Source organism: Prosopis cineraria, unplaced genomic scaffold (assembly GCF_029017545.1).
Source record: "Prosopis cineraria cultivar Desert tree isolate PC_DT_omini unplaced genomic scaffold, ASM2901754v1 PC6, whole genome shotgun sequence".
Taxonomy (NCBI): domain Eukaryota; kingdom Viridiplantae; phylum Streptophyta; class Magnoliopsida; order Fabales; family Fabaceae; genus Prosopis; species Prosopis cineraria.
The window spans coordinates 19,402,769-19,474,857 of record NW_026555337.1 but is presented as its reverse complement, the minus strand read 5'-3'; the positions used below and the strand labels follow the sequence as shown (position 1 = coordinate 19,474,857).

At 30.8% G+C, this 72,089-nt stretch overlaps 4 protein-coding genes across 6 annotated transcripts; 2 read left to right on the top strand and 2 right to left on the bottom strand.

Annotated features, from left to right (window-relative positions):
* The first annotated feature begins 18,995 nt into the window (after nt 1-18,995).
* LOC129313972 (TMV resistance protein N-like) lies at nt 18,996-25,105 on the top strand. The gene is made up of 7 exons (XM_054957356.1): nt 18,996-19,486; nt 19,835-19,926; nt 21,135-21,267; nt 21,756-22,869; nt 23,743-24,233; nt 24,372-24,507; nt 24,617-25,105. The coding sequence occupies exons 1-7, from the start codon at nt 18,996-18,998 to the stop codon at nt 25,103-25,105; spliced, it is 2,946 nt and encodes a 981-aa protein (XP_054813331.1).
* A 2,756-nt stretch (nt 25,106-27,861) lies between these two features.
* LOC129313405 (uncharacterized) lies at nt 27,862-36,824 on the bottom strand. Of its 3 annotated transcripts, none has more exons than XM_054956462.1 (10): nt 36,657-36,824; nt 36,508-36,566; nt 36,356-36,419; nt 34,656-34,695; nt 33,708-33,958; nt 33,549-33,609; nt 33,190-33,281; nt 32,887-33,105; nt 31,828-31,953; nt 27,862-28,794 (listed from the first exon to the last, which is right to left on the bottom strand). In XM_054956462.1, exons 1-9 carry the CDS (start codon nt 36,690-36,692, stop codon nt 31,828-31,830), a joined length of 948 nt encoding a protein of 315 aa, XP_054812437.1. In that variant the 5' UTR covers nt 36,693-36,824; the 3' UTR covers nt 27,862-28,794. The 3 variants fall into 3 exon arrangements, with proteins under 3 accessions (XP_054812437.1, XP_054812438.1, XP_054812439.1); XM_054956463.1 differs by having other exon boundaries at nt 27,862-28,714; XM_054956464.1 differs by having other exon boundaries at nt 36,356-36,434; nt 36,657-36,676.
* Nucleotides 29,850-30,702, top strand: LOC129313971 (uncharacterized). The gene is made up of 2 exons (XM_054957355.1): nt 29,850-30,066; nt 30,511-30,702. The coding sequence occupies exons 1-2, from the start codon at nt 29,929-29,931 to the stop codon at nt 30,700-30,702; spliced, it is 330 nt and encodes a 109-aa protein (XP_054813330.1). The 5' UTR covers nt 29,850-29,928.
* A 25,356-nt stretch (nt 36,825-62,180) lies between the features above and the next one.
* On the bottom strand, nt 62,181-66,945 carry LOC129313024 (splicing factor-like protein 1). Its single transcript, XM_054955851.1, has 2 exons — nt 64,320-66,945; nt 62,181-63,330 (listed from the first exon to the last, which is right to left on the bottom strand). The coding sequence occupies exon 1, from the start codon at nt 66,830-66,832 to the stop codon at nt 64,358-64,360; it is 2,475 nt and encodes an 824-aa protein (XP_054811826.1). The 5' UTR covers nt 66,833-66,945; the 3' UTR covers nt 62,181-63,330; nt 64,320-64,357.
* Between the last annotated feature and the right edge of the window lie 5,144 nt (nt 66,946-72,089).

Sequence of the window (72,089 nt, the reverse complement as noted above, 5' to 3'; positions counted from 1 at the left end):
TTTTCTGATAATCATTGGTCAAGATAATATTAAGCGTACTGAAATCATCCTAACAACTTGATTTTGCAGCTTTATTGACTTGTGAGCATGTGTTCCGTTCGTGGTACTCACTTTCACTGTCGAATATAACAATGCCATTTTTGTATAGAAGAAAATGACAAAAAATTCTTGAATCATGCACCTTCCAATTCTATTTATAAATTATTTTTACTAATCTCATCAATATTAAAATAATAAAAGTATAAAGAATAAAATTTAATAAAATTACAAACATAACCCTTAAAAGTAAATAAATTATATAATATTATTTTTTTATTTCTCTCTCTTACTGTATAAGGATAGTTTAGACATTTTATTTGAAATAAAATATCACTATCAATTCAAATATTCAATAACTTATAAAGTAAATCACTTCATTCTTCTAAAAGATAATTAATAAAGTAGATCGGAGGGAGTATAAATGATAATATGGTGGTAAAATATCATATTTTTTCAAGTTTTTATGGACCTTTCTAATATTAACAAATTTTAGTAAAAGTATTAAGACACTCATAGTTTAAAATAAAAAATAGCCCTAAAAAAAGTAACTATAAGTGATTGCTTTAGTTTAAATAATAATTAATTTTTTTAATAATGACTAAAATGAAACAAGCAATAATAACTTCTCTTGTATAAATTTTTTACTCACTAAAGACCAAGTATTGTAAATATTTATGATTACTTTAATTTAAGCAATAATTGTTTTCTTTTTTTGAAAATAACTAAAATAAAACAAGCAATTACAACTTTTTTTATGCAAAATTTTGATTCATTAAAATTTAAATATTGTAAATATCCATAACTATAGTTTAATCAATGACTATTTTCTTTTGGCAATAATTAAAATGAAACAAGCAATTACAACTTTGTTGGATAGGAAAGCACAGCAGAAGATTAAAATTTTAAAATTCATATCCTGATATGGACCGAACGAACTGTTTAAGTCAAGGTGGATAAAAGAGTTATCTCTTAATTCTTCAAACTTGGTGCACATTTTTTTGAAAAGTTTGGATCTCAGGAGCTGACAATGTAGATTTGCTCCCTCTATCAGTATCCACACGAATAGCTCTCTAACTCAAATAGTGTGCTAGTGCTCCCAGTGTCCATTTTTCTTTGAATGTTAGTTTTTTTCTATAGGGTGTTTCATAGCTCTTAAAGTGTTTTTGTTGTCAAAACTTTTTTAACTCTCTCTCCCTTCATAAAGAATGTCCCTATTTATATATAGTATATAGATAAGGGTTTTCGTCTTCTACTTAAAAAACTCAAGAAAATATAATTAAATTTATCTCATAAATTTAATTCATAATATCATATCTAATTCAAATTTATCTTATAAAGTTAAATTATAAAACTGATATGACATTCTCTCATATCATGTTAGTTATTAAATTTAATCTATCATATAAAATTAAATTTAAAACTAACATAACATGACATAACATAATATAATATATATCACATATACATATTATATTATATTATATTATATATACATATATATTTTGAAAATATATATATATATATATATTATATTATGTATATATTTAATTTTATATATCATATACATACATACGTATATATTTGATATATACACACACACACACACATATGAATATATATAATTATATTTTATATTTTATATTTCATATAAATATATATAAATATTTATCAAATAAATATTCAAATATATATATATATATAAAATTCATTCACCCTATATTGCATTAATTGAATCTAAACATATTTTAAATTTAATAAACTTGAACATTATAACTTCAGTTGAGCTATTCTTGTGTGCGACCTTGTAAGCCTATATGAAATTGATAGTAGGCTAATTACGTTATTAGCTCACAAGTCACAAGTGGCTTCTAGCAAGACAATGCAACTACCTAATTTACATAGGGATCGATGATTCGATGTAACTTATCATGCAACCGTATTACATCCCTTTTGTCATGCGATATCTCAGTCAAGTATGAGACATGAAATTATCATTCTCCTTTACCTGACCATTATTTTCTCAATCTCTAAGTGGATTGATAGTAGCAATGGAAAAACTTTTTTCATTATAGTATAGCCATACATTTTCTCAGTTTTACTCAACGAGAGGCCTAGTAATATCTTTCACTTAATGCGAGGGACAAATTCCATCTTGACCACTCATATTCTTTTATATGAATATCACTAAACTTAATCATAGCCTTTATAATCACACAGTTAAAGGTGACTTTTGACTGGGTTAAAGTTCAATGATCATCATGATGATCTCAAGTCGAAAGGTTTAGTGATATAGTTACATATGAGATAAGCTTACGACTTGTATCATGCAGCTTTCTCATAATGGGTCGGTCCAACACCTTGTACTTTTTCAAATGCCTATGACTTTGATTTGTATCTCTATAATTAATCAAAGTCATATTAATCTTGTTTCATCTATGGTCTCTCATAGATGACCGATCAGGGACATTTAGGACAATCATTATAGTTTGTCCAAGGATACAGTTATCATATTAAACATGAAATTGTTATGATAATAAAAGAGCAATTCATTAAATGACAATGTGCATAGTACAATGATTAGGGGCACAATTTCCAACAAACTTTCCCTAAGCAAAATTTTGTTTCATTAAAGTCTAAATGTCATAAATATTCATTATTAATTTGCTTTAAATAATGACTTTTATTATGATTGAGGATGTGAGGTGTAACACTTGCCCCGAGTGTTATCAAAAAATCACACAATTCAAATAAACTAAGTGTGGTTAAGGAATTAATCCTAAAACCAACTTAGGAAATAAACCATTTAAATCACTAAGCAAATACACAATTGCAAATTAAAAATTTAAAGCCTTTAAAAAATTTTATAGGTTCTACCTATAGCGCACGGAAGCAAGTTAGGCGAAAGAAGGGTAAAAATATGTTGTCATGACAGCATATTGCTGTCATGACAGCCCTCCCGAATCAACTTTAAGGAGGCACCGTTCTATCTTCCGACCTCCGATCGAAAAAATTTTAAAGCTCACACGTCACATTCAAAGGGTACTATAAGTGTACCAAATTTTAAAAAGATCCAACGGTCAGATTAAAAATTGGACATGTTATAAATTTGGTCACTTTTGCTGTCAAAAGCTGTCATGACAGCACTTTCGGACCAACTTTTGGAGTTCATCATTTCATCATCCGACCTCCGATCGGAGTGATTCCAAAGCCCACATGTCACTTTTAAAGAATACTATTAGCATACCAAATTTTAAAAAGATCCAACGGATGGATTGAATTTTGTGTAGGTTACAATATCACTACTGTAGCTGTCATGACAACAATGAAATACTGTCATGACAGCACCTCCAAACCAAATTTCGGAGTGCGCCATTTCTCCATTCGATATCCGATCGACATAATTCCGAATCCCACACGAAGCTTATAAAAGGTTTTACTTGTGACCTAAATTTTAGAGAAATCCAACAGTCAGATTAAGATTTGGACACCCGGATGCAAAAGTGCAGCTTTTTGGTAAAAACCATTTTCAAAATTGTCCAAATCTCATCTTAATGGTCACAAACCTGTGGGAACACTTTGGACACGTCAAATAAGACTAAAAATACCTAATAGAACATTCAAATGATGGAAAGCCCCCATACATCAAAATTTGACCACCCGAGTGCCATTTTCCAAAATGGACCCTAAACCCCTAAAATGCACAAAGCATACAAGAGTGGTCACAAATCAATCCAAATACCATGTATTTATATAAATACATATGCTAAACATTTTCACTTGGCTCAGAGCTCCTTGTGGGGCCCACGCACCCACTCTCTCTATCCAAGGTATATGTTTGCTCATAGCACACCATTTGCAATGCAACCACTTTGCATTTGCTTGTATAATCACATATATATCAAAATAAATATCTATTTGTAATAGAAACTTAGTCTACTAAGTAAATTCATCAAAACCACACACCATAACCAAGTTTCCTAGCCACAAATCTACAAACAAACAAAAATTCATACACAAGCACACAATCCACACATTTTCACACACACACACACATAATTATATCCTACTGGCACCCTAATCCTAAATACATTACAATATATTTGCTCAAAAGAAAGGGGTTGTAGTTCTTTACAAATCACAAGCAAACCCCTAGCTTTGCTCCTTTCCCCGTCCACCACTGGATCCTTTGCCTGGACCTAGAATATTGAAAAGAAAGGGGTGAGACAACCACAGTCTCAGTAACAGAGAAATCTACATTGATTATTACAAAGCAAGCCATAATCAAATAAGCGAATAATAAATTCAACATAGTATATAATTTAGCCATTTAAAATGCATGAATGCATGACCTAGGCCGGTATGGCCTTTCATGACCAACAAAATGTCCCCTGGCACTCTTTAACTCGCAGGTAAACCTTATACCTACTTGTACCTCCACAGGCACAAAACATAATCTAAGGCATGATCTAATCCACCGAACTGCCTATGCCCCTTCGACGTGAATCCTGAGCAGTCAAAGCTAACTCCCTCCCAGAGCCAGCCCGACTTACTCTCCATGTGAGGGCTACCTTGGCCTAGGCACTCAACCTCACACTTCATAAGTCGGATTCCCTCCCCCACTGAGAGGTGTCGAACACTCAATACACTAACCACTTTAGTGCACTGAGCCCATAATACGTAAGGCAACACTGAGTACTAGCAGTGTGCCATAGAATATCAAAAGTACACACCTTCTCATTGGTGAACTCCCACCGAGATCATGCCTTTTATTTGTTTCTACCTTTCCCGAGTATTGACCACTTCAACACTCTAAGGTAGTATAACGTTTATAAATCTCCCTCAAACGGTTCCTTAGCCTATCTAAGGTACCTTACTTAGTTACACTTCCTTAAGTGCAACTTCTATTCCTTATGATAAAAATACATGTAAACAAATCTCGTTTCCATAAAAACATTGTTGTTAAACAATTAGAAAACATATTTGTACTATAATCAAATTAGTACCCCATAACCCCTTATAAAGCACATTTAATCTTTTAAAACATGTAATGTATGATAGCTAGTAATATTTATTCAAAAATAGCTAAAACAGAGTAATAAGAAATATAAATTTCCCCTGTTACCTCAACCCTTTGGTACCAAAAGGGTTTCCCTTGTACAAAGTAGGGCTCAGCTTGTTCCTTAACTTCTGAACAAATTCCACCAACAATTACTACAACATATAAGTGATCCACATCACTTATCATGTCAAATAGCATTAATGAAAACTATAACTCATACCACACAACTTGTGTCTATGAGCTATAGTCCATCCCAATGGTCCATATATTAAACCAACCATTCACATAATATCGCTTAACCACCAAAACCATTTATTAGCCATCACTAGGCTAATTTTCAATTTATATAATTTTTAATTAATTAAAAACCTTCACTTAGTGTCACCAACTTTCACCATTAGCCCTTATAATGAAAACCAAACCTTAATTTAAATCTTATTAGGCTCAAATAGCAAAATTATAACTAAATCAATAAGCTTAAACCATTGAAGAGCAAAAACCCAATTTCTCAGGATTTATTTTGTGCCCAAAATACCTCTTTTCATTCAATTATCCACTCAAAATATTGGATCACTATATAGAAACTCAAAACATGCTCCCTAGGATCTAAAGAAACAAAAGCTTACAAGAATAAAGCCTTTGGGATCAAAATTCAAAAATTTCCTCTTCCAAAAATTGAAAGAAATCAAGAGAAAGGGAAGAGGATTGAAGTAGGGAGTTTACCTATCGTGTAGCAGAGCTCGCAACGATCGCAAAGACTCCTAGATCCGAGCCTAACTCCCTCTCTTTCTCCTTTCTTCTTCCTCTCTCTCTCTTTCTCACGCGTTCGGTTCCTTCTTTTTCTTTGTTCTGCGTTTTCTGCGTCTGTTTGCTCTTTAAAATGCTGGTCAAAAAGTTTGGAGAAAGTTACAAAAAAATGGCCCAACATTTTTTATTATTGCACAAAAGCCCAAGTCAACTTTGGTAATTTTTTTTATAGTTAAAAATCAAATAAAACCAAACTTTTGCTTAGTAAAATTCAAACTCTGGATCTCTATCAAATTATTCTAAATTTTAATTTAATTATAGATATTTTATTTTTAAAAAAAATAAATCCGAGTCTTAAAATTTTTAAGATGTTACATGAGGTCTCCTATGGACGTGTCTCGATGATATCATAAGAAAGTTGGATTCCAGTGAATAAAAAATGTGCACATGAAAAGTTGTAATTATTTTTTCAGTTTTAGTTATTACTTAAACTAAAATAGTTGTAAATATTTACAACACTTAGATTTCAATGAATAACAATTTTGCATAAGAAAAGTTATATTGCTTGTTCTAATCTAGTCATAACCAAAATAAAAGTAGTAATTACTTAAAATAAAGTAGTTATTGGTAGTTACTTTTTTGGGGTTGGAGTTATTAATTTTTTTATTTTAAATTAGAGATATTTCAGTCATTAAATCAAAAATAATTAATATAAGAAAGATTCCTAAAGATTTAAAAAGAATTATGCCTTTTTTTTCTGACAATAACTAACATAAAACAAACAATTACAACTTTTTCCATGCAAATTTTTTATTCATTGAAATTCAAGTATTGTAAATATACATAACTAGAGTTTAATTAATGATTACCTGTTTTTTTTTTTTAATGATTAAAACAAAACAAGCAATTACAACTTCCCATAAACAAAATTTTGCTTCATTGTAATCCAAATGCTGTAAATATTCATTATTAATTTACTTTAAATAATGACTACTTTTCTTTTGTTATGATTGAAGGTGTGGAGTCTCTTATAGACATGTCTTAATGACATCATAAGAGAGTTGGATTTCAAGTAATAAAAAATTTGTGCAAAAAATGTTGTAATTGTTTGTTCAATTTTATTGATTGCTTAAACTAAAATGGTTGTAAATATTTACAACATTTAGACTTTAATGAATAAATGTTTTGCACGAAAAAAGTTGTAATTGTTTGTTCTAATCTTTATGATATTTTAGTTACTTTTTTAGAGCTAGAGCTATTAATTTTTTAGTTTAAAATAGGGGTGTTTTAATCATTATACCAAAATAATTAATATCAGAAAGATCCTTAGGGATTTAAAAAGCATCATGGCATTTTTTTTTCTAACAATAACTAAAATAAAACAAACAATTATAACTTTTCTTATGAAAATTTTTTATTCATTGAAATTCTACCATTGTAAATATCCATAACAATAATTTAATCAATGACTACTTTCTTTTGATAATGATTAAAACCAAATAAGTAATTACTCCATCCGTTAATATAAGACATTTTTAACTAAATTTTACCCTAATAAAGTAATTACTTATTTTTAAATTAACCCTATCTTTTCATATTTACCCTTATTAAATACTGTACAATAAATATAAAGTCACTAACACTAGAATTACTTTTAAAAAAAGGCAATAATTACGCCTCAAAAGACAAAAAATTCTTATATTTTTTAACATTTAAATTCTCAAAAAATACCTTATATTTTTTAACAGAAGGAGTACAACTTTTCCTAAACAAAATTTAGATTCATTGAAGTTCAAGTATTATAAATATTTGTTATTAATTTACTTTAAGTAATGATTATTTTTCTTTTGTTATGATTGAGAATGTGAGGTCTTAATGACATCACAAAAGAGTTGGACATCACTGAATAAAAAATTTGCAGAGAAAAAATTGTATTATTTGTTCCTTTTTAATTATTGCTTAAATTAAAATAGTTGTGAATATTTATAATATTTAGACTTCAATGAATAAAAATTTTATACAAAAAAATTGTAATTACTTATTCCAATCTAGTCATAACCAGAATAAAAAGTAGTAAGTACTTAAAATAAAATAGTTAATGATAGTTACTTTTTTTTAGGGCTAGAGCTATTAATTTTTTATTTTAAACTAGGAATATTTTAGTTATTACACCAAAAATAATTAATATCATAAAGGTCCGTAAGATTTAAAAAGACTTATAGCATTTCACGAAATTTCATTGTCATTTATATATTTTAAGAAATTCTTTTAATCATTTTCTCTTCTTTTTAATATATGCGCTTTTTAAAAATCTTATTTAATCTAAAGTATATGGTATTATATAATTTTTATAATTATTTTTAACTATACTAATACTTTATTTATTATTTTTTTTAAAATAATGCAGAAAAATTTTAATTATCAGTAATAAGAAACTTATTTAAGATATATACTTAATTATGGTGTAATTAAAAATATATATAATTTTTTAAGAGATTAATGTTTCAGTTAAAAATAGTTTCTAACGTTTAGCTTTTTCTCCTTTTCTCAAAGATATCTCCTTTAGTAATAATTGTCCCTTTTATTTTGTTGACTCAATAGTTATAGTTGATGGCTGCAAGTATTTGACGCGTGCATGGGTCAGGGTGTGTTTCTCACTTTCCTAGAATTTTCTTGCAATTTGCAAAGTGAAATCCATGTAAATAAACTTTCACTTTCTCAAGACGAGACTGATATATATATATATATATATATATGGATTGATTAAAATAACTATTTTCTTTTTTTTATTATAAAGCATTTTTAATTATCTCATGACTCAAGGAGAGGTTCAAACGCAAGGAAATAACTCATGTCACTTGAATGATAAGGGAAACAATCTCTGAGAAAGCCCCCGGCCCTGTTATTTTTTTGGATACGAATACAAATTTACTAAGTAATTAAAAGTCAGTTTTCTTAATACAAATGAGAAGAAGTCAAGGGAGAATAACAAATAGGTCTCACAGAATTAATTAATTTAAATTAGATGTCAACCAATTTTAAATCTATTAAAATTTTAAAAATAAATTATAAATTTATCACAATGAAATTATAAAATTAAAAATTAAACTTATAAATTCTTAAAATTTAATACTTTAAAATTAATTTAAATTTAATTTAAATTCATTCATTCTTTTGAGACTTATATATGTCATTCTGTCATAAGTCAAAGAAGAGTAGTTAGATTAGATGTCATACAATAAGAGTAGTTGCTAATTTTATTTTCAAAAATGATAATAAAATCCTCAAATTATATAAATAACAATATGATTTCTCAAATATTATAATTTCAGTGAAGTTTTTAGGAATTTCTATATCAACAAATTTTAAACTAAAAAGAAAATTTTATCTTTATTAACAAGTTGTAATTTCTCATTCAATTTTTATGATTCTTTAAATAAAAGTTGTGATTGAAATTTGTTATTTTAATAACTTATTTTTTCAATAATAAAAATTATATTTAATAAATTGTGATTTTTTATTCAACTGTGATTCATAAACATAAGTTGTTATTTTTTAAGTAACAGTTGTGATTAGATCTTTTTATTTTCAATAAGAGTAAAATAATATTTTTATTTTAAAATTTATTAATAAAAATTCATAAAGATTGCAATAAAATTATAGTATTTTAAAAGATTTGATTATTATTTATACAATTTGAAAAAAAAATTATTATCATTTTCACATTATATTCCTACCAAGCTCACATGAAAAGAAAATACCAAAAATATTTCAACCAGGCTCACACGCGCATATGAATATATATATATATATATATAATTATATTTTAAATTTTATATTTCATATAAATATATATATATATATATATATGTATGTATAATTTATTCACCCTATGTTGCATTCATTGGATCTAGACATATTTTAGATTCAATGAATTTGAACATTATAGCTCGAGTTGGGCTATTCTTGTATGCAACCCTATAGGCTCATATGAAATTAGTAGTGAGCTAATTACGCTATTAGCCCACAAGTCACAAAGTGACCTCTAGCCAGACATTGCAACCACCCAATTCACATGGGGATCGATGATTCGACGTAACCTATCATACAATCATATCACATCCTTTTTGTCACGTGATATTTCAGTCAAGTATAAGATATGAAATTGTCATTCTCCTTTATTTGACCATTACTTTCTCGATCTTTGAGTGGATTGATAGTAGCAATAAAAAAACCCTTTCATTGTAGTATGGCCATACATTTTCTCAGTCTTACTCATCGAGGGCCCAATAATATCTTTCACTTAATGTGAGGGACAAATTTCATCTTGACCACTTATATTCCTTTGCATGAATATCAATAAACTCAACCATAGCCTTGATGATCACCCGGTTAAAGGTGACTTTTAACTAGGTTAAAGTTCAATGATCATCATGATGATCCTAGGTCAAAGGACTTAGTAATATAGTTACATATGAGATAAGCTTATGCCTTGTACCATGCAGCTTCCTCATAGCGGGTCAATCTAGTACCTTGTGCTTTTTCAAATATCTATGACTTTGATTTGTATCTCTATAATTAATCAAAGTCATATTAATCTTGTTTCATTTATGATCCCTCATAGATGATCGATCAGGGACATTTAGGACAATCATTATAGTTTGTCCAAAGTACAGTTATCATATTGAACATGAAATTGTTATGATAACAAAAGAGCAATTCATTAAATGATAATGTGTATAGTATAATGATTGGCCCTAGGATACAATTTCCAACAAACTTTCCCTTAGCAAAATTTTGTTTCATTAAAGTCTAAATGTCAAAATATCGTTATTAATTTGCTTTAAATAATGACTTCTTTCTTTTCTTATGATTGATGTGAGGTAATTCATGCTTTAAATAATGACTTCTTTCTTTTATTATGATTGAGGATGTGAGGTCTCCTATGGACGTGTCTTGATGATATCATAAGAAAGTTGGATTCCAGTGAATAAAAAATGTGGCACATGAAAAGTTGTAATTATTTGTTTAGTTTTAGTTATTACTTAAACTAAAACAGTTGTAAATATTTATAACACTTAGATTTCAATGAATAACAATTTTGTATAAGAAAAGTTATATTGCTTGTTCTAATTTAGTCCATAACCAAAATAAAAGTAGTAATTACTTAAAATAAAGTAGTTATTGATAGTTACTTTCTCTGGGGTTGGAGTTATTAATTTTTTTATTTTAAATTAGAGATATTTCAGTCATTAAATCAAAAATAATTAATATAAGAAAGATTCCTAAAGATTTAAAAAGAATTATGGCATTTTTTTCTGACAATAAATAAAATAAAACAAACATTACAACTTTTTCTATGCTAATTTTTGATTCATTGAAATTCAAGTATTGTAACTTACATAACTATAGTTTAATCAATGATTACCTTTTTTTTATGATTTTTTAAAACAAAACAAGCAATTACAAACTTCTCATAAACAAAATTTGCTTCATTGTAATCCAAAGTGTGTAAATATTATTATTAATTTTACTTTAAATAATGACTATTTTTTTTATTATGATTGAAGGTGTTAGTCTCTTCCAGGACATGTCTTAATGACATCATAAGAGATTAGTTGATTCAAGTAATAAAAAATTGTGCAAAAAATGTTGTAATTGTTTGTTCAATTTTATTGATTGCTTAAACTACATTTAGACTTTAATGAATAAAAGTTTTGTATGAAAAAAGTTGTAATTGTTTGTTTTGATCTTTATGATATTTTAGTTACTTTTTTGGAGCTAGAGCTATTAATTTTTTATTTTAAAATAGGGGTATTTTAGTCATTACACCAAAAATAATTAATATCAGAAAGATCCCTAGGATTTAAAAAGCATCATGGCATTTTTTTTCTAACAATAACTAAATAAAACAAACAATTATAACTTTTTATATGAAAATTTTTTATTCATTGAAATTCTAGTATTGTAAAACAAACAAGTATCCATAACAATAATTTAATCAATGATTACTTTCTTTTAGCAATGATTAAAACAAAACGAGTAATTACTCCCTCCGTTTAAAATATAAGGCATTTTTAATTGAATTTTATCTCAATAAAGTAGTTACTTATTTCAAATTAATTTATCTTTTTATATTTACCTCTATTAAACACCTTATAATAAATATAAAGTCACTATCACTAGAGGCACTTTTGAAAAAAGGCAATGATTACACCTCAAAATACTAAAATTCTTATATTTTTAAACATTCAACTCCTCAAAAAATACCTTACATTTTTTAACAGAAGGAGTACAACTTTTCCCTAAACAAAATTTTGCTTCATTGAAATTCAAGTATTGTAAATATTTGTTATTAATTTAATTGAAGTAATGACTATTTTTCTTTTTATTATAATTGAGGATGCGAGGTCTTAATGACATTACAAAAGAGTTAGATTTCAGTGAATAAAAAATTTGTAGAGAAAAAATTGTAATTATTTGTTCCTTTTTAATTATTGCTTAAACTAAAGTAATTGTGAATATTTACAATATTTAGACTTCAATGAATAAAAATTTTGTACAAAAAAATTGTAATTACTTATTCCGATCTAGTCATAACCAAATAAAAGTAGTAAGTGCTTAAAATAAAATAGTTATTGATAGTTACTTTTTTTAAGGGCCAAAGCTATTTAATTATTACACCAAAAATAATTAATATCATAGAGGTTTGTAAGATTTAAAAAAAATTATAGCATTTCATGAAATTTTATTGTCATTTACATATTTTAAAGAAAATTTTTTCATCATTTTTTTCTTCTTTGTAATATGCTCTTGTTAGAAACCTTATTTAATCTAAAGTATATAGTATTATGTAATTTTTATAATTATTTTTTAACTATACTAATACTTTATTTATTATTTTTAAAAAATAATGGAAAAAATTTTAATTATCAGTAAAAAAAACTTATTTAAGATATATACTTAATTATGGTATAATTGAAAATATATATAATTTTTTTAAGAGATTAATGTTTCAGTTAAAAAGTAGTTTCTAATGTTTAGCTTTTTCTCTTTTTCTCCTTAAGTAATAATTGTCCCTTTTATTTTGTTGACTTATAGCTATAGTTGATGAGTCACGGTGGCTATGAGTATTTGACGCGTGCATGGGTCAGGGTGTGTTTCTCACTTTCCTAGAATTTTCTTGCAATTTGCAAAGTGAAATGAAATCCATGTAAATAAATTTTTTACTTTCTCAAGACGAGGACTGATATATATATATATATATATATATGGATTGAATTATAATAAGTATTTTCTTTTTAATTTTTATTATAAAGCATTTTAAATTATCTCATGACTCAAGGAGAGGTTCAAACGCAAGGAAATAACTCATGTTACTTGAATGATAAGGGAAACAATCTCTGAGAAAGCCCCCGGCCCTGTTATTTTTTTTGGATACAAATACAAATTTACGAAGTAATTAAAGTCATTTTTCTTAATACAAATGAGAAGAGTCAAGGGAGAATAACAAATAGGTCTCACAAAATTAGTTAATTAAATTAGATGTCAACCAATTTTAAATTTATTAAAATTTAAAAAAGTTACAAATTTATCATAAGACAATTATAAAATTGAAAGTTAAACTTATAAATTCTTAAAATTTAATACTTTAAAATTAATTAAACTTAATTTAAATTAATTCATTCTTTGAGACTTATATATGTCATTCTCTTATAAGTCAAAGAAGAGTAGTTAGATTAGATGTCAAAACAATAAGAGTAGTTGCTAATTTTATTTTGAAAAATGATAGTAAAATTCTTAAATTATATAAATAACAATATGATTCCTCAAATGTTATAATTGCAGTGAAGTGAAGTTTTTAGGAATTTTTATATTAATTTAAATTTAAAAAGGTAATTTTATCCTTAATAATGAAGTTGTAATTTTCATTTAATTTTTATGATTCTTTAAATAAAAGTTGTGATTGAAATTTATTATTTTAATAACTTATTTTTTTTAATAATAAAAATTATATTTAAAAAATTATGATTTCTTATTCAACTCTGATTTATAGAACATAAGTTGTTATTCCTTAAATAACAGTTGTGATTAGAGCTTGTTATTTTCAATAAGAGTAAAATAATCTTTTTATTTTAAAATTTATTAATAAAAAATTCATAAAAATTTTAATAAAATTATAGCATTTAAAATATTTGATTATTATTTACATAATTGAAAAAAAAAATTATCATCATTTTCACATTATATTCAACCAAGCTCACATGAAAAAAATATACCAAAAATAAAAATCAATTGTCTCCAAGAGTCTTAATTTCCAGCGTATTTAACGTTGGCCAAAACAAAAAGCCTTTATTGAGATATGACTTGCAAGGTGCAAGGCCATCATCATCGTGAACCCCTGCACTTACGTTGAATAATGAAATCGCGTATTCTGCGTTGTCAGCTTTCCTCGAAATCTCCGTCCGCTTTTCATTTTTGGAGAGTAATGATAACTGGTAAGGTTTTTAAATATAAATAAAAGTTAAAGTTATTTTTTTTCTGAACAAAGTCAAGATAACGACTTGTCAACCTCGAAATGCGTTAAGTTTACATGACAGCTGTTTGCCATTCCTTACTTTTTCGGAATTTTCACAAAAATTTCCACTTTCTATTCTAAGGCCAAACTTAGTGTAAAGTTTTCTCCGACATTAAGGATTTCTTTTTGTATTTTTTTTTTAAAAAAAAAGGAAAAAAGAAGAGCATTTTACTCGTTTTCTTCCCCGTAGGTTGTTTGTAATGAAGGGAGTATGTGTTTACTGAATAATGAATTGGAATATATATCCACTTTACATATACAGTGATGTAGATTGGATAAATGGTTTCCTTCAATTCCAATTTTTAATTTAAAAAAATTATATGCTATACTTATTCTTATATGGAGTTAACAAATTAGTAAACTATTAAATTGGTATTTTGATCTATTTAATAATATAAAATATTTTATTTATAATCAGTTTGTTTAAGATTTAAATGTCATTTTACTCATTAATTTCTCTCTTTCTAAGAAATTTCATGTAAAGTGAAATTCACAAAAATTTTCACTATGGCCAAACTTAATGTAAAGTTTTCCCAATATTAATATCATGGATTGCAATTTGTATTTTTTTCCCAAAAAGAAAAGAAAAGAAAGAGCATTTCACTCGTTTTCTTCTCCTCCACGTTATGCGTGTTATTGAATAATGAATTGGAATATATATCCAATACGTGTTCCAATAGTGATATAGATGGTTTCCCTCGATTCTAATTTTAAATTTGAAAAAATTTAGTATACCATCCTTACCATTTTGGTCAAATAAGTACTTATTCATATAAAGAGTTACGAGATTTTAAATATTTAAAAATAAAAATAAGTGCTTAAAAATATAATATGAAAATTGCATCAATCTACTTGATTAAACTAGTAAATAATTAAGTTAGTGTCTTAATTAATTTAATAATATAAAATATTTCCTCCTTTAAAAAATATAAGGCATTTTTTGAGGAGTTAGATGTTAAAAAGTGTAAGGCATTTTTAGTCTTTTGAGGTGTAATCATTGCTATTTTTTAAAAAGTACCCCTATTGATAATAACTTTATATTCATTATAAGGTGTTTAATAGAGATAAATATAAAAAGATAAGGTTAATTTAAAAGTAGATAATGACTGAGATGAGATTCAATTAAAAATACTTTATATTTTTAGAGGGAGTATTTGCTTATGACTAGTTAAGATAGTTTAATTTTTTTATCATTATTCCATGAATAGTAATATGACCGGTCTGATTGCTTAAAAGTCTTAGAAATTTTATGATGGGTCCCACCTGTACGTTTACCCTCAACAACCTCGCCTTCACTTTCCTTCCTCCTTCCCATTTATTTCCTCGTCCTTGTTGGTAAAAAAAAAAAAAGAATAAAAAAAACTCATCCTCACCATTATAAATTGATTTATATTCTTATATATTGGTGAGATAATTTGAAGGTATTTGATAAAATATTAATTATATTTTTAAATATTATTTTTATTTAAAAATATTAACTATAAGAGAGATATAATGCAAATTTAAAAAAATTATTTACATGCAGGTAAAATTGATTTTTTAAAAAAATTAATGACTTAACAATCTCTTTTTAATTTTGGTGAGGTGTTTAATTAAGACTTGAAGGAATATTATGTAAGCCTAAGCGAGAGCACATTAATTAGTTGCTCATCATTATTATATTTGAATCATTCAGATTTAATATTGATAGTTTAAATTTTTATTTTTATTTTATATTTATTAAAATAAAAATTTAATCACGATAGTTTTGATTTAATTCTTGGTGCTCCATGCTTCCAATTTAGAAATGAGAAACTAGGCAAACCTGGCCTTTATAAGCTTGGTCTTTAAAGACTCAAACCCTAAAGCTTGATTTTTCAATTTTTGTCCTAATCTTGAGGCCCAATCCTTATTCAAAGGGCTTAAAGCCAGGCCCATAAGCTCACTTTCAAAAAGATAAAAAAAATTAACATTATAATTTAAATAGAATATTCTAAAATTTAATATAAAACAAATTAAGGTTTCGCATTAAACGAATATTTAGAAGTCTACATTTAAGATAAAGATTAAATATTCATCAATATCAATCTAAATCTAAATCTTCCTCCTCATCTAAAAATAGAATATTAGATTCGTTATATGTATATCTACTTGTTGAAGTTGAAGATGGAGCTGGAAGTTCAATATCAATTATCTCTGTAATTTTTTCATCATCATCTACAATAAATATTAAATAAATTATGTCATTATTAAATGCATGCACACACATATATCAAAAGACAAAATATAAAAATTATCATAAAATGGCACAAAATCATTTAACCATTGGTACAAATTAATGCTTGCACATAGGCAAGAATGATACTTTGTTAGAACACGAGAGTTTATGCTAAAAGCCAATTCACTAATTATTATAGTGATCAAAATACTTAAAACATTGCATGTCATACTTGAAAGATTGGAAAATTATTGTTAATTAATCTTTCACCAATATAACCCATCTAATTCAGGAAAGTGGTGACCATCAAGGGAAGCTTTTTCTAAATAATAATCTAATTTAGATTTTCTAGGGGAAGAAACATCTGTACTTTTAAAATTGAGAAAATCCCACATTTAAAAAAATCCCCAATCTAATCATGAGTTTTTATTTTTATTTTTTAAAATTGTAACAGGGCTTGACAGGCTGCTCGAACCCGAGCTCTTTTTTTTTAAAGCTTATCAAGGCTAGGCCCCAAAGTTTGGTTACCCTAAAAATCACACATTTTTAAGCTCAAATCTTTATTTAAACATGGCCTTCAAACCCGATTCTTATTTCTGACTCTATTCTCATTTACTTCTTCTATTTCTATGTATAAGAGATTTTCTATAACTTTTTTATCCCTAAATATGAAAGACTCATAAATTTACTTTAAAAAAATTATTTTTTATTTATAATTATTAGGGGTAAAACTAAAATACTACTATGCTTTTAAATAGATAATTTACTTTTATTAGTTTGTATAATTTGAATAAAAATATGTTACATGAGCATTTTTCCCCAATTGAATGAGTGGTGAAAAGCATCCGTACATGAGTATTTCAAAGTGAAATTCACAAAAATTTGGGTCCAGGTTCCTTGCGCGCGACCTCTCTTCTCCTCTTCTTGTTGTTGTCCCAACTCATACTGGATGGGGCCTTATTAAGTTATTATCAACAAGACCCATGTATATTTTGGTGATATTTTTACCATAATTATTTAATATAACTACCGAACTCCAAAATATAAGATAAACATATTCAATTCTTTCAACCAGTTTAACAGAATGCCTTTAATAAAATAAATAAATAATTTTGAATTGTTAAAATTTAACGTACTCAATTTATAATGGCAATAAAATAAATAAATAAAATATTTAATTTATAAAAAATTTTAATAACATTATGCAACTATAAACTGTGCAAGTCGAATTTTAACAATTTAAAGTCATTTTTATGTGATAATTATTTCATAAAAGAATCAAATTTGTTGGTAAAAAACAATTAAATCTGAAATATTGATTTTATTATTTAAGATTAAAGATAACTAGATAAGAAGAGAAAGAGAAAGAGAATTAGGAGGGCAACCACTTCCCAAAAATTTCCACTTTCTAAGGCCAAACTTATTATAAAGTTTTCTCCATCATCAATGTCATGATGCAATTTGTATCTTTTTCTAGGAGAAAATAAGGAAAAGAAAGAACATTTTTCTCGTCTTCTTCACCTGTACGTTGAATGTTGTATGTGTTATTGAATAAAGAATTGGAATATACATCCACTGCACATATAGAGATATAGATGGTTTCCCTAAATTCTAACTTGTTTTAAATTTGAAAAAAATAGTACTATACTTATTTTGGTAAAAAAAAAATACTTATTCTTATAAAGAGTTACTGAAATTTTAAATACTTAAAAATAAAAATAAGCGCTTCAAAATATAGTATGAAAATTCTGGTTAACAAACTAATAAATAGTTAAATTAATGTCTTAATTAGTTTAATAATATAAAATAGTTTGTTTATAATTAGTTTAATTACTGTTAAATTAAATTTTCAATCATTACTCTTTCAATGGTGATTTGATCGGTCTGATTGCTTAAAAATCTTAGATATGTTATGACGGGTCCTGTCTGTATGTTCCCACGAGTCTGCAACCTCACTTTCACCTTCATGCCATTCTCATTACTTCTTTGACTTGGCCCTCACCCTCCTTCCCAGTCATTTACTCCTCCCTACCATTATAATCATAAATTAATTTACATTCTTAACGGTGAGATGATCTAAATGGTATAAAAAAATGAACTTGTCTTCTGCAAATTCAGTGTGATCCATTGCTTCATTTCTCGACGATTGAGATGAAGAAAAGCAATTGCAGACTCAAACTCCATCTTTGTTCTTGTTAGTTCCTATTGCTGCTTTATTATGCCTCACAGCTGCTTCATTTAGGTTTTCACAGTAAGTAAACTCATTCAGATTGGTAAGCAAAATCTCTCTGTTTTTTTTTTTTAGCTGCTTCATTCAGATCTCAATTTTGGAGAAACTTTGATATCTTGGTTTCATTCCTCCAGGACCAGCTATCATGACAACACAATCATCAACAACATCTTCCATCCATGATCATTGGACTTATGATGTCTTTATCAATTTTAGAGGAGAAGATACTCGTCATGGCTTCACAGGATATCTGTATAATGCTCTAACTAAAGTGGGAGTTCACACCTTCATTGATGATGAGGAAATAAGAAAGGGCGATGAAATTACTCCAACACTTTGCAAAGCAATTGAAGAATCTAGGATGGCCATTTGTGTGTTTTCTAAAAACTATGCGACATCAACATTTTGTCTTGATGAACTTGTCCACATCCATCAATGTTTTAAGAGAGATGGACGGCGAATTTGGCCAATCTTTTATGAAGTGGAGCCATCAGAAGTGCGACATCAAAAAGGGAATTATGCTCAAGCTTTGGATGACCATAAAATTAAAAACAAAGCTGATGAAAACAAGATGCAAATTTGGAAGCTTACACTACATGAAGTAGCTAATATCAGTGGCAAACATCTCATACCTAGGTAATTTGCACCATTAATCCTTGATTTTTCTTTTAGGATTAAGGATCATTTTTATCTTGTATATGAAGGTTCATAAATGACTCTAAATTTAAATTAAGGGTCAATTTTATCCTTTAATCTCAAATTTTACTTCCTCCATATCTAGGGTTAATTATCCATTTGGACTTACTCCATATTTTTTTATTATTTTTTACACCCCACCTATCACTCTCTCATCCACCTCTCTCCTCTCTCTCCTCCTGACTCTCTTTCACTCTCTCCTCTCTCCCCCCATTCCCTCTCTCTCTCTCTCTCTCTCTCTCTCTCTGCAATCTTGTGCAAAAGCATAAGCATGTTTGAATCAAGAAGGATCAAGAATGTTTACACAAGAAGGTTCTTTACCATGGCAGAAACTTCTTCGGTTATGAACTTGGCAATGTGGGTTCTTGGCATGGAAGATGGTATTTAGTGGGTTCTTGGCAACTTCATCTCTCCTCCCCCACATTTTTGCTCTCTCTCTCTCTCTCCCCCTCTAGAGCTTGTCCGGCCTCGCCACCACCCATTGTCGCCTCCTTCATCGCTAGGTTGCTATATAGCACCGATTCAACCTCCATACTACTCACATTCTCAACCCTACTGATAATCTCTCTCTTCCTCCACATCACTTCTCTCCTAGGTTGCATAGATACGGGTACAAATATCTAATACGATATGGCATGATATGACGATATGCAAATTTTTAAAATTTTAGAATACAGGCATGGGGATATTTATAATATATATTTCAACATTTTATGATATAGATATAGGTATTTTATTTTTAGACTATAATTTCTAAAGAGTATAAGGATATTTATAGTAATCAATCAAAATATTAAGTGTTTTTTTTTTCAAGTTTTTAAGTGATATAGTAAAAAATTATTGAAAAAAAAATTATATTATAAATGTTAGAATGTGGGACACATGTGTAAAAGTATCTTACAAGTATCATATCGGATACATATAAGATATAGGTACATTTAGTTTTTCGAAGTATTTGTGCTTCATAGGTCTCTCTCTTCCCTGCTCACTTCTCTCTCTCCCCCCTCTCCTTTCTCGCACACACTACTCTGCTCATCACATTCTGTACCTCAGAAAGGAAGGCCAAATAGATGAAGCAAGCCAATAATATCTCCAACGAGTTGAGTCCTCTCTCTCCTCTATTTTCTCCCTTCTCTCATCCTCCCCTCTCCCTCTCTTCCTTATCTTCATCCAATGATAGCTCTTCCTTCAACCTCATCCTCCTCTTTATGTTTCTTTGCATCTTCTGTTCTCCTATCTTTGAAGTAGCAAAAGCCCCCACTCTCCTCGTGATTGCTATTCAAATTTGATGTGGATGGGTTTAGTGCAGTAGTAGATGACGACAACAATGAAACTAAGCCACCGTGAACCTGATGGAGAGAGAGTGATAGAAGAAAGAGAAGATGAGGAGGGTGATGTATTTGAGAGGTTTCTTCATGTTGTATGTGCTCCATATCATTGCTAGAGTGCTAGTAGTCCCGTGCACACAGCAACATTGACGTAGTGGCCATTAAAGTCAATCCTATGATTGTATTCCTTAGCAACTGAACCCAATTGAATTGAACAATATAAGCATGTAGAACAAGATCACATTGATCTTCTGCAACAGGTTTCACCATGGATGTTCCACTTGCTTTGATACTTCACTACCACCACCAGATCGTTGAACTCCTCGTCTACATCGTTAATCCCTCAAACCTTTTGGAGCTTCTTCCTCGATCCATCTTGGTCGCTCTATCCTGGTCACCTCACTAGATCATTGAGTTTGGTTTGTTTGGAAGGAGAAGCGAGCTGACTATGATGAAGATGATGAGGACATATTGAAAGACGAGGAGGATGGCAAGAAAGAGACGAGAATAAGTTGATGAAGAGGAGACGGTTGCAGAGAGAGAGAGAGAGAGAGGGAGAAGGAGATGAGAGAGGGGATAAAAATATAAAAAAAGTAATGCGGGATCCACTAATAATATTTTTAATAAAAAATATTAAAAGTTTAAAATTGTGTGCCCCATATAGCAAAAACATGGTGTGAATGCAAATAGAATCTTTAAAACCGAGGGATATAAATGACCTAGTTTAAGATCATTTGTGACCTTTTGCTTGCACTTGAGGAGAAAAATTGACCCTTTCTTTTACCTAACTTCATATTAGATTATAAGAAAATTATTATGAATTACTTGCATAGTAAGCATGGATTTATTGTGATTTTTCTCAATTTTTTATAATTTTTCAGGCATGGTTCATATGAATATCAATCAATTTATGAGATTGTGAAAGAAATCTATGGCATAATCAATAGTAGTCTCCCGTTACATGTCAACGATTATCTTGTTGGAATAGATGATAGATTGCAACGAATAAACTCTCAATTACAACTTGGATCAAATGAAGAGGTCATTATGTTTGGAATTTATGGAATGGGGGGCATGGGTAAAACAACTATAGCACGTGTCATGTATAACTCATTGGCAGATAATTTTGAAAGTTTGTGCTTTCTTGGTGATATTAAAGCAAACTCAATTAGCTTAGAAAGAATGCAAGAGAAAATGCTTTCACAGATTTTAGGGGTGGACATGAAAATTGAAGATGAAAAAAAAGGAGTTGCAATAATAAAAGAGAGGCTCAAACGAAAGAAAATCCTTTTGATTCTTGATAACGTTGATAAGTATGAGCAATTGCAAAAATTAGCTGGTAATTGTGATTGGTTTGGTGCTGGCAGTAGGATCATTATTACGACGAGGGACAAGCATTTACTTGTAAAGCATGAAGTTGAGAGAAAATATGTGATGGAGGCATTGAATGATAAAGAATCTCTTAAATTATTAAGTTGGAAAGCCTTTAGAAGTATGCAAGTTCCTGCAAGTCACAAGGAAGTTGTGGAAAAGGTGATGCATTATGTGCAAGGTCTTCCCTTAGCACTAGAAGTTATAGGCTCTAACTTGAAAGGTAAGACAATAAGGGAGTGGGAATCTGCATTAAATTTGTATAAAAGAATTCTTGATAAAGACATTTATCAAATATTGAAAGTAAGCTATGATGGCTTGAAACCAGTTGAACAAGAAATTTTTCTTGATATTGCTTGCTTCTTCAATAAAACCTTCAAAGGAAGATCACTGAACTATGTCGAAGAAATAGAGGAACGAGTTTGCAATCTTGATCCAAACTACAGTATTAGTGTGTTGGTAGACAAATGTCTTGTAAAGATTGTGGGTGATTGTATTAGGATGCACGATTTAATACAAGATATGGGAAGACAAATTGTTCATCAAGAATCACCAAATGATCCTGGAAAACGTACTAGATTATGGATCGATCAAGATATAACTCAAGTTTTGGAAGAAGATATAGTAAGTGGTGCTACTTTGGATTATTTAGGACTTATTTGGTTTCTATTTTCATTTTTTATTTTTAGAAACTATTTTGTAATACTGTTTTTAAATTTTTTTTAAAACAAAACAAAATGAAAATCTAGTTGGTTATATTAATTTAAAAACTATTTTAGAATTATAAAATTAATTGATATTGATAGTTGCAAGCAGTTAGTAGTGATTTTTATGATAAAAAATCAATAAAATTATAAGGATTGATAATTGTGTTTTTCCTTAATATTATTAGTACTTGTTTAATGATTGATTTATGTTGGCTTATAAATGAATACATAAAATTGAAATTATATTAAAGAATTCATAAAAAAAAAAAAGAACAGACATGTGTAGCTAATAATGTATGATTTTTATTAATTTGTGATTTTTAAGATGTCACTGATAATTTGTTAGGACATCTTTTTATTTTCTGTTCTAATTTTATTATTTATTTACTTCTTTTGCTTGAAGGGCACAAATGAAGTTAGGATCATAGCTTTAGAAAATATGTCCAAACATACAAAAGTAATTTGGGATGGTAAAGCCTTCAAGAAAATGAAAAATCTCAAAATTCTTAGTTTAAAGAATTTAAAGTTTTCAGATGGCCCCAGATATCTACCCAACAGTTTAAAAGTGCTAGAATGGCAAGAATATCCTTCATCATCTTTGCCACTCAACTTTCATGCAAGGAAACTTTTTGTAATGAATGTGCCACATAGTTGTTTAAAGTCGGTGGAATTTATTAAGGTAAGGACCTCATCTTATGTGCATTTATTTGGATACAAGTAGCCCTCTATTTGATGATTGATGATTGATGATTTTTTTAATTAGAATTTTTTATGGTTTTATTTTCTGCAGACGGCCTTGAATCTAAGTGTTTTGAATCTCAAAAAGTGCCAAAATATTACACAAATAACCAATTTACCTGCCCTCCCACATTTAAAAGAATTAAATCTTGCTGGATGCAAGAATTTAATTGCCATTGATGATTCAGTTGGAGAATTAGAAAGACTTGAAATCTTAGATGTGCATAAATGTGCCAAACTTAAAACCTTTCCCCGTTATATCAAGTCATCGTATCTTAAACGGCTGTGTCTTTCATATTGCTCAAGCCTGAAGTACTTTCCAAAAATACTAAAGAAAGTGCAACTAACACAATTGGAGTTAAGGGAAACTGGGATAGAAAAACTGCCTTCATCAATTTGCAATCTTATTCATCTTTTGAATATAGAAATTAGTGGGAAAATCGAGCCACCAAGTTTGGACTTTTTGTTTCCAAAACAATGTGAGAATTTTGATGAAGGTCATGGAAAGTTGCTGGAGGAAGTGATTCCATTTCGACGATTAAGGTTAGTTAACCTCCAAAAATGTATCATATCAAGCAGTAAGAGCCTACAAATTTATCTGTGTTGGTTCTCAAATGTGGAAATCTTGATGTTAGACAATAGTGACTTCACAATTCTGCCTGCCTGCATTAAAGAATGCAGGTTTTTGGAGGTACTTTCTTTAAATGGGTGCAAGTATTTGCAAGAAGTAGAAGGAATTCCACCAAACATAAGAGTGTTGGATGCAACAGATTGCATATCGTTGAGTTCAGAGTCGAGAAACTTTTTGTTGAGTGAAGTAATTAATTTTTCTGTCTTTTGATTTTTTTTTAAATATTTACACATCCATTAAGTATTTATGAGACTCTCCCTTGTATAGACACATGCATATTTCTTTTGTTTCATAGGAACTAATTGGGACTTCACTGATCAAACATGGGCTTTATAGAACCATCCAATTCATGGTGCCAAGATCAAGCATCCCAGAATGGTTGGATCTCTGTAAGAAAGGAGGATCTATTTCTTTTTGGTTTCGTAACTCCTTTCCATCTCTTTGTTTTTGTGCTCTTCTCAAACCAAGTTCTGATGATGCAAGTTTGGATCCCGAGGTGCACATTAATGGAAAACCTACAAAAATTGTTCCATTGATCAGTTTTTCCAAAAGTATAAAGGATCATATATTACTCTATCAACTTCAAGGACATGGATTTAAAGAAGGTGTGTGGAATTATGCACAGATTTTAATTGAGAACAACTGTCAAGATTGGAATGATGTAAAAGAGAGTGGAATTTATATGGTCAAACGATATTGCAATATGGAAGATATCCGATTCACTTGCCCCTTAAATTTGAATTCTATGAATATTGACCAAGGTACGTCTGCTATTTATAAATAGATTAATTGCATTAAAATTTTATGTTACTTGACTAGAGCACTTTATTTCTTTTTTCTAAGCAAACATTTAAAATTAAATCAAATATTTTCAAATGAAGGGAGTGCACTATGTATTATACCTTCAATGTTGGGGAAAATTCACATATTAAATTGCATTGTAAATTTCATTATATTATAGCTTGTCTAATTAATGTCATTGTAAGTGATATATGAATTCTATTTAGTTACATTAAATACCTTAAAAACATCAATAGTCCATATTCTAACTATATATACATCTATTGTTTGAGGAAAGGTAAGATGAGAGAAATCACACATGAATATTTATTCTTGAATAATAATTATAAAATTAATAGATTTGATGTTGGTTTCAGTTTTTAGAGTAAGAGAAAGAGAGAGGGACAATAGTAATTTTGTAATAATATTATTTATGTCATGCCATTCTATTCTTGACCCCTAAAGTGGGGCTAAAGATGGCTTGGAGAGCCACCTCGACCCATTCCACCTTTTAAAAAAAAAAAATTCCCTCAAATAATGACATAAAATTTTTAACCATTTCATTCCATTCCATATCAAAAAAGAAAAAACCACAAACAAGACAAAATTATAAATTTGAGAGTCAGTTGCAAATACAAGATGACAAAATTGCAAATTCTTGTAAATGTTCAAATAATAATGATATATTACTTTTCAAATTTAATAATTCAAATTTGTATTCCAAAGCAAGTTGCAAATACAAGACAACAAAATTTCAAATTTGTCTCCCCATTTAATATTTTGTAACTTTGTCTCCTAAGTTGTAATTTTCTCTTGTTGAATCGGTAACATGTTTTCCTCCTTTTAATAAGGATTAAATTTGAAATGAACTATGATATTATTTGAACACTTTTAAAAATTTACAACTTTATCTTTTAAATTTATAATTTCATCTTTGTGACTCACTTTTCTCTATTTTAATAAGAAACACAAATCTTAATAATTAAATTTTAAAAGTAACTTGTTATTATTTGAACACTTCTAGAGACTTGTAACTTTGTTTCCCAAATTTAAAATTTTGTATTGTTAAATTTGCAACTCATTTCTCAATTTTAAAATTAAAAACAAATTATATTATATATGAAAATACCAATTAAGGATTTAAGGGACTTACTTTGATCTTTAAAATTTGTTGGGATTTTAATAAAATGATCCCTTTAAGACTTATGTGTCATTCCCCTTAGATGTACATAACCATAGCACCCATAACTAAAACCAAATAAAATTACACCAAAATTATTTACATCCAAGGGGAAAAAAACACCCACACATAACATTAACCAAAGTTCTTGGACTTAAAACTCAACCTTTTTTATATTTATTAAAACTTAGGAAGCACCAGTGCCAAGAATAGAATGGATAACCTTAAGTCTAGTAAAAAGAAGGATAGATGAAGATTAAAGAAAACACTTATAAAGGTTATTGAATAAGATCTCTTAATTAATAATATTCTTAAAAGTTTGATTAATAATAAAGTATAAAGTATAATGACACTGTGCAATCTATGTATGCAACTGACCCAACATAGTAAAATAAGACTTATTATTATTATTTTATTAAAACTCAATTTATGTTTTCCAATATATATATATATATATATATAAACTCAATTTATTGTCATAGTGCAAACAAAACAATATCCTTATGGCCACAGACTTAGTTATGCTTTATTGTAATATTTTATTGTACCCACGCATGTTTGAAAATCTATCTTACCTTGAAGTGCATTTTTTTTTTTTTCCGGGTATATGAATGGGGAACTTCATTCAAAAGTAAACAAAGTGCCTTAGCGCCTCGTAATGATAGGGTATGATGGTCATTATATCAAAATGCAGGGTAATAAAATAATAAAATTGGGATGCATTAGTGTGGGTAGTATTGATTTATTGTTCTGTTCTATGTTATTTACTAATTAGGCCGCTCCAATTTGTACATTTTCATTCCTTGTCACCTGAGTTTTACAAATATAAAATCGTTGTATCTTTATAAATAGATTTTGGTTGCATATAATATAGGAGCATCACTCGAAATAATTTATACAAAAACATATTATAGATCTTTCAGGTTGTAGAAAACCAATACTGACAAAGTTGTGTTTCAATTAATTATATTCCCCACACTGTTCTTTAATTTATCTAGATGTTTACTTTGGTGTGTTGCATGAAATAGTTAAAAATGTTATATTATTTAAATGTGAGTAGATTTGAACTATGTAAAAAGTGTCTAATTGAATAAAGCAAAATTTAATAACTAATGCATAATAAAATAAAAGTATTCATAAACTTGATCTTAATATTTTAAGTGTGTACCCCACTATTCTTAAAACATTTATTTTCATCTTATTTTCTTCAGTGAAATAAAAATAATAACATCCATGACTTAACTACCATCATTATTCGTAGATGATATGAAATCCAATTTTTTGGAACATTCTTGACAAGTTGTGTGTGTATTCTACTTATATTCTTTAAAAGTGGAATCTAACAATTCTTTTAAAAGATGAATTTCTAGTAAATCAATTTCATGTTTATTCTTTGTATATTTATTTATTTTGCTACATCATTATTTCCTTCTCGCCATCTTCTCTCTGATAAAAGCTAATGGTTTAGTTTTAGCTTTGTCCTATATAACTGGTAACCCCAAGTATACTCTAGGGACTAGGATCCAGCACCTCCTTAATCCTCAACCATTCACAAACTTGTGACTTCTTCATTTGGTACGTTTGTAGGAAAAAAAACCAGATTTATTCAGCTTTGCCTGTTGACCTGATGCATTACTATGTGCCTCAAAAATAGATCTCAATGTTTCACAGCTTTTTTTAGCTGTCCTTAAAAAGAAAACAGGATCATCTCCCAAAAAAAAAAAAGGTAATATCATTTTTCAACACATTATTCCTAACCATATTAGACGGCACCTTAACAACAATTATGAACATATAAGGAGGCAAGGGGTCCCCTTGTCTTACTCCCCTACCAACTGTAATATTTGCTAGTTTCTTACCAAACAGATTTATATTGTACTTCATTGATTCAACGCATCCCATAATTTGCTTAAACCACACATCAGCAAATTCCATTTTGAGCAGAACTTCTCTCAAAAAATTCCACTCAACCCTATCATATGCCTTGTTCATATCAATCTTCAAAGCTAATTCATACTTCTTCCTCTCCTTGGTAATGAAAAGCTTCATGTGCCACAATAATATTACCTTCAATCACTCTCTCCTCAACAAAGGCACACTGATTTTGAGAAATCAACTTTGGCATAATACTACTCTTCACTCTATTTGTCATTACTTTAGCGATCATCTTATGACAGAAATTACAAAAGCTGATAGGTCTATATTGCCTAACATAAGTTTATCAACTTTTGGCATCCTAACCAAATCTGTCTTGTTAATATCCTGCAGATCCACACCTTCCTCCAAATACTTCCTCACAACTTCAAATAGCATATTACTTACCCACTTCCTCCCAAGAAAATGATAAAACTGACCTGAAAAACTATCAGGTCCAAGTGCCTTCTGTCCATCAAGTTGAAAACATGCCAATCTCACTTCTTCCCTGCTCACTTTCTGTGTTAACAGAAGATTATCACCATCATCAACACATTTATCCACATAACTGAGAGCCAAACTCATCCCTCTGCCTGGAACTAACAAAAAGATTCTCATAAAATTTTGCAAATTTAGAAGCAATCACAAACTCATCTTTTAAAATGGATTGGAGTCCATTATACATAAGAGCAATTTAAAAAAAAAAAAATGTACATTCAACCAAGGGGAAAAACTTGAAAATTTCACAAAGTTATAGGTTGTTTTCACATCATTGTATGTGATATATGAATTCAATTTTGTCATATTGTATACCTTAAAATCGTAACTTCTGCAATTAAATAATGTGCATCTACTTTCTTTTGCCTAGATGTGTGTGTATGCTTACCACAAATAAATAAATGAATAAATCATTGAGCAGAGAAGCTGTAGTGTGAGTTAAAAGTAATGAGAAATAATAATGATTGATAATGATGGTCATGTTAAAAGAATTTTAATTATTTACATTCTAATTTTCTATCCACCTGTATATGTACACGTGCATGTATGTCAATAATGATGGTCCTTCCACAGAAGAGCAACCAGTGCTAAAAAAGAGGCAGTTGATGGAGGATAAGCATGAAATTTTAGTAAGTTCTTATAATTTTTTTTTTGAATATTTTTAATTACTTTATATAGCCTTTACCTTCCATATTAATTAATTAACTACATTTCAATTTATGATATTTTACATTCAGGATTCCATCAATGTTGACCAAGGTGATGCTCTAGTCCTCTTTATTTTTCTAAAAATATCATTAGGAGTATGACGCATCCAACTTCCAAAAAATATAATTTAACGGAATAACCATGTCCATAATTTTATTTCAAGTAAATTTCTTACAATGTTGATCAAATTCTAGAATGCCGTGAATGTGAAAGTGTACATCCCAATATATCTTTCATGTACTTTTGAAAACAATGATATTTAGTTCACATATTTAACAAAAACAGAACAACCTCTTTTTTCAAGTAAGGACGATCTCCATGGCAATCTTCTACAGCTGCAGGTAGTAAAGCTCATTTGTTTTGGATTTTGAGATATTTGTTAGATTTTTGGTGGATCAGTCTACAAGTCTTCTTGAGTTTTCACAAATATTGTGTAGGAAATTGAATACCAAAGCAAAACACAAATAATAGACATTCAACCTCCAAGTAGAGCAAATGTAGAATTGGTTCAAATATGGAAGCCAGGTATGAATATGATGCAACAAGAAGATGAAGCTTCAGCCAATGATCAAATCACAAAGAGCTTTGAAAATGTTATAAATGGCAAAGGAAAAGACATAGTACTCTACAAAGATGATCCCATCAATGACAACAATATAACAGAGGTATATGTTGTAACTAATTTATATCATTTTGAAGATTAATCAGGAAATTTCTTCACAGGTATTTTGTCAAGTGAGGAACATGTACATTTACATTAAAAATTATATAACTTGTTTCCAGGTTGAAATTGAATCATACCATTTTTATTATATAGAAAATATTATGTTTTCAGCATTGGAAGAACACATAGACATTATATCCCAAGCATTAAGCAATATGATGTTTTCACCATTGCCAGTATTTTTTGGTCATTTTACCCTTCTTTGATGTGTATGTTTCACTGTTTTTTTTAGGTGGGAGATTAGAGATAAATAAAGAGTGTTTGATAAAAACACACATGCATACACATTAATATAGGGAAAATATTCAGAATATGTGAACCGTAGAGTTTCAATTGTGAAATGCTACTAGTTGATTAACTTTTTTCCCCCTTGTTGCATGATCAGATGACTGGACAAGAGGACATCTATGTCTCAAATGGCAGCATGACATGGGATCCAATGGAATGGGAAGAATATGAAGCAACAAGTCATGATAATAATAATAATAATAAGGATCAACGTGAGCAGAGAAGAGATCATCCATGGTTTTTGTGTTTTAATCTCTTCACTTTCGTTGCCTCGCTCTGTTCTTCTTAATCAGATCTTTTTCCATTACAAGACACTAGAATAAATTATCATTGGACTCTTAATTTGAACTCTTTTGCTAGCTATAAATTCTGGACTTTGGGCTCTTCTGTAATGGTTTTGGTTTCCTCATATTTTGATGGCAAATTAATTCAGATTTGGATCATTTGAATTCACTGCAAACTGTTTGATGCAAAATTCTTGTCCATATGATTTGCATTACACTTTTCTCTTCCAGCCAAGTGCAGTGTGTAAGGTCCCCACTTACAAATTTAATTGATCATTACATTAATACACACACACACACATTATATATTTATAGTAATTAATCTCTTAATGATAAATTAATGGTAGGAGAGTAGACTGGAAAATAACATCCATGCAATGTTTCAGAGCATTTCTTAAAGTTTATCATTAAGACAATTCATATTCAAATCAGAATACACAAGCTTCAATTTTTTTTTTTTTTTTTTGGCTGGGGGTTACCAAAGATTTATTTTACACTCAAGTAGGAGTGCAGGACCATCTTCCAGGAGGATATCCCTAATGGAGCCAAACTGCTCGAGACAAAACATACTTGTTTAATCATTTGGGTAAAGCATCTCAAGCTTGTAGGTCCTTTTAACAGTTTGGTCCTAGAGCTATAGCCTATATATTAAAAACAAAGCTATCATATTTACCTTCTTTTCAATATTAATCAATTTTAGTTTGAATGGCGTCTTTGAAATGTTCTATGATCTCCTTTGATTTAATACCACAAGATCAAATCTAAAACCTTATGCTTAATCATGTGAAATAACTGATCAAGGACAAACAATTAATCACCAGGAGGAGAAAAAGGAAGACAAGCAATCCATCGACCAATTAAAGGATTTCAAATTAATACGAAAAATGCAAATGAAATATGGTTAGTTCTAGTGTAATCTCCTGTCAAAGCAATAGTGAAATAGGGAAATTGATTCTTCTTTGCATGGTAGGGAGTTTTGCATATAACAAAAAACTAAGTCATCATGCAACTGAATCAACAGAATTAGCATTTCTAGACACATATTTACTCCCAAAAATACCCCATTCAATTGCATACTAACTAGATTACCTTCCGTTGTTAGAAGCATGTAAATATTTGATTCTACTTACTCAATCAAAGTCATGTGGAGTTACAATAGCTTTTTTGCCAAGTTCCCCAAGAACACAACAGTTTTTTCTTGCAGTGTCCATTGCCACCACATCTTGAGCAAATACACAATCTGAACCCACAGAAACCTGCACAGCAAAAAACCAAAAAAACAAAAAAAAAAATCAAACAGTGTCTAATGGGAGTTACTCATTGACAAAGTTAATGGTAGAAGAGTGGAGGTAAGATATAAGTCATACACAATGATATTTTTTCATGTCTTTCTTTTTACCAATGCATGAATGTAAAGAATCTAATTTAAAAAAGTTTATCATGCAAGATAATGTTACTAAATCATCATATCAGCTATTAAGTCAGCATTGAAACAGCAGAAAATGATGTAGTTACACCTCATCTTGATGTTGTAGCTCGAGAAACTAGGCTCCTAAATATGTAGCTTGGAACATGAAGCACTTTAAACTTTCATTATAAGAATATTCAAAGGAGCATGTCTATCAAAGAGCAGTTTGTTTATTTTTTATTTTTTTTTTTTTTAACTCTTGAGTTGTTGGGAGAAAGTAAGCTAATCATGAAGGTTTTGTTAGGGGAAATAATTTATTTTTGTCTTCTTTTTTTTCATAAGCTATTCTAAATAGTTTATCAAAATAAGCTTTTCCCAACACATCCCCTTAAATCCTCCCAACAACTTCATACTTCCCAATCCAACAATGTTTCCATGGTTAGCCTAATTAAAAATCACCTTTTTTAATCTTCAAACAAACTGTCTCTAAAGCAACTTTGAAGCATGAAGATGAGAGTTTGTGAATGACGAACAAATGAATGCTTATAACACAATAAATTAAATGTGGCGGTGTACTAATCCATGTAACAGAACAAAATATCCAAGCTCAAAACTCAAGTTTTATGCTGATGTTAGCATCATATTTTATACTAAATTTTTAACTTGATCAAGTCAAAAATATAAATTTGTTCTTAGCTTCTTCGTTCAGTAATTTTTGGATGTGTCCCTAGACATGATCATGCCACATGAAATTTCAAAGCCAAAAAGTCGTAAAACTCACATCAAACAAGTTCTCTCCAAGCTTTAATTTTACTGCTCCACTCTTGTATACGAGCATTTTGCCCATGTAGCCACCAGACAATTCTTCCAGATTATTGCAGCCCTTCATGGAAGCTTCTGATGTACCTACTTTCTCTTTCCCTTTCCCACTCGCCAACTGCTTAACCAACGGCAGAGCAGGGAGCTGAAACAAAAGCATCTGTTTTTCCTCCTTTTTATCCTGTTGAAATTTTGTCATGCATGCGCACAGTCAAATGCACTGCCTGACAAAATGTTTGGAATTAATGTTACTGTAATTACTAACCAAGAGACCAAGTTCTGCAGCATTATTAACAGCATCCTCATCAAACTCTATATTAGTAGCAGCTTCCCCAAATTCTTCCTCATCGAGAATTTCTAACAGGGAAAAACAAGTAATTAGAATTCAATGTTACAAAGCTCAATAAATTCATCAGAAATGCCAGTGAAGATCATTAGTTCATTACTTAAGAAAAATCTTGAAAAAAGATTATGCTGATATAATTATTTTACGTTCTCAAGAACTCAATGGCCATCACAATACCACTTTAAGAAAATAATTGATATACCATGTTATCCATCCAGTCTCATTCATGAAATTGAATTCTGTTGATAGATCATTTGTTGAGTTTGATTAAAGCATACCTGGGTCCCCAGAATTAGGCTTCCTCAGAGGCAGAGTAGTAGGATAGTAAGATTGATGATCCTGTAGTTTAATTAAAAAAAAGATCTTAGAGCTTATCCTTTTGAGGAAGATGCAGATGCAGATGGGATAAGAAAAGAAGAGAAACCACGATTCCTAACCCATGGTTCCTGGTATTCCTGTTTTGTTTTCCTAGCTGATGCATCAATGACAGCATTAGTAGCATCTATCATACAAACATCACTTTGATTCTCCACAGCAGTTGAATGAAATGTTAAAACATCTTTCCCACTGCCAGAAGATTTGGTTGAAGAGCTGCTGCTTTGACCTCCATTCACACCCTTACTTTTACCATATGTCCGTAGGGATGGCGGTGAACTAGCACCGGGACCAAATGTAACTTGCACATTTGCTGGTATTTTTAACAGAAAACACAAGGAGCTAGTCAAATTAATCAAAAAGTCAAAAATGATGAAGGTAATGCAATTTAATCATAAACCATAAGCGGCTCACAAATTCAGGAAGCTACTCAAGGAGAGAGAAATGTGTGGCCAGTCAAACTGCTAAGTTGGTATTATAGTTTAGAGATATTTATAATGGCCAATTAACAACTGCTTTGTAAAAATGAAAAGTGTGACATGAATTCCATGAGCAACATGTCAGACTTGAAACTACAAAGCATGCCTCTCCCCAAATGCTAGGCAACCATGGGCAGTGTTCTTAAACAATAGTCTCACCCAACACTGAGACCATCCAATTCCTCGATACAAATGAAAGGGAAGATTTAAAACATTTAATTTTTGTTCCAGTTCAGTGATTTTTAAGTGCACTACAAATTATTAAGATACTTTAAGTCAAGATTGACTTTTGTGAAAGAAAGAAGAAACCATGACAGAATTTGATAACAGAGCAAATGATGTTTGTATCCACATCAATTTTTTGTGAGAAATCTGATATGGCCAATAAAATGAAGTAAAACTTCAAAGTAATCAGAAAATGTCAGTTGGAATACAAGATTATGTATGCTAAACATGTGATCGTTAATGTGAGGAATAAGTTTGGCAAATACCAGAAGGCAAGCAAGGCTATATTGCAAATAAGATCATTACATTTTTTTTCAACTTTAGGACTGCGTCTTGCGATACTCTCCTGCAAATCCAGATTGATTATATCAGCAAAAAGAGAAGAATGGAGCTTATAAGTTTAACGTAGAATTTACAATTTTTCAATATAAGTTCACACCAGAACAAACTGTTCCCCATGAAATTTAATGATTTTTTTACAAAAGCAAAGAGTCAAATCCCTCTAGAGAAGTAGCGCTGCCACAGATGAAACAAAGCTAGATCTTTTACAGTCAGAAATTGATTAAACATAATACAATTGAAAGGAAACAGAGAAGGAAGATGAAGAATGATGATCAGATGTTACGAAATAATTCTTTTGAACTGTAAATCATTTATGTTGAACAAAGTTCCTCAGTTTTTATTAAAGAAAAAGGAAACAGAGAGAAAAGATAAGACCAACATAAAAAGAAGTCAGAATGTGTCCATAATCTCCCTCCTTTGTGCAATCTTTTCTTTAAATACATAACTTGCGTGATTACAAAAACAGATTCAACTTACTTACATATTGTTGATTATTAACACTTCAAAAGTTTTCAGCGAAAGGGCGGAAAAAACTTCAAAAGCATTCCATGATGCATAAATGTTAATCATTAGGCATATTGTAAGAATGCTTCAGCATTGATTTTCTCGACATAATCAATCAGTAGCATCACGTAGAAATTAAAAAAGGGGGGGAAACTAAAAATAACTATTCAAGCTTTCTTTTTTGAAGGTTTCAGCAAAAAAAAAAAAAATTGTATATATATATTTTTTTTTTTTTTTTTTTTCAAAAAAAGTCTCTTAAACCGATCAAAAGGGTTCTTACGATCTTTTGAGAATTGCCACCTCTTCTCAGCAACCAAAAAATGAAAACGAAAAAGGTAAAATATCAACTACACCCAAAAAAAGGTGGTAAAATAATATCATTTGTTGCTACGCAAGCATAGCCAAACACACCCTAATATTTCATATGAATCCGTAAGAATAAATATAATAATCACTACACAATTAAATGTATGAGCTTAGGATCACGTGAGATTACACCTGGTTGCATATCACCCCCCCCCCACAAAGTTTTTTTCAAAAAAATAAAATAAATAAAAAAGCCATGTGGATGCATGATGCATCTAATCTTGATATTATTCTAAAATTATAAAATAAGAACGGAACAGAACAAAACAAAGGGGACGCCGCTTTTAACTTGAATAGTCAATACAATTCGTGCAGTTGCAATCAATTTTCCATTGTAATTATAGAGTTCATTTTGCAAGAGAAAAAACAAGCGGTTCAGATTTTACATGTTCACAAAAATACATGTGTAACTGTGAGATGATGTACCTGAAGAAAAGTTTAAAAAAGAAAAAAGAAGCGAAACGAAAATACTGCAAGCTTGATGCCAAAGGCCCAGAGAAGACAGCCACTTTTTTTTTTTTTTTCGGGGTTAATCTTGGGGCTTCAATTTTTTTCCTTTTTCGAAAAACAGAACCATTTCTTTACTTTTTCTTTCCGGCGAAATATGTCTCTTCTTATTTCTATCTCTCCAACCAAAACACAAAGCTAACGGTCTTATCGACTTCAATTAACACAGATCAACAAAACTAAGCACAAGGACGAAGAGTCTGTAAGAATGATATGATTCAAGTGCAGATCTTCAAACCCACAATTGAAAGAATGAAAACAGAATAAGAGGAATAAGTGAAACTCACGTTCATGTGACGTAACAGAGCTCGAGCCTGAGCACTTTCTCCATCATCTTCATCTCCAGCTTCACTGCATCAACAATAACTATAATCAGGAAAATTTCGTCCAGACTTCAGAGGGAAATGGTGGAAATTCACAGTAAATTCCAAGGAATTACTATTTCGGCGTCTTTGGTTTAGGCTTCCTGGTAGGAGGAGATCTCGGAGCGAACTTTACCTGCAGAGGAAATCGAAGTCTGAGACTCGAAATCGACTCTTGTTTGATGAAATGAGAAAGAATTCTCGGAATCTGAATAGAAAATTTTACCTTTCTTCGAGTAGAAGATGACTGGTTTCCATCCATGGCAGCAGAAATGAAGACAGATGGATCGAGTCGAAAAAGAGAAACGAGGAACTAGGGCAAGTTTCGAACCGAAGACCCGTAGAAGGATAACAGACCTCAACACCGCTGAGATTAGATCATGGGTGCTGCTTGGGATCCCTTTTTTTAGATAATTCTAATACTACATTAACCTATATGTTTGTTTTATTTAAAAAAATTGATAAAAAACTTATAGAATATGAAAATTAACATAATCTAACGCATTAGAAAAGTACATAAAATTTTTTATAAATATTTAATTTTTTTACAGCTCAACATCACTTGTAAAGAAAACTTAAAATATTGAATCATTAATAATAAATAAATTTTTGATTTTTTAAAAAAAAAATGAATTGAATCTTGAGTCCATTTATTTTTTTAAGCCCATAATATCATTTTATCAGGACACGTCATCTACCAAGGAGCTTGTACTTTTGAGAACCCATCCACCTCCGCAACTTGTCTCAAGCATCAATTTTCGAAGGCCAATGCAATAATTAGTTATTCAATAACTTTGCGTGTTTGACTGCCGGTTGGAAGTTGTTTCTACGCAAATTGGATTTCACAAATGAAAACAAAAATTAAATTTGATTTTACAAATGAAAACAAAGGTTATTTTAAGAACAGAGGGAAAATAGGTTTTAAGGAACTTGTACCCAAACAACTTGGAATGTCATGGAATCCTTTTTTAGGCTTCTACCAATAAAAGAGCCCTAAATCATACCAACCAAATAAAGGAAAAGGATGGGTGTATTTGGTAACTTGTTTTGAGAACAATTTTATTACTTTTCAAAACAAAAAGTTAAAATTTATGTTTAGTAATGTGTTTTTGGCCGAGTGTCTTGCAAAACCAAAAAGGATAAAGGTATTTTTTTTACATTTAAAGTATTTTTTGAGTTGCACCCAACATCTAAACTATTTGGTGTAATATTTTTCACCTAAAATAATTAAAACATAATATCTATTACTCCGACGTTAAATTATAATTGTTGATCATTAATAGGATGTGAGAGAAAGTAGTTTAAATATCTAACAAACATTTGTGATTATTTAACATCAGGGCAAAGAATGTTACATTTTAATTACTTTAAAGACAAAAATATTACATCAAATAGTTTATGATGCTGGATACTTCTCAAAGAATATTTCAATAGCAAAAGTGACCCAACAAAAAAAAACACTATTGTTATAGGCAATAGAAAAAAAAAAGAAAAGTTTTTTGGAATTATTATTTTAGTCCCATGAGGTAGAGAACACCTATTTTTATTAATAGCATCTTCGTAAATAATCTAAGCTTTTTCTAAGCCCTTTGTCGCTATTACTCTCTTTCTAAAAAACTAATTTAATAAAGGTGTGCAGCACACCTACTTATACATCAATGACCCTTATCAAGCCCTCTTAATATGAGACACAACAGCTTCATCAACAAATTCGTGTCGTCCCGTCACTAATGGTCCACTAAAAGGGCCCATTGATTGACTAAACTCGAGTCCAGCTCTAATATTACTTTATTATGATGTTATTAGTCTTTCCTCAGAGCTAGCTGAGTAGATCTGTGGATGTGCAGCATACCCAGAATCATTCTCAAATGTTTTCGATGTGGGACGTAATGCCTCGCTGCCTTCTTCATCCTTTCTTCTCTATGCTTCAATTGATCATGTTTGTGTTGGAATATTTATTTATGGATTAACATTAATTAATAAGCCCCAACAGATTGGGCTTTATGATCTTGTGTGAACCATAATAAGTAGACCATGCAAATGAGCCTAATGGGCAGAGGCCTAACCCACAACCCAGTAGCCTTCAGTTATTCTCTATCTCTTAATTGACTGAGTCAAAGATAATGAAATATAATTATTTAATTACTTAATAAAGCGGTTACTGATCTGATCCTTATAAGTCAAGCAGTCGATAACCACTAAACACACAATACATTTTCTTCTACTCCATTATCTATGTACTCTCTGAAGACTCTGGGGTCTAGTGGGTTGTGCGTCCGTCTACACTCAAGGTGACAGAGGTATCTCTAGTAAGTGGTCATAGATTCTTTAGGTATGCACATATTACTTTATTCTATCGTATTCGATCATGTATGAATTAAGATATTAGAATTAACATGTGGCATTAGAGCCTTGGTTACGAATTTTGAATTTATATATACATATATATATATATATATATATCTCAATTCTGTTTATGTATATAAAATATGTTAATAGAAATACATGATGATTTGTTGGATAATATGTTTCAGTTTCTTACTCCTTTTATTATTGGATTTGAGAATTTTTTTTGTTTAAATCCTCTTACAAATGCAAAGAAACGAGTAGCATTATCCTCCATCAATTTATGTAATAGAATCATAGTATCTATGAATTTCTATCAATCTTTAAGAGAAGACGCTTCTTTGAGTTACTGTACTGTTGTAAAAAAAACTCACCGAATGAGTTGCGTTGAACGCACCATCGGACGGAGATCTTGGTTGTAGGCGTCCTTCTCTCCTACCTATCATCCTCATTGCCGCAGTTTCGATTCTAGTTCACGTCGTCGACGTCGTGGTTGGTAGCAGCATCATCTTCCCATTTTCGCTGCACGGCATCACCCTCCTATGGTGTCTATGGCTGTACTATCGTCATCTGGAATAGTGGAAGACCCAGAAATGATGCAGACCGGATGAAGGTGGTTGCGCTAATGTTTTCCTTATTCACATCGCCAGAACTGTCTGCGGGATACTGGCACCATCTTCTTCCTTGGCTCTCTTTTATGAACACATGTTCTACTTAAAGAAATTGGTTCTAGGCCTAAATCGTATAGGCCCAGATTAGTGTTAAAAAAGTTTCCATTAATTTCATTTTGACCCCAATTTAAATTACATCCTTTACCCACTATTTCTTGTATTCACGTTATGACCCAATAAATTTCTGGAAATTATAAGTTGGTCCCTTAACTTTCAAAATTGCAATTTTGACCCAAATCTCTTCAGAATTACCTAGTTACCTTTGGACACCTTTCAAAATTTCACTTGAGTCTTAAATTTATTCTCTAATTCCTAAAAGACCCCAAGGACTTTGAAATTATTTTGTTTTGTCCTAAGGTCATAAAATTTGTGATTTTATAAATTATTGGTGATACTTAGGATCTTGTAGCATTGATAATAGACATACCCCATAGGTGTGACATTATTAATGTGATTTTGATGGTTGGTTTTGAAGATAAGCCAATAGCACTCTTTTAATGTATTAGATATTTATTGTACCCTATAGGTATGGAAATATTTAATGCATTATTTTATATAGACTTTTGTATAAGCTAAATCTTTATGGTATTTGAGCCTTCTTAGTACATTATTATAGTTGCAAAATTGATAATCACTTGTTGGGAAATTCTATTTTATAATTATATTATGCACGCATAATTATTATTTTTTATTTTTTGGTTTGTGATTTCAGTTTCTACTTTTATGCAACTATCCTCTGTGAAAGCTCTCAATAGGACTAACTATGATGACTGGAAAGAGTTCTTAAATATGTATATTACCATTTTTGAGAAAGATTTAGCTCTGAGAGAACCCAAGTCTACGAATCTCTCTTCTGAGTCCAGTGCTTCTAAAATGGCCTTCCATAAACAATGGAGTAAGTCCAACTGGATTTGTCTAGTTATCATCAAGTACACAATTGAAAAAAGAATTAAGGACAGCATTCTTGAAAAGGATACTTGTTGCTCATCATAAGTGTACGGGTCGTAGCAAGTAATATAAGATGGAAAAAGTATCGTTCCCTCGAGGATTTGTTTAAAAACAATGATCAAGCAAAAGATTAAGCAAATTCAATCAAGTTGAGCTAAACACAATTAGGAAAATTTTGATATTGCAAACTAAATTAACATGAGTAAATAAAGAAAAGTAATTGATTCACACACTTCAAACACAAATTAGGACCTAGGATTATTTATCCCTCTTGCATTTCATAACACCAAAATCACCTCCTCTCATAAATGCTTTTAATGAAAATAAGTGCTAACCTAGGGTTTTAAAAATACTTGGACAAGCTCTCTCAAGTCATGAACAAGTGTGTAATTAAATTAATTGCTCAATCTCTTGTTACAATTAATAAAACTCAATTTTAAACACCAACTCTAATGTGGCTATGCAAGGCTAGCAAGTATATCTCTATCGTACTAGCAAAGCTATCCATTCAAGATGCAAATATCAAATTCTTACACAATTTTACCCAAGTTCTACACTCAACCTAGCCCTCTCAAGTATCAATTAAGTGAACCCAATATCTAAATGGTGGCCAATCACTTAGAAGCATTAAGGAAAGAGCAAAATAAATACATATATATCATTAATCACAAAAAGAGAGGAGGAGCATAGTGTTAATCCATACAAGGATTTCAAATAATCCTAGAACAAAGGGTTTAGCTACTCATAATCATCCACAAGCTACAAATATACAAAATAAGTGGACCCATTTTTAATTATAATATAGGAAAGGGAAGAGGAATAGAAAAACCAAAGAAGAAGAGCTCCAAATGTTTTCAAAGCTTCAATCTCTTAATTCCAACTCTTCCAATGCCCAAACCCTAGCACAACCAAGCTCAAATTGTGTCTAAAAGTCTGAAGAATGCGTTCTGGCTCGAGCTCTCAGCTTATATGTGTCCTAGCCAACTAATTTCTGATAAATGAAATGCAGTGTTTTTCTGATAGCGGCGAAAGTCACGAACGAAGGTCATGACTTTGGCAGTTTTGCACTGTTTTTATAGCTAATGAAAATCATTCATTTTGCTCTTAATTTCTTCATCCAAAAGCCTTCTAAAAACATCCACAAAGCTCCAGAAATGCTTCTAATCAAAACTTCAATCAAAATAACATGAAATTAGGCTAAAAATATTAAATTAAAGCCAAGAACACAAGCCCAAAACAAATGCACATTTTCCTAATTTGGGCAATAAAAACATATACAATTGAACCAAAATGGATTAGAACCTAAGGAAAATGTGATGAAATAACAATACTGCAGTGGTTAACAATACTGCAATGGAATATTTGAAAGCTGTTGGTAACAAATACAAGAAGCTTGACAAGACTCAAAATAACTACTATTTGTCACTTCTTGATAATACTCGATATGACAGAGTTTTTGGTGTCAAGGAACATATTTTGAAACTTGTTCATTACTACAACAAGCTTAAGTCATATGGGATTGATTTGGGAGAAAGTACCTTAGTTTACTGTGTCCTCCAATCATTGCCACCAGAGTATGCGTTCTTGATGACTTCAAACAACTCACAAGAAGCTGAATAGTCTGTTAATCAGATGATATCAATAGTCACTTAAGAAAAGAAAGTTATAAATAAGAATTTCTCTCACTCAGTAAACTATGTTTCTCATAGCTCTAGCAGTAAATCTGTAGGGTCATATAAGAAAAAGGGAAAAAACATTGAGGCCCCAAAGGCCTCAAAGTTTAATAATCTAACTTTTAAAAAGGATGGTGATAAGAGTGAGAAGCTGAGGAAGAGACCCTTTAAGGGGTTATGCAATTATTACAAGAAATCAAGTCACATTAAAGCTAATTGCTTCCAACTGAAGAATAAATAAGAAAGTGAAGGTATAATTCTTCAAACTGCCCCTCTAGCTTTAGTTTGTTTTGAATCTAACACCATTAAAACTTCGTTTGACTCATGGTGGCTAGATTCTAATGCCATTGTACATGCTGTAAATTCTCTATAGGGACTAAGAAACCAGAAGGCTCCAAGTAAGGCATAGAGGTCGACCTTTAGCATAGCAGGGAGCAAGGCATCAGTTGAATACATTGAAACTATTTCTTTGTATTTAAATTCTGGTCATGTTTTAAATTTGAACCATGTTATTTATGTACCTTCTGCGAAGAGGAATTTAATTTTAACTTCTATATTAGATATTTGTGGTTATTCATTCTTCCAAGGAAATGGAAAAATTGATATCTGTTTTGATTCCATTAATGTTGATTATACTTCCATGATATATGGTTTATATCGATTGAATGATTGGTCACTCAAACTTCCTAATCTCTAAATTAATGTTGCTATTAGGCATAAACATCAAAGGTCGAATGATAATTCCTCCATGTTATGGCATCATCGTTTGGGTCATATCTTCAGAGAGAGATTGAAACGCATGGCCAAACAAGGTGTCTTACAAGACCTTGATTTCTCAGATTTTGAGATTCATGTTGATTGCATAAAAGGAACTGCTAAAGCTAGAATTAAAGGGGTAAAGAGGTTTGAAAACACTTTAGATCTAATCCATACTGACATCTGTGGACCTATCACACCTCCGGCTATAGGTAGTTTTAGATATTTCATCACCTTTATAAATGATTACTCTCATTATAGATGGATTGAACTCTTGTGTGAAAAGGGCGAGTCTTTTAATGCATTCAAGACCTTTAAGGCAGCAATCAAATTAAAATCTGGCAAGTTGATCAAATGTGTGAGATCTGATAGAAAAGGAGAATTTTATGGGAGATATACTGAGACTGGCAGGAACCCTGGGCCATTCGCTTTATACATTCAAGAGCATGGCATTGAAGCTCAATATACTATGCCTGGCACCTCGCAGCAGAATGGGGTTACAGAAAGGCAAAATCATACTCTCATATATATGGTTAGAAGCATAATCAGTCACTTCTCATTGCCAAAATTCTTATGGGGTGATGCACTTAAAATCGTTGTTTATATTTTCAATCAAGTTCCTAGTAAGTCAGTTCCAAAGATTTCATACTAGTTATATTTTGGAAGGACTCCTGTGTTGAAGCATATATGAGTTTTGGGTTGTAAAGCATAAGTAAAACTTTACAATCTATAACAGATGAAGCTTGATACTAAAACTGCTGATAGTTTCTTTATTGGCTATTGCATTAGATCTCATGGATACAGATTCTATTATCCAAATCACACTACCAGGGTTATTGAATCTGACCGAGCTTATTTCTTTAAAGATACCTTAGACAGTAGGAGCTCTGTGCCTAGGCATATCACTTTACGTGACGAAAGCAATATTTTGCCTATACCTATCGTGAGAACCCCTCATATTGAAAGAGATAATGCCGTGGATCAGGATGAAGCTGAAGATGAACCACCTTTAGAGGGTGATGAGGATCTAGTCATTGAACCAAGACGATCCCAAAGGGTTCGTAGGTTTGTTGTTCTAGATGATTACATGGTGTATTTATAGGAATTTAATTCAAATACTATTAATAGTTTTGACCTGATATCTTACCAAGAGGCTATTTCTAGCTCACATTCTTCTAAATGGTTGGAGGTTATGAGTGAAGAAATTACCTTTATGTACCGCAATCATGTATGGGAGCTTGTAGAGCTACTAAAGGGTTTTAAACCAGTGAGTTGCAAGTGGGTCTTTAAAACAAAATGAGGAGCTACAGGTGAATTTGATAGATATAAAGCCAGACTTGTAGCTAAAGGATATAACCAGAAAGAAGGTATTGATTACACAGAGAGCTTCTCTCCGGTAAAGATGCTTTTAGAGTGATAATGGCTTTAGTTGCACAGTTTGATCTTGATCTTCACTAAATGGATGTCAAGACTGCGTTTTTAAATGGTGACTTATATGAAGAAGTCTACATGACATAACCTAACAGTTTTGTTGAATCTGGTAAAGAACATCTAGTGTGCAAATTGAAGAGATCCATTTATGGGCTAAAACTAAGCAATGGTATTTGAAGTTTGATGAAGTTATCACCTTACTCGGTTTTGTTGAGAATGTCTCAAATCAATATATCTATCAGAAGTTTGATGAGAACAATTTTACCATACTTGTTCTCCATGTTAATGATATCTTATTAGCCAGCAATTCATTGAATTTTTTCAATGAGATAAAATACCTATTATCTAACCATTTTGACATGAAGGACATGGGTGAAGCCTCTTCATTCTTGGGATACAGATTTATCATGATAGATCTCGTGGTATTCTTGGTTTATTATAGACCAACTATATTAAGCAAATACTTAAGAAATTCAAAATGGATTCATGTTCTCCCTCACCTGCTCCTGTGCAAAAAGGTGAACTATTGTCAGAGTTACAGTGTCCTAAAGATGATAAGAAGAGGGCTGAAATGAAAAAGATACTATATGCTTTCGTTGTTAGTAGCCTTATGTACGTTCAAGTGTGTACTCAATCAGATATAGCTTTTGCCATTGGAGTGCTAGGTCAATACATAAATGCCGGATCATCGGAAGGCTGCTAAGAAAGTTATGAGGTATCTTCAAGGTTCAAAGAATTATATGTTGACTTATAGAAGGTCAAATTCTCTTGAGGTTGTTGGGTATTCTAATTATGACTTTAAGGGATCAAAAGATCTTGAAATTGTTGGCTTTTCAAATTTAAATTTTGCCTCCTATCTTGATGATCGTAAGTCTACGATCGGTTACATTTTCATATTGTCTGGAGGAGCTGTTTCTTGAAAAAGTGTAAAACAGATAATTATAGCAGTTTCATCTATGTAAGCTGAGTATATTGATTGTTTAGAGACTACACGTCAAGCTATATGGCTGAGAAAGTTGATATCTAGCATGCGCTTAATTGAGTCAATATCATGTCCTCTAACCATTTACTGTGATAACAAATCTGTAGTATAATATGCTAATAACCACAGAAATTACAGTCGTACAAAGCATATTGATATCAAACTTATGTTTGTGAAAGAGAAAATTGCTGAGTTTCAAACCCGTATAGTACACATTCTTGGCATGCAAATGCTTGCAAATTCGCTGACCAAGGGCTTACCTGTAAAAGTTTTTCAAAATCATGTAACTTGTATGGGTATTGTGAATTCTTTTGATGCCCTAGTTTAGTGAGAGTTTGAGAATCTTGTGTTGCAATTTCTCTTTAGGTTTTGTTTTCTTCTGTGAGTTATGTTCAGTTCAGTTAGATGTGTCTATATCATTTGTATCCACATAGGATTTAATGATTCTGTTGTGGTATGCTATGCATTTACTTGGTTCCCTATAGGAATCAGTGATTTATGTTGTTATCTTACTGAGCTATGTTTGAAATAAAATTTTATATTTTATTCAGATGATGAGATATTATATTACTTGTTTCCCCATAGGATCCACTGATTTTGTGGAGTTTCATTTTTTGAATTTTGTTTGCGACTTGTTTATACAACTTGCTTAATTAATGCAACCTAAATGAAAGATTGTTAGAATATTTATTTATGAATTAACATTAATTAATAAGCCCAAACATATTGGTATTTATGATTTTATGTAAACTGTGATAGGTGGACCACACAAGTGAGCCCAATGAGCAGAGGCCCACCCACAATTCAGTAACCGTTAATTATTCCCTATCTCTTAACTAATTAAGTCAAAGATAATAAAATATAATTATTTAATTATTTAATAAAACAGTTACTCATCTGATTCTTATAAGTGAGTTATGCGTCTGTTTACACTTAAAGTAATCGAGGTATTTCTAGTAAGTGATCATGAATTCTTCGAATATGCATATATTACTTTATTCTATCATATTCGACCATGTACGAATTGAAATATTAGAATTAACAGTCTGGAGAACAACCAAATGAGAGAGCCACAACCTTCCTCATTATTTGACTGTCTTCTTCCATTTTTCTCCTTCATTACACATCTTTTCTTATTGTCTTCCTCCATTCTTCTTCGTTTGCGACTTTGTGCGTCTTCGTGCATCTTTTCCACCGAACCCAGCGTGAATTCGTGCTCGTGAACTAGGTGCGTCCTTTTTTTTTTTTTTGCCTTCTTCGTTCTGCTCTGCTTAATTTCTTCGTTTGCACATTCTACGCTGCTTCTTTGATTTCTTTGTTCTGCACTTGTTCTTCGTTGATTTTTTTTATATTTTTTTTATTTTTTTATTTCTTCGTTCTGCTCTGGTTCTGTATAATTTTAATCTTTCACCAATGACAAGATCTTTTGTGTTTTTTGGTGTTGGGAAGAGAGGGACAATTAGAGAATCAGACAACTGTGCATAATTTTTTTTCTGTTGGGTGGTTCTGAGTTATGTATTGAGGTCATGATTATTTTTTTATCCTCAACTTTTTTATTCATCAAGTTTTTTTTTTAGAGTTTTTTCACAGTAAGAACGTTGCAATCTTCAAGATTGTACCTTTCAAAATATATGTAATATGTATGCATGTTCTTTATGAATTTGACCGCAATCCTTTAATTATGTGTCCTTAAACAGGTCTTAGTACAATCCTTGGTTGATTTAATTCTCTAAACACATGTCAAACCTCCATTGTCCAGTCCCTGTCAAGAAGCCTTTGTTTTTAAATCACATGTGTATGCTTCATGTAAGTTCAACTTTTGCTGTGTTTTTAGATATTATTTTTGTACTCTGTATCTTATATCATTTTGTACTGTTATTGCTTCAAGCTTAGCTTCCTGTCAAAATCAAAATAGCAAGTTGGAATTCCCCCCCCCCTTTTGCCATGATGTGGAAGTGCTTATCGGACGTAGTCAATACAATTGTTTTGGGAGTGTTTATTATTTGCTTTGCAAGCTTTAACTTTGAAATACATGCACTCTTGTGCAATAAAAAAAAAATGACATCAGAAACATGAGACACACTAGCATCCTTAAGCTGATTCATTTGCTCTCCTTAAGCTGCCTTGTTTGTTACATTCAATGAACCTAAAGTCACCAAACTAACAGTTAAAGGAAAAAAGAGGAGCAGAAAATGGCAAAAATTTCTTGATTTCATTAAACCTTCCCCCTACCTCTTCCTTTTCCTGTGAGATTTTGTTGATCTCTCTGCATATTTCAAAGCTAGAAGGCTTTAACATGTGTTCCTTTTGGATTTTCTGTCCTTTTGGTCAGTTTCAGTAGAGCTATCTATTATAGAAAGCAGGTAATGTCTTGTGTCCATGAAAAGCACGTGCAAGCAAGTTGCTCTATTTCTTCCCCCTCCATTTTGTGGGCTTTTGGGCTCTTTAATTGCAATTTGTGATTTTGTGTTATGCAAGTTCATATTTTAACGATTGAAGCTCTGATTTGCTTTTGCACTTGATTTCTGTTTTGGTGTTTCTCTGCTTTGACCTCTTAATTTTCATTTTTGAACTCCAAGTGGAATAGTACATTGCACATACATGGGACGTTTAAATTGGAATGATAGTGCCACCATACAAGCCTTTACTATGACGTGATCTTATCACAAGCTATAATATAGTGAACTTGTCAAGATTATCTGAAAAAAGTACAATAGAAATGACAGCACAATGTGATCATATTGCATCTCAAATGTGACATGATTTTAGCATTTGTGCTAATTAAATTTAGCCTTATTAGTCTGAGTGTTGATTTTTCTGTTGAGATTGTTATATATTTAATGTTCGTTTTGTTATTTTTTTTGGTGATTCTATTCAAATTTTATTATTAAATTAAAATTCATAGTTATAATATAATATTAAATAAATAAATAAAATATTAGATATTTCCTTTCCCTTCTCCACAGCCCAAATTCTTGCAAACCAAACAAAGTCTCATGGATCCCAATTTGATTTAAATCCAAACAAATTGTTTTTTATTATAATTTTTTGGGAAAATCAGAAATCAGAAGCCTGAAACAGAGCAGAGTGATGAAAGAAGAGGAGAAGCTGAACGAAATCAGTGATGTGAGAAAATGCCTTTGAGAGATCCATATGGGTACTGTACCATCCCAAAGCCAAAATCTAGCTACTATTTTCATTTCTTCTCAAATTCTATTACTTTTCCTTCAGATTCTACCCATCTCTAGTTTGGCTACTGGTTTAATTTGAGAATCTCCTGCTTAGCACAGTATTGCTTGAAAGTTTGAGGACACTTTCTAATAAAAGCACCAATGATTCAGAACAAGCTAAGCCAACTCAAATCCCAAGAGCTTCCTAGAAGCCAAAGTATCGATAGAAATGCATGACACAGCAAATAAAAAAAATTCTCCAATTTAAGACAGGACAAGAAATATATAGCCACATGAGCCTCTAGAATTTCATAATAGCAGTAAGCCAGCAACTAGTGAGGTAACTATGCAATGCTCTAGAGGAATATGTAGAGAAAAAAAGTTATTCTGAAAATTCATTAAGGAACATAGATACGATGTTGCATTGTGATTGCCAAATTAACTTACTCCCTCCATCCCAAATTATAAGATATTTTTGGAGAAATTTGATGTTTCAAAATATAAGATACTTTGATAAAAATGAAATTTCATTAATAATGTGTTTCCATATCACCATTCTCATATATTCTCTCTCTTTAATATTCTTTTACCAATGGAATATTAAATGAAGAGTATTTTTAAAAGTTTATATTTTTAACTTGTGAAAGTAAGATTGTAAAATGTATTTAATAAGTTTTATTGATACGTGTAATTTTATCTAAAAGTATTTTATAATTTGAGATAGAGAGAGTATTTGGTAATTACTATTCTACCACTAGCGGGCACCCTTGAAACAACTTATTTTCTTCTCTTAAAAGCTTCTACTCAAAGACTACGTTGACTCTAAGAATGACTCTCTCTAATCTCTCCAAACTAAACATATTCAAAAAAATAGTCATTTTAAACTAGGAACATTCTTGTTATGCTCCTTATCTTTTTTGCTGGCAGCTGCAAGAAAGATATTGCAAGGAGGAAAACACAAATGCCGGTTATAATCAATACAAATATTGCTCATCCTGTCAAGAGATCTCATCTTTCTTACTCAAATTGATGACACAAACATGAGGAGATGATATGCTAGCTTCTTATTAACTGAATGAGAAACTACTAAAACCAATTACTCAATTTTTAAGGGACTTGACTGTATGTTTAATTTTTATGAGACTTATCTATAAATAAGTCTCTGATACGTGACATATGTGTAACTTTATCTAATTTTTTTGTAACTTCAAGTATCTAGTTTATCCCATGCTTTGGCCTCCATTTTTACCCAAAAAATATCTAATCCACCAATCTACTCTAATTATTTCAAATCTCAATTATCCTCTGTAAATGAAACTCTAATATGTGGATAAGTCACACAAGTAGAACAACACATTTTTATTTGTACGAATTTTTTATACTACCCAAGTTAACAATTTTAAATATAAAATTTAAAATTTAAAATCAAAATCTATCCATGCCAACGCTATCTAAAAGTAGAATAACCCCTGATGAGATTATGAAGTCTTCTAAACATAGAGAGTAATGCCATGATCCTGTTGTTTATGTAACTAGCTCTGCATTACTATGAGATGTTGATACTGTGTAAGGTTGGTTATTCAGTTATGTTTGTCCAAGATCGTTGGTTTCCTCCCAAGAACACAAGCATTTATAAAGGAAACGATGGCACTGTATAACTGGAATCACATAATGGTTAACGTGGGTTTTTACATACATAATGCTCACTCCACTCCTCGTTATGAGACCTTTTTTATGGTCTTTTTTTTTTTTTTAAATAATACTCTTGGCTAAAGAATGTTTTCTAAAGGTATGTTTTTTCAAACTTTAGAATAAAATAAATGAAGCTATATTAATGAAAAATGGAATGAAGTGAAGTGAGGTGAAATTAAATCCACTATTTGAGAGTTTTATTTAAAAAAAGAAAAAGAACCATTTAAGAATTAGAATTAGAAAAAATTAGCTCAATATCCTCAAAAAATATAACTCCCATAAATTATGGATGAGGTTTTTAAATATTTTAGAATATAGCTCAATCATAAAATCAATTAGATGTGTTTTTTCTTGTTTATCCTCAAAATAAATGTATTATTAAAATAGAATATATTTAATTTAACTAATATTTAACTGATTGGATCTTTCATTTTTATCATCACAAATCATATTGTGTGTGCTCTCTTTTTGGTTTATCATATTTGAATATTTTTTATCATATTTTTTGATTTGATTTTCCTGAATTATCATATTTTTCTCTCATACAATGCTTTTCTTCATCAAAATTTTTAATTTGATTTGCCTGGATCACCGTCTTCATCGCAGAGCTTTTTGTCTCTGCCCTTATCTATTTCCCAAATATTATGAAGAGGACACTAGACATTGAAGATGAAACTTCATTACTGATCTGTGATACTACACTGTATATCAATGATAAATAAATTAATAAGTTTTCATTGATATGACTTATATATTAGTAATATATATTAGTATATCACTAATACATTATCGTAGATCAACATAACTAGACAATTAAATATAAACTTGTTTATAATTGATATACGATTGTATATCAATGATGTAGTATCGTAAATCAATAACATGAAAAAAAACATAATTATTTACCCAAAATAGATCAAACATAATCCATAAAAAATTTTGAATTCTTAATTTATCACAGAGAATCAAATAACTAAACTTAAAAAATAAAAAATCATGAATCTATAGCTCCATTTCCCTGCCGACGTGCTATGTTTTGTCGAGTACCATCAATGTATCTCACCTTAGTTTTGTCTCTTGCCGTTGTGATCGTGGCTCACCCACATTGCTCTACTATCTCACATTTATCTCTCTCGCATCAAATTTCATCTTCTCTATCGCATTTGTCTTTCTCATTTTAGAGACTTCTTGTGTTTCGAATCTCCTGGTATTTGAAAAATATGAATATTAAAAGGGGCAGTTTTATAAATTAATTATAATTTAAATATTAAAAAGGTTATTTTTAAAATTTAAGAAAGAATAGGTTTTTTTTTTTACTTGGTCTTATAATATGAGTTATATGTGTAAAAGCCCATAAGAATTATTATAATATTAGTAATTAGTAATAATTTGAAAATTAAACTAGTCATTGAGTTAGACAAGATAGTAATTTAAGAATGTGAGAATGGAAGTGAGGACCCTAGAGGAGGAAAAAAACAAAAGTAATGAAGGCCTTAAACAACTGAAAGTTTATTTATACACAAGTCAATCAATAAATCTTTAATTGTGTGTATCAAAAGAAAAAACCTTTACTTGTGCATATATAAACCTTTAGTTATCCATGAGAACCTCATTGCCATTCTAGGGGCCCTCATTGCCATTCTCCTTGTAAGATCAAATTAATCATACTTAATTTAATAAGATTAAATAGTAATTAGACCTCAAAACTAGAAGTCCATGAGAATCTCGAACCCTAATTTTTTTTTTTGCAATGTTCACCCTTCGCCCTCAATTTTTAAAAACGGTACAATATAAACAGTATCATTAATAAAAGTTAATTTTAACCGTTAGTTAACCAGAAAATAATAAAAAGTGACCTCAAAAATTACAAAAAGATCTAAGAAAATTTTCTTGACCCTTTTTCCATAATTTTTTGGATTTTTTATATAATTTTTTGATCATTTTCTATAATTTTTTATGTCCTTTTATTGTTTTTCAGTCAAATAATGATTAAAATTAACTTTTATTAATGTTATGAGCTACATTGTACTGTTTTTAAAAATTAAAAAACTATTGGACAAAAATTGAGTTTAAATCTTAAACGCTCTTGGATTTATAATTTAGAAGTCAAATTACCCTTTAACCTAATACAATATTTTTTTAATTTTATGTTAAATATAACATTAGAGATAGTTATATAGTATTTTTCAAAATTAAATTGACAAAATTAGATGAATATAAATAAATTTTCTGCTTTTTTATTATTAAATTAAATATTATTTATTATTCACATATAAAAATTGTGAAGCATAAAAGTAAAAGATTTCCTTTTCCTCAATTTTACAAGAATGTTGTCGTATTTTTAAGTATCAATTTAACGTGCCGAATCTAACGGCATTGCCTCATGAACTGTAATTACATAATGGTTGATGTGGGTTTTTTACATCCATAATGTTTATATTGACCATTTTTACATCATGAATATAAGACCATATTTACATTGACCCAAGAAAAGAGACCATGGTTATATTTTTATGGTCCTTTTTATAATACTCTTGGCTAAAGAATGTTTTTAAAATGTATGTTTGGGAAGTTTACAATAAAATGAAACGAAACTATCATTAATGGAAAATGGGATCAAGTGAAAGTGACATGAAGCGAACTCAAATCCATTACTTGAAAGCTTTATTTAAAATAAGAACCATGTAAGAATTATTATAAAATATAAAATTAATAGGATATTAGTAATGATTGAAAAATTAAACCCGCAATTGAGCTAGACGAGATAGTTATTTAAGAATTGATGATTAAACTAGAAACAAATCAGTCATAACCAATATATTTTTAATTTTTTATGTTAAATATAACATTAGAGATAGTTATATAATATTTTGCGAAATTAAATTTATAAGATAAATGTAAACAACTTTTTTGCCTTTTAATTATAGAAGATCATTTTGTTATTCATATATAAAAAATTGGAAAGCATAAAATAAAAGTAAAAGATCGCCTTGTCCCCAATTTTGCGAGAATGTTATTGCATTCTCTTTTTATCCCGAATCAATCCCGAGTCATCAATTTTATGCCATTTCCAGGCAAATTCAAACCAATGCCCAATTTTAACCAGCCATGAGGTCAAAATTTTACCCAAATTTTTTTTTTAAAAAAAAACCATGAGGTCAATTCTCAGAACCAAGCGATTCACTCCATTTTTTTTTTAATCATTGTGTAGTAGAATTGGTTCAAAAATGTTTTTTTTTTTTCAAATTTAGAGTGAGGAAGAGGAAAAGGGGGTCAAAAGGACAAGAGTAATTTTGCGATAACATCACTCATTTCATATTCCGGTATTAAACCCATAAATTCACAACTCAGACAAAAAGTGAACTTAAAATGGCTTAAAAGGCCACCCAAACCATTTTACTACCTTATAAATTCTTCACAAAAATATTATAAAGCTTTTAGCCGTCTGACTTCATCGCAACCAATCCCAATAAAATCTCACAATCACTACCTAAAAGCCTTTTGTTCAAATCTCTCTTTAACTAAACAACTTGCAATAAAGTTATATAAAATGAACAAATATCTATGAACATACTACTACCTCAAGACCTTACCCCCCACCAAAAAAAAAAAAAAACAACAACATAGTTAAATTTCACTAAAAATTGTTTTTCTTTAATAAACAGACAAGGTATAAAAATTTAGCACAAGTCACAAGATTAAGATACCATCACAAATGAGGTTGACTTACTTAAAAATAAGAAAATAACAAATGAAAGAACTTTATAGAAGAAATTAAACTTTGAAACTACATGCTCGAAACCAAAATCAACCCCTTGTTCCCAGTCCATGGACAAACACCTGAACGTATGTTTTATATCAACATTAATTTAAAGGGCTCAGGTAAATTTTTATCCAACCTAAACAAATGCAAATTGCCCCCAGTGATTGCATGTATGGATTTTTGTTCGAAAACTAGCTTGACTCCTAAAACATTGTCAATTCTCGGAATCAAGTCACGCGTAGGGCTATTTGCATTCACCAATTCCTTCAATACTCCTACTCATATTTCTCCCTTTTTGTTGCATCAAACAACGATGGAACATTAGAAGCATACCCACATCCCACTCAATCCTAATTTCTAAGTTGGCCTAGAAAGGTAAGGCTTCAATTCAATTATTTAAAAAAGAGAATTACATACAAGTTTCAAATAAGAAAATCAATTATTCACAAGTCTCATCTATTCGTAAATACTGAAATTTAACGTGCATATATAAAAGTTTGACTTGTAAATGGACTGAAAATAATATATTTCCTTGTTTGAAACCGGCCGAGTGTAATTTTCCCTTAACCAAATGATAACTTGGAGACAACATATTATCCCAAGAAATGGAGAAAAGCGACAGTATCACCAATAATTTTAACCCCTTTCCCTTGTGAACAAACAAGAAAGGCTGGCATAAGTCCCCCTTGGAGACAAGCTATAGAACAAAACAAGGGTATAGGATTGAATTTAAATAGGCATAAACACAAATCAAAACTAGATCCTTGCAATGCCTATCTCACTCAATTGTTCAAAGGCAGTGTAGAAGTCAATATAGTCATGTCATTTATATATTATCTATATATATATATATATATATAATAAGGATTTCAAAGCACACGTGCTAGCATATTGTAAAGCCACATCAGCTACGCAATTTCCTCCTGTGATGGCACGTGGATATAAACTCATTATGTTTTTTTCCAATAATATATGATTGTATCTTCCAAAATATAAGCTTCAATCATCCCATTAATTTCTCCTCCATTGATTACTCCTTCAATATCTTTTTAACAATTTCTCCTTCAATTGGAAAGATTTCCAAAAATAATCAACCCACCATAACACATGCATTAATTGATTTTAAACCACATCAATATTTTTTAATCAAATTTTAATAAGATTGGATGCTGATTCAAATTTTATTTTGTGAATTTAATGCAAATATCCTCGAAATTAAATTTTATTGATTTCTTTTTCAATTTGCAATAACTAAAAACAATCAACACATAGGAGGTCCAAGCTGCAACACTATGATCTGAAATAAATCTATATATAGAAGGTCCGGAGGTGGTAAGAAGGGAGTGTGTAGGAGGGTGATGTTTGAAATTCAATGGAGCTTTTGCTATTGCCACTGTTGGCTAGCTCAACCACCTCTCAGGGTGTTATACGTGATCACAAGGATGAGGTTATAGTTTCAATCACAAGTTGATCAAGGAAGCCATAATTTATCTTTGAAAGGACCTTCCTTTAGTTGCAATCACCTATGTATATGTCTACTCTGTCAAGTATTATCTTATCAACAATGCAAAGAAACACGGCGAGACAAATACAATGATCACATTTTTATATGCACAAGCACAAGGATCTATGGGTCTGAGGTAAAGTTGGTTTGATGAATGTGTAGGATTCAAGAAGCAATTTGTGGCATGCTGTGGATATGGAAGGAAGTACAACTATGGTGATGTCAGGTGTGGAAGCATAATAACTGTGAATGGTACCAAAATTGTTGTGCGATCACCTAAGGGGGTTGAAGAGGTGATTTGCAGAAATAATAAAAAATAAAGATAATTTGTAAAGCATTAACAAGCTTCATATCTCTTGATTTCTACTTATATATATATTGCAAGTAAAATGCTTGTATTTTTTCAGGCAAGTAATAGTGGTTTCATGTTTAATATAGGGTAAGTTAGAAGCTTGGGATATGGAATGCTCTCTTCATAGCTTTGAGGTTAATTAATGGATTTATTTTTCCTCCTAGATCATATATGCTACCTTAATTTCTCTTTGAAATTATATTCCCATCTTCAATGGCTTCCTTCCCTTTCATTACCCAACTAAAGTTGTATATAATAGCCATGTTTTCTCAATGCTTCTTCTCTCTCAATTGCAACAGAAAGTTATGACTTATATCAAGAAACTTCCATCTTTTTGCTTATTACAACATTATGACTGATATCATAATATTAACAAAGCCATTGATCCTCTTTCCAAGTTGTTTTTAGCTGCAATCATTTATAGATTCATCACATCCACAAAATTTGATATTCTCGCAGATTAATGGCCTTATCATATCATGTTTCCTTTCCTTCTTCCACGCCTTCCACCGAAGAAATGATGTATACCTTAATGGCTAGAGGAAAAGAGGATGGGAAAAGAAGAAGAGAGAATCATCACCCTCCATTAGGACCCATGCTTATTGGTGAAAATTGACAAGTTTTAATATCCCAGTTGTGTAATATATTTGTACGAAATTTAGTATTTAATGATTCTACATATATTAGAATATTATTCAATATTTTAATATTTATTTAATTTAATATTAATTTGTATAAAAAAAATCAAAAATATCCCATGCATCGTGTTTTTCTTCGACATGTGAACGATTTGACTATATATTAACCTAGCAAAATTTTTTGTCTATTTATTTAGTATAATTTCAATTGGTATTCTCTTATCAAATCATCATCATCATCCAATCACCTTGAATGTTATTCCTATTACTACCTGCAATTACAATTGTGATGTTGCATTTAAAAATTAGTTGACTATGAACATATATTAGATGCAATGCGCACAGGGATGTTCTTGATTCATTTGGTAGTTGTGTACTAATATCCTGTGCAAAATGTGAAGTCACAAATATATATTATGTATAAGAATACACACACACATATTATTTAGTTATCATATTTGGTTAAATTATTCTTTCCATCATGTATGAAAATTGAGCTTAAATTAATATATAAATAAATGAATCAAAATTATAAATATCATATGTTCTTCCTATCATGTGGATTTCAATCAGATAATTTATTAATCTATCAATTAAATATAATTGTACGCAATTCTAATTATTATATTAAAAAAATTTATATTAAGCACATATTTATTTTTAAATTCAATACAGGTTGTACTATGTATGGATTTAAAAGTTTGACAGGTAGTTTCCATCGGTTGCATGATTTGATTAAAATAGCGAGTCAGTGAGTATCAATTAAATTGAAAGAATATGGTTTATATATTTATGATATTGAAAATAATACATCATTAATGATGTTGTTGAAGATTTTAAAAATATCTAATTCTTATTAAATGTAAAACTATAGGTAATATAATGCCAATTAAAATTAATATGATTAGTTGACTGCAACCATTCCTTTACTGCTATTTTTGTATTTATTTGTTATTAAAATTATGATCTTACATTTAGTATTGGACATTACTAATTGATTATCATTTAAAGATTTTGAACATTCTCATTAGTTATAGGTGATAATAAGAAAATCCTGAATATTTTTAATTTCAAATTTCAGATTATTAATATAGGATATTAAATATGTTGCCCTTATATCAAGAAAATAAGATAAAGATATCAAGTTATTGATGTCAAATCTTATTTTCTTATAATAAGTAAGTATTTGTATCACGCATTTGTTTTGGCCAAAGTTATGGTATGTTTTATATATATGTGCATGTGTGTGCCTTTTTACATACTCTTTTCGTTTAAAAATATAAGATATTTTTTGACGAGTTGAATGTTAAAAAATGTAAGGTACTTTTAGTCTTTCAAAATATAATCATTATCTTTTTTTTTAAAGTATCCCTATTGATAAATGACTTCATATTTATTGTAAGGTGTTTGATAGAAGTAAATATGAAAAGATATAGTTAGTTTGAAAGTAGATAATTATTTTATTGAAAGGTAAAATTTAATTAAAAATGTCTTACATTTTTTAACGGAGGGAGCATGTATCTAATTGTTGATATAGTATTAAATTAGGAAATTTATTGAAAACAATTTATTAAAGTATATATTAAGTTGTCCATTTAAAATTTCCTTTTATTGATTTGGTAGGTTTTATAGAATAAAATTCTGTATTGCAATCGTGCTTTGATCCATTTTATACTAAAGTTTAATATAAATACCAACAATTAATTGATATCATATATATTTTATGGCAGGGGATTAATTGGGAACGTTTGAATATAAATTTACTTGGTTATGAATGTGAGTGAGATGTGAAATTTTTGTTTTTTTTTTAATTTGATCTTATTAAATATTTAATAGGTGATCTCGCCTCTCTGGTATTTTAAGCTATTCTGTTTTCAATAGCTTAGACATTGTAGGTGTTGCATTTGAGCATACAATGTTTTGTTTACATATGTCATTGGAAAAATATTTGAATTGGGTAAAATTCAGGTGTTGGATAAGGATGAAAAGTAATAAAAAAGGGTTGATATGGAGCTTAAGGATCCCAACTATGTGTATTAACTTATACATACACTTTACCATATCTTTGTAAATTGCTCATGAGTATGTATTTCTATTATTTGTTTTATGTTAATTTTTTCTAGTGAGAATCGTCTGAGTTTCACCTTGTGAGGTTCGTTTGTTGAGGAAATTGTGAGTTATGTCACCCCTAATCAAGATGTAGGTGTGATTATTGTTATCTTATAGTGGTATAAGATAAAAGAATATAATGGTAAGTTCTATAAAAAAAAAAAAAAATCATATCCATACATGCTTTTTTGTTGCGGCTTGGGTTTAGTTTTCTTCTCAATAAAACCAAATATGTCAATGCTTATTTGGCCTGGCTTTGTGATGTGCTTATTTCAAGTGCCCAAAAGATTTCCTCCGCTCTTATACACCCAACTATACTAGAGGTGACGTCCTTTTATAGCTCTGTGGGATTTAATTTTAATTTGATAAAATTTGATTATAATATTTCACTAAGTCAATTCCAATATATGCTCTCATTATTTAATGCAATTACTTTATTTAGATATTAACCTAATATGTCAATGCTTTTTAAAAAAAAAATATTGACAATTGTTCAGTTGCTCCTTTTTTAAATAATGGGTGAATGTTTCTTTAGTTAGAAACAACATTGCTCTCATTTATTTAATGTATAATTCTTTTGTATATAATTTTAATATGCATTTTTTTAAAATAGTTTTGTTCATATGTACGAAATTCTGTATGTTTCTTAAGTCATAATAATTATTTAAAAATATTTGACAACAAAATACTTTAATACTTTCGAGGCTGTAAGTGACTAACTTTTACAGAAGTTTTGGTTTTAATATTTAAGGTTTAGGTTCGATGGTATGAATTTGCTCCAACAACTCGCAAGCATTGGGAATGCCCATCATCATCCTACAATGAAAACATTATTGGTGTTCAAGTTCACAAGTGGTTGGATGAGCTACTTGATTATCCAATAATAATTTTCTACTGTCTACTTTTAAACAGAACCAATAATATAAGTTGAGCTCGCAACTTGCAAAAAAAAATGGTAGAGTTGAGTTAGAAAAAACAAATTCATTTAGATACAAGACGATTTTGGCTCACACCACATAACTTGAACTCGCAGTAGGCTAATTTGTCAGGTTAGCAAATTAACCCTCTTATATTTAAATAAAATATGTAGAAAATAAATGAATGAAATTAAATTTAAACTAAAACATTCAAAGCAAACATGTATAAAATTACAATCTAAATACTTAACACTTGTACATTTATTTAATTCAAGTTTAAATTATGACAAAAAATAATAATAAAAACACACAACTCATATAACTTAAATATCTCAAATTATAATATTATATTTTTATTTTCTCCAAATAAAGATTTTATTTAAAAATTACCAACCATTTTCAATAATTAATTAGACTTAGTCATTTGTGTTCTCTCAATGTTGAGAAATGCTAAAATCTTAAAAGAGAAAGAAAGAAAGAAAGAAATTGTGCATGTGAAAAAAAAAACTTCTATAAAGTGCAAAGTCGAGAGAATGAAAGAATCACAAAATTAAATTAATTTATATTTTAATGTTGATATAAGTATTGCTTGATTAGAATGACTTTATTATCATTTGGATAATTATTTGTTAAAGAGAATATATAATTTTTTTTACCGCAAAAAATAATAAAAAGAAGTGAATTTATACTTTTTAAAATTATAAAAAATATATTTTTATTGACAAGTTGACAGGCCAACTCATCGCGAGTTATGCAAGTAGGTAGAATTACAACTCGCGCAGAATGCAAGTTACCAACTCACCTTGCAAAATTTGCAGCCTGTAGCTTATGAGTTAGCTTATATTACCAACCTTGCTTTTAAATGATTCTTTTCCTGCATGTGTACTAACATATACATAAACATTACAAGACACTATATATATATCTGTGTGTAACTTTGACTATTATTGTGAGATTTAAGACTTGTGCATAGATGATTTTACAACTCTTGAAAGCGTATTAAAGTTGTTTCCGATAAAGCTAGATTTTATTGCAACAAGTTTGAAACAATTGAGGAAAATGTTGTTTCAAGATATATAAACCTAATTAATCTTATTTTGACTACTTGATCATGTGTTTACCATTGTGAGTTATTACATATTATTTATTCATCAAGCAATTTTTTTTATTGTTCTGCTCATGTAAATATTAATATGTACTGGTTTTGTTATTTAATATTTAGATGATTTTTTGAAAAAATAATCATCCCGTGCAACACACAAGTGATAAACTAGTTTTATTTACAACAAATGTATCTCTCCCCACCTCCAACACACTACACCTACCCTTCATTTGGACGCAAAGAAAAATAGGGAATAAGAAAAACTATGAGAGAAAACTCCTAAAAATAGTAAAAAAACAAAAATTACTATTTTAAGACATTTTTCCTCTTAGTTTTCTCTCTCCCTATTTTTCTTCCTTACTTCTCCCTCCATCTAAACCAAGCCTTAGTATCCGGGGGAGGTAGACAAAGCAAGGAGTCCAAATCCCCCACCTACTACATCTAGCCAAAAAGGTTATATAAAACATTGCATCTAAGAATACCAAGAGAAATAACAAAGAACTCGATGGCAATATTCACCAGGCAGGCAGGATACCTGAGTGCCAAAACTCAAATCTGTAACTCACAAATCAGCCATCAAATCAGGGCAGAATTTACTACTCCTTTGAGTCGATTTGCGGCAGACAAGATAACAGAACGCAGACCACAGAACTCAATCATAAAACCCCTGATCAAATATGTTACAATATACAACATCTACACTAGGGTATAAAAACGTACAACTAAATTATGACCGATGACAACTAATCTAATGGCTAATTGTAAAACCATGCTTATGTTCAGTACATGTAACAAATAAGCCAAATGCATGCAAAGCAAATAAATCTGATAATTTTGCTTAGTTAATAAATACGCTAATTACCACGATTATTGCCAAAATGAAATTTTTTCCCCCCTTTTAAATGGTGAATACGGCTTTATCAAAAAATGAAAAAACACACACTGAACAAACGATGTGATACGGTGGTAGAAGGAGATGAAGAGAGAGAAACAGAGTAGAAACGGGAAAATAGAAAAGAAATATGAAAGAGAGAGATAAAGGGAAACAAGAGATAGAGAGATAAGAGACGAAGGATCAAAGAGGGAGATAGACAACTGAACAATATTCCTGGGATTTTCAATTATGCACAATATCTGACTTATACTGGATCGTATATAGACCCTTAACAGCAAATCCTAATTACAAATTATCTAACTAACTAAAAATATTATTCTTTATTTATTCTTTTTATCACGATGCACATAAGAATGCTCAAGACCAGACATAACCCATTTATCCCACAAATATACACTAGTTAATGATCAAACACATTACATCATCAGTCAGTGCTTCCTAGTTTAAACATATATGGACCTAAGCATAAAAGTACATGGCATTCCATGGAAAATTAACACAGAGACAGCCACTGAAAAGGAATAGCTAAATGTTACCTACATATCCATGGAAAATCATATACTGTGATAGATAACTATGTTAGCAGATCACAAGATGAAGCAACACGACAGAGACTTCTATGTCTATACGCAACTGTTTCCCGGCTATAGCAAAACCTTTTGTGACAGTTCTCAACATGCTATAGTCTAAATCCCCCAAGGTGAAATCATAAGAGAGAGCAACCACTTCCAAACTCAAAATTATCCATCTCAAGAATCTGATGGTCCTAAAGATTCTAATGAGAAATTAAGTTCCAGAGTATAGTAAAGGTAAGGACACAATATACCCATTTATTATTCAAGACAAGTATCATAGGCTAAGCATGGCACTAATTTTAGAAGGCTCAGCAGTTTAAATAAAGAAATAAATTCTATAGAGTTAGCACTTCTTCTCTGCCAAACACACTAGTGTGCTAGCATGGCTCCAGCATATACAGACCAGTGAGAAAAACTAAGATATCACGAACCACAGTGAAACCCAAAAGTTTGAATCCATATGAGCAGACATCCTTCAGGATATTAGAAAAGACTCCAAGACTCGAATTCTTTAATCATTCACTTCCAATCTTTGCCCAGCATTACAGGGTAACCTAGGGTGTGAAGACAAGTCAAAGAAAGCTATCAATAATAATATTGGCCTCACCCTTCAACTTATGCCAATAACAAGGAATCACTTCAGAAACAAATGCCATCACCTGATATTTGCCTGTATCATCCAGAATTTGGTGATCATAACATCATGTCAAGTCAATTTAAGTGAAGTAAAACAAGCATGTGTGCCACAGTCTGACATTTAACATCTATAGAATGGAATTTTCTTTACAGAACATGCTGGAACTTTTAGTAACAACGAATTTGGCAAATGGATCAAGTTATCTTTAGACAGGCATCTATCCACAAATCCCAAATGTTCAAATGAAAAAGCAGGGTCATCTTTGGGATCATATTACACCTACAAGGCAGCCTCAGCACCAGGCAATTAAAAGAACTAAAACCGTCAAAACAAAGACACTTGCGATATAAATTACAAATAAGTTAGAATACATTTTTAATAAACGAAAATGATTTAAATGAGAAATGTATCTACGTTTAACAGAAGAAACCAGCTACCAAAAAGGTTACTATCAGAAGAAAACTTTAGCAACCAGACATTCCTGTATGAATCACTAAGCAATATAAAGAAAAATAAGAATGCGTAAGTCCAACAAGGTAAGCAAAGACAACAATAATCATAACAACAGAAAGCCCCTTTGATAGTCTCTCCTGCATGAAGACTCCTGAACTTTTAGGTGAAATCTCTGCAAATGTCATAAGAGCACAACAAGGTTAAAGAAGTGAGTCCCAAACTTCCAAGAAAGTCATGGCAAGAGGTTAAGAAATCAGGTTCAGAAGAGCTCCCAGAAACATCAAGCCTGTCACAATGTTAGATGATAACAATGAAGAGTTAAGAACTGCAACATGATCAATGCGTTACATAACAGTAACATAAGAACATATTAACATCTAATAAAAACAAATGCATTCAAATAGACGTTTGCGATATAGAGAAACAACAAAAATGAAAGAACTCTTAAACTAGATATGATTGCAACATAATCTGCAAAACACCACATTAGAACCATGTATCCATTACTTCAGAACATTAAATATTTCGATTTTTCTTGAAAATACTCAAAAGAACAAGAATTTTATACCTGAACCATACAACTTTAACTAGTTTCTGCTCCACATGATTTTTGTTCAGCATTAAAATAGGAATGGCACCACTCAATAACATTAATACGTGAGCTGAGAATAACATTAATCCAGGAAATATTGTGCATAGAAGAATCACATACTTACAAAGGCATAATATTTTTCACCTTTTTTCCATAAGGGCCCTTCAGGTACACCGAAAAACAAGTGGATATCAAACAGAAAGTGAATAAAAAGAGAACATTAGGCAAAAATTTTTATACACAGATTATCTTTCTTAAGGATTAGAAGGGAACAAGAGAGACGTTAGAAGCCAGTATTCTCCCATCCAGGAAGGATGATAACTCTAAGGAGGAACATGTACCAATTACCAAAAAAAGTTTGCTCCCCCAAAATGCCTTATCCAATAATAATTAAAAAAGATAAACTACATATGAAAAAATGCATTCAACGTCACAATGTTAGATTAAATCCCTGTAAAGCTGAAGTACCTAATAACAAGAAAATCAGAGACAAATCATGGTTTTGTGGGGGGGGCGAAACTTTTGACAATGAATTTGCATAATGATGAGTAATTTCATGAAACTAACTAGGTTAAATGTGGAAAGGGAAGTAAAAAAGTTCACAGAATGTTAAATCCTATCAGCATATAACATAGACAAGGCCACCAATGATGAATCATATAAAATATAGATAGTACACAAACCTTCCAGAACTTGAAGGCATGACTTCACACCAAACAGATCATTTCATCTCTGCCATGAACTTCTCATACTCTGAATCTGCACCATATGTTGTCTTCTCTGCAGTTGAAGTAGGGGGTGGCATTGGAGGATTTGTGGCCCAAGGCACATTTCCTATGCTCTGAGACTGATCTGCACCATATCCCGTCTTCTCTGCAGTTGACGCAGGAGGCGGCACTGTAGGATTGGCAGCCCAAGGCATATGGCCTGAAGTTGTGATAGGTGGGGGAGGCGGAGGGGGAACCGCACCATAGTAAGGCGGATAACCATAAGATGTAGCATATGTAGGTTGAGCAGTCGATAGCATAGCAGGTAGTGAACTCCCAAAAATATTTGCCGATGTTGATTGAGTAGAGGTACCACTGTCAGACTGCACTCCTGGAGGAAAACTTTGTTGTGATTCGCTAGAAGTTGTAGGCTGGGATGGGGCACCTGGAGGAGCCGTCTGGACTGGAGGATACTGAACACCATATGGAGGCATAGATTGACCTTGAATAGGAGGGTACATAGTTGATCCAGGTGGGGGAGGAGCATAAGGAGTATATGGCGGAGGAACGGGAGGCCCCCATGGAACTGGGGCACCGGCATAACTTCCAGGGGGTGCAGTACCGAGAGGACCACCAGTAGCATATTGTTGGGATGGATAGGCACCAACTGGCTGGCTTGAAATGGGATATGTGGGCATGGCTGATGCTGGCGGGCCAGGAGGTACAGTAGGCTGAGGAGGCTTACCAGCAACTCTCACTGCAATGGTTCTGCCCTCCAGGCGATAGCCATTCATCGCCATAATTGCATTATTCGCCATTTGGACATCAGCATACTTGACAAACCCATATCCTTTACTCAACCCAGTCATCCGGTCTTTTATGACTTTTGCCATAACAATCTCACCAAATTGTTGAAACAATTGGATCAGACCATCATCATCGAGAGTGGGAGGCAAATACCCAATATACAAATTTGTATCATCGATTTCCTTTTTAACTGGATTAGCCCCTAAGCCTGCTTGTGATGTTCCACCAGTAGATCCGGAATTGTTAGCCCAAGGAGGATTGCTTCCAGAATTGCCTGAACCAATTGCCAACGTGTTGTTCTGCTTTATTGCTGAGTCTGGAACTGTCCCTCCCAGCTCTGCCAAAAAGTTCTGATACTCGTCATCCATCTTCTTGCCAGTGGCTCCCTTCACTGGACAGTCTATGCTTGGGTGACCACCATCACCACAGTGCTTACAGACCACTTCACTCTTAAATGTAGAAGTACGTGTAGGACATGCATATTGGCGATGGCCAGGCTCCCCACACAGCCGGCAATATTCTTCATCCCTAATTGTACCATTCAATGCTGCAAGTTCCCTAAGCTGTTGCCTCTTATGCTCATTCAACACCTCATCCACAGGCTGCAAAAGCTTCTCCACCATACCTGCGGCAGCATCAAGTGATTCTTGTGTTTCTGCCTCCACAAGGACATGCAAATCTTCATTCTCTGACGGGTCAGGTTTCAAATCCCTCTTCTGTTGCAGTCTACCCTCTTTTACTGACCCTTTACCCCGGATCACAATTTTAGCACCAGTTTCTCTTTCCATCCGCTTCTGTGTGTTGCCTCGAGGACCAATAATAAGCCCTATAAAGTTGTAACCGGGATATTCTTTCATTGGTATATATAGCTTCTTCTGAAGCTTCGGCGGCCTATAATCGGCAGGCGGCTTGAATGCGGGGTTTTTCTTGATAATCTGAGAAATGATTTCTTGCCTCTCCTTTTGCAATCTTTCACGGGCACGATATTCCCTGGTGTTTATTCTAATTCCCATGTTATCGTATATAGGTTCAGGTGAAGGAGATCTAGCACCTTCAGGGCGATCGTCTAGAGGTAGACCAGATTGCAGCATTCGACTAATCTCAAGAAGCCTACTGTTCAAAGCTTGAATTTCAGGATCAAACTCAATACCGCCCATGAAATCAGGAAGCTGAATCACAGGCTTCGGCTCATCATCAGCCCAACGTGACTTCCTCTTCTTCGTTCCGCCACCTGTTTCACCGCCACTCTGGTCATTGGAATCAGGTTGCGGATCCCATCGACTCCGGCGGCGACGTTTGCTTGTAGTTTCCTCTTCCCCACCAGAGTGATCCCTGTCAGTGCCACTTTGGGTATTGTTGGTCCCGGCGTTTTCAGAAATTAACGGCTTCACACTCAAAGGCTTCGAATTGCTATTGCTGCCGACACCGCCCTGACTGTTATCCAATCCGTTCTCGTTGCCATTCCCAGTAGCAGATTGGGGTTGACCGTTAACGTTTTGACCATCCGAAGCTAGGGTGTTCGAAGAATTCTGAAAACCGAAATTCGCAGTTTGCTCATACGGCTTCTGGAAATCCGATGCAAAGCTTTCCGCCGCCGGTGGGGTGGGGTTATGATCGTACGAAGCGACTGTTTCGGACGGAAGGAACGGCGGAGGATTAGGGTTCGATTCAAGAGCGTCCATGTATAGAATCGCACAGCTAGGGTTAGGGTTTGTATTCAGCGTTCGAATGGAAGAGAGAAGAAAAGAAGGCTTGTTACATGAGAAAAGACGAATTACTGTGCGAGGAAGTAAAAGAAGCAAAGAACCAGGCGGCCTCTTTCATGGATTTAAATCTTGAGAAGTTTCTGGATAAAATTAAAAAAAAAAATCTTGCAAACAATATCTTTAAGGATAAATTTTAAATTATCAATATTAAAAATTTTAATTATTCCTTCATCATGCTCAATAAACTATATTTATTGTTTTGATGTTTGAAAAAACTAAAAATAAAATATAAATTTTAAAAATAATTTATTTTAGTATACCTAAAATTTGTTATTTTGTGTAAATTAAAATTTAAATAATAACTTATTTCATGGGTGTATGATAATAAATTTATAATTTTTGTTTGGAATTTAATTTTTAATTTATGTGAGTATGACACATTCTGCCATCTGAATATGACACGTTCTGCCATCTGAAATAATAAAATATTTTTTATATTTTTAAGATGTATAAAGAAGCAAATTTAAAGAATTTATTATGCTATTTGTTTAATTTAAATTCATTACTTGGCATACAAATATTTTTATCTATTTTTAGTTTTGGCTATAATAATTTATAAAAATTATTATCATCTGAATTATAGTACGTGATTGATTACGGTACATGCTTCATTTAAGGTAGCGCATGGATCAACAAAATTTTGGAGAGAAAATAAATTAATTACTCTCTCAGTTTAAAAATATTAATTTTGAGGGGTTGAATATTTAAAAATATAAAATATTTTAATCTTTTAAAATATAATTATTATTTTTTTAAGTGCCCCTGTTAATAATAATTTTATATTTATTATAGGGTATTTAATAAGAATAAATATGAAAAGATAGGATTAGTTAGAAAATAGGAAACTATTTTATTGGGATAAAATTCAATTAAAAATGCCTTAAATTTTTTAATGGAGGGAGTATATACTTTTATAAATAAACTACTTATATTTTAATTTGTAAAAATTGAGAAATTTGAGAAATATTTATATTTTTTTAATATACATGAGATAACACATTAAAAATATAAATTGTCGAATATATTTTCATTTTTACAGGGCAATTGGTTCTCAAATAAAATAAATTATTATTTATATCTCATATATATATAGGTATAAAAATTTTAAAATACAAGAAGTTTCTATTTAAAGTTTAATCTACATAAAATAACAAATTTTGAGTATAATAAAATATTTTATTAATTTTAATATTTAAATCCTTAGATGAACAGAAGTTATGTATAAAGTTTTTATTATAATTGGATCTAATTTAAGATTCTTTAAGCTTATTTAATGAAATTTTTTGCTATTTTTTCCTCATAAAAAAATATAGATTGAAATTTTGGCAACAATTACAGGAACAGTTGAATTGGTTATTAATTATTGACGCTTATAACTGAACTATAAATTAAAATGGCATGATAGTTTAATTTAATTACTTATCAGTGTGTTGTTGCCAACAATAACAGTTATTTGATAATCACTAATAACTTATTAAAGTAAATTAGTTAAATGATGTTTTAATATTTTTGTAAGGGCAAGAAATGAGATTGTGAACTTGCCAAGAGGGAGCACAACGTCAATTTGCGTGGCCGTCTCCCTGCATAATGCAAACTCGTAGAGGACAGCCTCGGTATTTTGATTGAATAGTAATCAAAATGAACACTCTTTCGGTTGTGATTTGGCTTCGCTTTATTTATTTATTTAGGGTGAGGGATTGGCATTATCTTTTAGGGTCAAATATAAGGATTGACTTTATTTTTATAGTTAGTTTTTCAATTTAATTTGATTCTTTTAATTCTAATTATTTCATTATTAATTTTTATTTTTTACATGTGTTAAATGATATGTTCTTTATATATATATATATATATATATATGTATGTATATTTAGCATACTTATAGTGAAACACCCCCAAATGTTTTACATCTAGGATTAAGTATTGATTAAGGGCTTAAGTTGCCCTTTTTCTATGAAATCAGGTGTTTTAACAATAGTAGATGTTGATAACACTTTGATTGTTTATAATGCAATTAATTAATAAGCTAAGGGTTATCTTTCTTATTTCTTATGATTATAGGGTAATTTTGGTGGAAATTGGAGCCCCTCTCCACTTTCAATCACAAATGAAGTTTGTTTTGGGTTTTACCACTTGCAAATGCTAACTTTACGATGACTAGTCAAAATGCAAAGTTCAACAATGGGATGATGAAATTGTGAAGGCTTCGACAATGGGTGAACAAAAGATAGATTAGCGTTTTAAAACTTGAAAATTAGATTAAAAAATGAGGTTTTTGGCTTGGGGAAATAGAGAGCAGCTAATAGGAAAAGATTTTATGGGGCTTTGTTGAAAATCTAAGAGATTTGAACCTCCAAATGTTGATTTGATGTATGTGGCTTAGGTTCTTGCTCCCCCTCTTCTGTTTTATTAGTAGGAACTTGAGATTTATTGCGGCTTTGATTGTTGGTAGCCAATGGTTCAAATATTGTGTTGATTAAGAAAATTTTTGGCTCCAAGAGCTAAATCTAAGCTTTCTCTAACCTTTTTGGGATTATGGATGGTAGATTTTGAATATTACAATTATGTTTGGACTAAAATTGAAACGATGCCTATTCAAAAGAACACAATAACTATAGATAGCAATAACTGGGTTAAGTAAAGCGTCAAGCCTAGCAAAAGATCCAATAATAATAAGGCCGGGGCACATCATGGTGAAATGACTTTACTAAGTCAGATTGGATCCTTGAATCTCGTAAAACTCAAACTGCTATATAAATCGTTGCCTTACACAAAACCATGATCTCAATGAGCCTTGAATCTTGCAAGATCGTGACACTTATCAGCAAATATTTCAGGGACATGGGCCAGCAGTTATAAATAGTTAACAAGAGTCTATGCACATTATAAATACAAGGGTCAGCAATAGTAAAAGGACATCACATAAATCATACAAAAACACCTCAACACTCTTAGGAGTTTTATCAACCATTAGCCTTAACCTTAGTTTATTTTCCAGTATATCTTATCAATTCAATTTACCCATTGTAATTCATGCGCACGCACACTAATTCAATCAAACTTGTTTCATTCTATCTCAACTTGCATCTCTGTTTCCGGATGAATTGAGGTAAGAGAGTCCAGGAACCTAATTTTATGTGAGACTCAGTGTCTCTAACATGTATGGTATTTCAATTGGTTTGGTTGATTCATTTCCTAAACACAAACAAGTTGTTTGGAGAAAACCTAGGTTGTTAGAGGATGAAATTTGAATTTCTAGTGAATTAATTATTAAAGAAGGTGATTATTGGATTAAGATAACTTGGTTATACTTGTTGGAATATGAAATTGAGACTGGATTGAAGGTTATGTTGAATTTTCAATTTTTGATGTAATATTCTAAATTTTCTTGAGGTTTTTGGCTTGGCTAATTGGATGATGGTTTGATCAAAGAATTTTTTTCAATTGGAAACTTTAGATAATAAGCATTCTATGTTTAAAACTTCACTGAGTTTGAAATTGATTTGGTTTATTGTTTTGAACTTGGGATTTCTACTTTAGAAGGATTTATTTGAAAATAAATACTGAAATTATTTTTGAATGGTGATAATGTGTAAATTAGTCATGGCTTTGATGGGATAATTTTGATAATTGTGACACTTAAAAGAATGTTAAGGTCGTTTTGATAATTTTGAGAAGTAATGAATTAGCATATTAAGGCTGTTTGGATTCAAAGAATGTCTAAGAAAATAGTTTGTGTTGGCTGTATGGACGCAAATGGTGAGCTGCTTGAGTCGTGCTTGGAAGGACACTATCCTTAAGAACTATTCCAGCACAGCAAGATGATGAGCCGACAGTTCCCTAGGATTAAACAAGCACTTCCTGCACAATGCAAGGGCACATAATAGCGGCACTAACAAAAGACTCAAACAAACACAAATGCAAAAAAGGAGGAGAAGAATACCCTGAAAGCTCAAGAGGCTAGCACTAATCCTATCTATACCCATGGCTATATATGGGCTGAAGGTAGATGTTGGGCTCATAATTCCATATTAAACTCATTAAGCATCAGTTACACGATTGTAAAACACATTTAAGCGTCTGTTTGGAAATGTTAGGGGACAAAAAACATTTAAGAATTTTAATTATCCATTTAAAGAATTTGATTAAAGGCCAAAAACGCTTAATGGTTTGAATTCAAACTCCAGATAGCTAAAAAAGGAGGTTTTCCGGCAAGCCCATGTAAATTAAATAATTATTTATTTTTGTAAAAATAATCTAGTAAAAGGAACCTAATGCCTCTTGAACTCACATACAGGGGGGCGAATCGGCTGATTTCAATTACGATTGCCTGAGTTGGCCTGTTTCGTGCATGCAAGCCCACTTCTCCTCCAAGTCCATTTTACTAACCCACTTCATTCCTTAGTATTTATACACTAGGAGAGTTCTTCATTTAGACAATATAAGACTTTTAACACACACACACACACACACTTCTAACACATACACAACAATCCCTCACATGTGTCAAAATGATCTATTTTCATCTGAGTTATTCACACGAAGGATAATCACTTAAAATTGGCATCTGTCGACTTGAATCAAACCTAGACTAATAAAACTTAGCGCACAAAAAGTCAATGTAACTTTATTATTGAACCAATAGATTTTGAGCGTATATTAGATGTTTTATTAATCAGATTATCTATAGTCTCTGCTGTTAATGATGGTTTTACATGTTACCGGCCATGTGCTTGCCTGGTTTTAACAAGTGCTTTAGAGATTTTTTCATGATCTTATAGGAACGGCCCAACTCCACATTTGTCTAGGTATTTTCATCAAGTGTATTGCAATGAATACACCATCCATAAGGACTATGAAAACATTAAGAGCTTTCACTCAGCCTCCGTTCAATGCAATCTAGCACTTTCTTAATTAAATTGTATGCTTAATGAGGACAAGTAGAGTTTCATAATTTAGATCTTGTATTGAGAAAGCCGCTCTGCATGAGGTTAAATAGGATGGTCCGCATTTTACTTGAGACAATTTTAGCAAAAAGGATGCAAATGTAAAAGAAAAATATCACAATTAAATCATTTTACTTTTAAAAAATAATAAAAAATACAAAACTTCACCATGTTAGGACTTTAAAGTATTGAAATGTCTCTTATTTTATGTAGACATTAATAATTAA

Coding starts and splice junctions, on each gene's coding strand:
- LOC129313972 (XM_054957356.1), top strand. CDS start 18,996: ATGACAACACAATCATCAACAACATCTTCCATCCATGATCATTGGACT. Junction 19,927..21,134: donor GGTTCTTGGCATGGAAGATG/GTATTTAGTGGG, acceptor CTTCTGCAACAG/GTTTCACCATGGATGTTCCA. Junction 24,508..24,616: donor GAAACTTTTTGTTGAGTGAA/GTAATTAATTTT, acceptor TTTGTTTCATAG/GAACTAATTGGGACTTCACT.
- LOC129313971 (XM_054957355.1), top strand. CDS start 29,929: ATGAATATGATGCAACAAGAAGATGAAGCTTCAGCCAATGATCAAATC. Junction 30,067..30,510: donor ATGACAACAATATAACAGAG/GTATATGTTGTA, acceptor TTGCATGATCAG/ATGACTGGACAAGAGGACAT.
- LOC129313405 (XM_054956462.1), bottom strand. CDS start 36,692: ATGGATGGAAACCAGTCATCTTCTACTCGAAGAAAG. Junction 36,420..36,507: donor AAACCAAAGACGCCGAAATA/GTAATTCCTTGG, acceptor TTGTTGATGCAG/TGAAGCTGGAGATGAAGATG. Junction 33,959..34,655: donor TCCTAAAGTTGAAAAAAAAT/GTAATGATCTTA, acceptor TAAAAATACCAG/CAAATGTGCAAGTTACATTT.
- LOC129313024 (XM_054955851.1), bottom strand. CDS start 66,832: ATGGACGCTCTTGAATCGAACCCTAATCCTCCGCCGTTCCTTCCGTCC.